Here is a 72,089-nt window from a genome sequence, read left to right as displayed (position 1 = left end):
CAGCCGCCTCTCAGCCTTCGCCCCGTTCCCACTCACCCAGGAAGGTGGGCATCTCCTTCGCCCCAGGCACCTCAGGCCCTGCCCCAGTTACCCCTGCTGCCCTCAGTGAGGAGGTCATTGACCTCCTGAGGACCCTCATTGTTGGGCAGTCTACCCTTTTGAATGCCATCCAGGGTGTAGAAAGGGAGGTGCACCGGAGTAATGCATACCTGGAGGGCATTCATTCAGGTCAGGCTGCCCATCAGCGATCGTTCAACGCTCTGGCCTCAGCACTGACAGCAGCCATTGTCCCTGTCTCCTGCCTCCCTCCTCCAACTTCCTCAACCCAGTCCCACTCCCCTGTACCTCTGCCTATCCCAGACACACCTACAGACCAGCCTGCACACACCTCAACACCCATGGGAAGCTCATTCAGACATAAGCACCACACATCACACAAGCATTCACCCAAGCAACATCCACATGCAGACATGCCAACAGCCACTGCCTCCTCTGTGTCCCCCTCCTCCTCGTCTCCCTCCTCCCTCCCTGTGACGTCTCCACTCACACTTGCATGCACCACATCTTCAGCCACTACGTCCATCACCAGCACACCCACCAGAACACTCCGCACACGTGCAGTCACCACCCCCACTACCATTTACACGTCCCCTGTGTCCTCTCCCAGTGTGTCTGTCACCCCCTCTTCCAAACCACACAAACACAGGCAGCCACCCACCCAACAGCCATCCACCTCACGACAGCCTCCAGCACAAGCACCTGCACCCAAAGACACCAGACTTCACTCTCCTACAACCACATCCTCTTCCTCCACTCCCATACCCACTCCAACTACCCGTCCCTGTCTTTCTAAATTGATTTTCCTTTCCAACCTTGACCTCTTTCCAACAACTGACCCACCCCCTCCATCTCATAAGACTCCAATCAGCACCTCAGCCACCACAAAACCTGGACCTACAAAAACAATAGTCCAAGGATTTTGGAGTCCACCACCTTCAAGGCCAGCTACTTCGGCTAGGAGTAAAGAGACGGGCAGCCCACCCCCTGAAAAAAAAGCCAAGAAAGCCAGTGCCCGGCGGGACAGGCCAAAGACAGAAAGCACTACCCTGGCACCGTCAGGGAGTGGGGTGCCACCTGGCACACCGCCAAAGGGAGGAAAGGGCCACAGACGAGCAGGGAAGGGTGGCAAGGACAGCACGCCCGACAAGTCGGGCAGCAGGCGAGCTGCCCAGGAGAGCCCCATCAGCCCCATTCCAGGTGTGCAGGAGGACACCCACGGGCCCGGGACGGCAGCACTGAAGGGCCCCGCAAGCGAGAAGACAGATGTGCACGAAGGGCCCGGCAGCCACATGTCAGGTGGCGAGTGAAATCCATGTAATGGCCGGATCTGGTGACCTGGACATTCATGTCAAGCACCGCTGAACAGGGCCCCTCAAGTCAAGAACCGCTGAACAGGGCACCGCCGTCTCAAGAACCGCTGAACAGGGCACCGCCGTCTCAAGAACCGCTGAACAGGGCCCCTCAAGTCAAGAACCGCTGAACAGGGCACCGCCGTCTCAAGAACCGCTGAACAGGGCCCTTCAAGTCAAGCACCGCTGAACAGGGCCCTTCAAGTCAAGAACCGCTGAACAGGGCCCTTCAAGTCAAGCACCGCTGAACAGGGCCCTTCAAGTCAAGAACCGCTGAACAGGGCCCTTCAAGTCAAGCACCGCTGAACAGGGCCCTTCAAGTCAAGCACCGCTGAACAGGGCCCTTCAAGTCAAGCACCGCTGAACAGGGCCCTTCAAGTCAAGAACCGCTGAACAGGGCCCCTCAAGTCAAGAACCGCTGAACAGGGCCCGTCAAGTCAAGCACCGCTGAACAGGGCCCTTCAAGTCAAGCACCGCTGAACAGGGCCCTTCAAGTCAAGAACCGCTGAACAGGGCCCCTCAAGTCAAGAACCGCTGAACAGGGCACCGCCGTCTCAAGAACCGCTGAACAGGGCCCCTCAAGTCAAGAACCGCTGAACAGGGCACCGCCGTCTCAAGAACCGCTGAACAGGGCCCTTCAACTAAAGACAGATGTGCACGAAGGGCCCGGCAGCCACATGTCAGGTGGCGAGTGAAATCCATGTAATGGCCGGATCTGGTGACCTGGACATTCATGTCAAGCACCGCTGAACAGGGCCCCTCAAGTCAAGAACCGCTGAACAGGGCACCGCCGTCTCAAGAACCGCTGAACAGGGCACAGCCGTCTCAAGAACCGCTGAACAGGGCCCCTCAAGTCAAGAACCGCTGAACAGGGCACCGCCGTCTCAAGAACCGCTGAACAGGGCCCTTCAAGTCAAGCACCGCTGAACAGGGCCCTTCAAGTCAAGAACCGCTGAACAGGGCCCTTCAAGTCAAGCACCGCTGAACAGGGCCCTTCAAGTCAAGAACCGCTGAACAGGGCACCGCCGTCTCAAGAACCGCTGAACAGGGCCCCTCAAGTCAAGAACCGCTGAACAGGGCACCGCCGTCTCAAGAACCGCTGAACAGGGCCCTTCAACTCAAGCACCGCTCCGCTGGGCCCTTCATCACAAGCACTGCTCCGCTGGGCCCTTCATGTCAAGCACCGCTCCGCTGGGCCCTTCAACTCAAGCACCGCTCCCCTGGGCACCGCCGTCTCTGCCCCGCTCCGCTGGGCCCTTCATGTCAAGCACCGCTCCGCTGGGCACCGCCGTCTCTGCACCGCTCCGCTGGGCCCTTCATCTCAAGCACCGCTCCGCTGGGCCCTTCATGTCAAGCACTGCTCCGCTGGGCCCTTCAACTCAAGCACCGCTCCGCTGGGCACCGCCGTCTCTGCACCGCTCCGCTGGGCCCTTCATCTCAAGCACCGCTCCGCTGGGCCCTTCACATCAAGCACCGCTCCGCTGGGCCCTTCATCTCAAGCACCGCTCCGCTGGGCCCTTCATCTCAAGCACCGCTCCGCTGGGCCCTTCATCTCAAGCACCGCTCCGCTGGGCACCGCCGTCTCTGCACCGCTTCGCTGGGCCCTTTATCTCAAGCACCGCTCCGCTGGGCCCTTCATTTCAAGCACTGCTCCGCTGGGCCCTTCATGTCAAGCACCGCTCTGCTGGGCCCTTCAACTCAAGCACCGCTCCGCTGGGCCCTTTATGTCAAGCACCGCTCCGCTGGGACCTTCAACTCAAGCACCGCTCCGCTGGGCACCGCAGTCTCTGCACCGCTCCGCTGGGCCCTTCATGTCAAGCACCGCTCCGCTGGGCCCTTCATCTCAAGCACCGCTCCACTGGGCATCGCCTTCTCTGCACCGCTCCGCTGGGCACCGCCGTCTCAAGCACCGCTCCGCTGGGCCCTTCATGTCAAGCACCACTCCGCTGGGCCCTTCATCTCAAGCACCGCTCCGCTGGGCCCTTCAACTCAAGCACCGCTCCGCTGGGCACCGCCGTCTCTCCACCGCTCCGCTGGGCCCTTCATGTCAAGCACCGCTCCGCTGGGCCCTTCATCTCAAGCACCGCTGCGCTGGGCACCGCCGTCTCTGCACCGCTCCGCTGGGCACCGCCGTCTCAAGCACCGCTCCGCTGGGCCCTTCATGTCAAGCACCGCTCCGCTGGGCCCTTCATCTCAAGCACCGCTCCGCTGGGCACCGCCGTCTCTGCACCGCTCCGCTGGGCACCGCCGTCTCAAGCACCGCTGGCCCATTGGTAGAAGGGGCAGGCCTGCATCTGTGTCGGGCAGGGCTGCACGAAGCACTCTGGGCACCATGCCTCCTCCAGAACCAGTGGAGTCTGTAATCCACTTGTGAGACTGTGGCTTTGCACTCCCCAGGATGGCACAGTGGGCAATCCACCCACTGTAGAGACTCGTGAGACTGTGGCTTTGCACTCCCAAGGATGGCACAGTGGGCAATCCACCCACTGTAGAGACTCGTGAGACTGTGGCTTTGCACTCCCCAGGATGGCACAGTGGGCAATCCACCCACTGTAGAGACTCGTGAGACTGTGGCTTTGCACTCCCCAGGATGGCACAGTGGGCAATCCACCCACTGTAGAGACTTGTGAGACTGTGGCTTTGCACTCCCCAGGATGGCACAGTGGCCATGGAGGCCCCTCGTGGATCTGGCGTCGTGGACTCATCTGGCTGAGGTGCCCCCCTTCCCTTCCCCCTGAGGTGCCTGTAGTTTTGCTATCTGATGCCCCTGCAGTGTTCTCTCCATTGGAGTCGGGTATCCTGTGTGGGCTTTGCCCATGTTTTTAGGCCCATTGGCCCACGAACAATGGCTGATACCCAATTTGGACAGGACAATTTACATACGTATATATAGTTATAGATGTTTGATATATTTTTTTACTTAGCCGTACAATATACTTCAAATTTAATGATCATTTTATTTTGTCTTTGCATTCTTCCGGGGGGTTTGGGGGTGTCACTCTGAGTTGTTGCTCTGCATTGATGTGTATGTAGTTGTGGGTGAGGGTGAGGGTGGGTGTGTTGCGTATGTGTGTCCCCGTAATTTTTTGCCTCCCCCCTCCCCTGTGTAGTAGGTGAAGTACTCACCGTTGTCTTCTGCGCCGGCGTTCGGGCTCCTGGTAGAGGAGCAGGAAGACAATAGCTGGTAGGATGTGTAGTTCGGGTTCCATGCTGTCCAGATTCCTCGTGGAGTGTGTAGAGGTGAGCGTTTTCCGTTCGTAATGGCTGTTTCCGCCGTATTTTTATCGGCGGGGCTACCGCCCCGGAAAAGGTGGCGGATTGGTGGGTTGTGATAGGGTGGGCGGTACATTGTCTCCTGCCTGTCTGTTGGCGGTGACCGCCGCGCTGTTTGTTTGTCCCGCCGTGGCGGTCGGAGTGTTAAAGTGGCGGTCTCTGTTGGCGGTTTCCGCCAGGGTCAGAATTCCATTTTTTTTACCGCCTACCTGTTGGCGGGTTGGCCGCCGCTTTAACACCGACCGCCAGGGTTGGAATGACCCCCTATATCCTGGATGTAATTATTAGTGACTTTGAACTGTGCATTTATTAGAGACATTTGATCATTAGAGACATTTGATAAACTTTGTAGGGAATAAAGAAGATAACCTAGGTCCAAATGTGCAACATTCATTGTGGGAATTGTCATTTAGAGGAACATGGAGTAGAGTTAAGGAAGATTAACAAAGATATTGCAGTTAACATTTGAACTTTGCTGACGATTGCTATTTGTTTTGCTCAAATCAAAAAGAGTGAAAGAGACAATTGCTTTTATTGCTGCCACATTTTGATTAATGTTTTGAAACTAAAGAACTCATGGATTCACATAGAAATAAGAATAGCAGAGTTAGTTACATTTTTGTAGGAGTGTTAGATCTGAGTGTTACTGTGATGATTGCATTACGTATCGGATTAAGCTTACCTACACTTTCTAGATCAGGAAGCATTAGATCCACAGGTATTCCAGGAACCTCAACTCCTAGTTCCACAGTTCCTACTGACAGTAGAATGTATACACTAGATGAGAAATAATTACATGTAGATAGCTCTAGAGGATGTATTTCTTCAAATGCAGATTACAAAGTGCTTTATGAGTACATAGACACAGTAGATGCAAACAATTGCTAAATTTGTACTCAATTGCCCAGGTCAGTTAGGGGATTACATATCACAGCCTACCCTTCACATATGGTATCACTTGTAATTTGTTAATGAGCCTCTTATATCAGCAAGAATATTTCCAATATTATTATTCAAATGATGACCTAGAATTTTCAGAAGATTCCTATCATGAGACATTCGGACAAACATTCCAAAGGAAAGAACATAGAAACAGTAGGAGGATTTTTTTAGCCCACTTTGAAGTTTCGTACAGATTATGTCCATAGAAACAATTTGACATGCATTCATACCCCAGTTAAAAAAGAGTTTTGGGACAAGTTGGAGATTGAAGAAGAGGAATGAAAATGAAAGTAGAAAGAGGTGCAGTAGTATGAAACTGAGAGAAAGAAGAAGAAGCCCATTCAGAAGAGGAAATCAAGCTGCCTTGACCCAAGATTGGCAACACATGGGGACATTGTGTGTATATAGACCTAAATCAACATCTGGCATAAAATTTGTAGGGACAAGTGATTGTAGACATGTTTTTGAATTCAAGACTAGTTGGAAATTTCTGTTAGCTGGGCAAGATCCTGCTGTTCCAGGGGTTTATTTCATCTGTGGAAAGCATGCATATTTTAGGTTACTGAAAGATGGTAAGCAACAGGTGCATGGTATGCTAGCAGTTTCTCAGCAGTTGGAAGATGGTTTGGAAAATTTGGTCCTGTTAATTGCCCTATATCTTGGTGATATTTTAATCTTTCAAGTTGTACCAGTATGTACAGAAGAGAAAGGGCAGGTAAGGTGAGAAGAATAGGGGAAATAGAGCTTAGGAATAGATGAAACATCTATTACATTGACATTTAGCAATTAGAGGAGTCCAGAAGATCTTTCCTGGATCGACCTCTGAGATTTTGATCTGTCTCATTGATATGAGAGACTATAATCTGATGTGATGGCTTTATTTGCCATCAGAGGGGGGCTGGTGCAGAGGATAAATGACTGCTACCTTTGGTGTCACAATGTTGGGGTAAACATGACCATACTGAAATTATAATGTGTGAATTAATGATGAACTAATTGTGAAGTTGTGCACTCAAAGTCCATATTGAGGTGCATTCACTGTAGTGTTAGAAAAGACATGTGTGAGGTATAACCATGTTAATTGAAATGTAAGAAGTGATTGTGATTTTAAAACAATCCCTATGTGGCTAGAGAGTGCTTTCCTTTTAAACAATAAGGATTTTCATAGCATGTGCACTAAATGTTAAAAATCCAATCTTGAAGAAAAGTAGTTCTCCATCATATTCACTTACATGTATGAACAGTTTTATTTTGGTTTGCATTTACTGTAACATCAAGTTTAAATGACAATGTAACTGACATTTATAATGTGAGTCGACATGCTCAATGTAAATGAATAAAGTGTGCAATTCTAATTCTGTGTTAGGTTAGCCCTATTAGGCCTACTAGAAAATCTCCATAATACGAGAAACTGTTCCCCATTCCTGCTAACATGTAATTTTGTTTCAAGTGGCTTTTGCATGAAATGTTAGATTGGAAATAGATGTGCTATTGTTTAACTCTTAGAGAGCCTGTGAAGGTACATGAGGAAACCAAGAATGTGAAGACTGCCCTTTTTCCTAATGTTACAAAAATCGTAGAGGAGAACAAGGACAGGTACCTTTCCAGGACGATCTTGGGAACATCCATCTATATTGCAAAAGTTGCTGTGCAATATGAGGAGATTGGACCATGTGATCGTCCGATCCTTGGGTGTTACCAATGGACTAATCATTATGGTAACTAGGACTTCTGCTGATCGATTTAAGTTGTAGAGCTGATTCTCTTGGACTTTGAGAGATACAGACCTCTTTTCCTTTGTCTCGCAATTTCCCAATGCTTGCTTAGAGCACTTAGATTTTCCTTTACTCACAGGAAGACTGTTAACAGAGCTTCTAATGTGCTGACACCTTCCCTTTTAACCTACTCTCTGCCTACCTTAGTCAGTTTTATTTTGCTCCAGATGTCATTTTTCCAAGTTCTTTTTATTCTTTATTTCCTTTGTACCCTTTGTCCCCATGTTTTGTAGTTTAGCTCAAGTCAACAAGTGGCATGTTGATTAGGAAGATTTCCCTTTGTCTTAGCTTGGCTATTTGGATGATTCTAATTTGCCTTAATGTTTAAAAGATTCGGCCAGAATTTATTTTTGGATTATCAAGTTTTGTTATTATTCTTTATCGCAGTCATAGAGTGTTTAGTTTGTCTCATGCTTATCCGCATTAACTTTTTCAATAGATTTGGTCACCTTATGGCGATACTGTATCTTTACAGCTTGTTTTTGAGAATTGTTTACATTAACCTGAGTACAGATTTGTAATAAAACCCTTTAACTTTATTTCTGCTTTGAGTCTTCATTATGTGGTCAAATTGGTCATACTGTAGATTAAATGTTTGGTTGATAAAATGTTAAATTGACCTTTATCCCCTGCTAGGTTGAAAAGATGTATGGGCCTCGAATTAGAGCATAAAGAAATGCTCCAACAAATCTAACAATCAGGTACCAGACTCTTCTCGTGAGAAGAATTTGAGACGGTCTTGCAGAAACAATTCAACAAGCTACAGTAAACGGCTGACATCACTTCATTGTGACACCTTAAGAATGAGGCTACACTTACTTGAACAGTTTGGCTAAATATGTACAACACAGAATAACAAAATATGGGCACATTTAAAGAGATTCTAAGTGTGCAAGGGCTTTAGTGGACTATAAGTAGTATAAAAACAAATTCACAAGTGTTAATAAAAATGGGTAGGTAGAAGAAAACATAGATACTCAACTAGTTGCCAATATTACAGATGCAGTGACTAAATGATTAGATGGTATAGTCAAAGATAACAAAACATTGATATTTCAACATACATTGTTACTAATACTTGGGTCTTCCTCGGGACAAAGTGCAGTTGCATGTGAAGCATCATCACTTCACTTAATTCAGCACAATTGGGTAAGGCAAATCAAATATATTATAGACAATTGTACAGAAATAGGTAACGATTTCAGGCACCATGCTCCCATCTATGAGTATAAATATGCTGCTGAGTCAAATGAGATTTTAAATCAAGTAAAGCAGTCATTAATCACCAGCAATTGAAATGCACAGAGCAAAGTTTGCTAGTGGTGAACATCCAACGTCAAAGTAGTTTGCTCCACAGATCCTACTGCCTCTTTTAGGTGTCTGCTGAGTCCTTACCCCACAGCCAATGTGTCGCCCAGGAGGGATGCTGTTTCTGGTGGAGAGGCACACTTTTGTCTTGCCTCTGATTCTAGCTAGATAACCTATTGAACCTCCATTGGCACCATTCGTATGTCTTACCTTTTTCCATGAGTCAGGAGGCCCTGCCCTCATTGGGTCCTAGCTCCCAATGAATACAAAATGGAGGAAACTCCTGATTGCCTCTAAGCACCCATAAGCCTATAAACGCTGCAACATTTTTAAAATAAACATTCTTTATATCCATCTTATACCGTACAATCCTTCTTTTGTCCATTACAGAAAACTCCCAACTCAACCTCAAGGGAGGACCTGTGGGTATGCACATTTCCTTTGTGCAATTCAAATGTTTCAACTTTGGTCATTAAAATTAAAAATTCAGACTAGCATTGTAGCCAGGCGTTCGTACAATATTTCTCATGGCTATTGGACTACCAGAGGATTGTATTTTCTATTTTCTGCGGAAACTATCTGCCTTCTGGTTGCGCTTGCTCAGTGGGCTAATTGATCTGGTTGAAGGAGCTGAGCTTACTCCAACGGGGACTATCACGAATCGGGGCATGCCTACTGAGGGTGATAAAACTAGTGGCCCCGAACTGGATTAAAAAAAGAGCGCATGTTACATATTGGCAAGAAACCCCTTGCGTTAAATTCTGGCTTTACAAAAGCCATGTTAAGGAGATTTTAAGTTCTATAAGTCAATTGTGTGTGGAAGTGGCATACAGGAGATGAAAGAATGACATGGATTGAAGTACAAGGGGGCTGGCAGTTCTTATGCTTTTCGCAAGTGGTCAGTTTGCACCACCAGGTTGATATTCGTGTGTAATTAGGTTGATCCTGAGGAATTGATAGCCCTGAGAGGTTTACATCCTCAGTACTAGAGTTATCTGTATGGTTTACATCATCAACACAGGAGCACAAACAGACCTGAATGACTAGCACATCAGTAGCAACGAGCCCTCAATGCTTTGCACCTTCCAAATCAGGGGGATGACTTACATCCTCCGAACTAGAATGCAGAGAATGCTTTACACACTACGGCCCAGATTTACAAACACTTTGCATCAGATTTGTGTTAATATTTGTTTGCACTCCCAAGCAACCGCCAGTGAGGTTTGACGCAAATCCCTAACTACAAATATTGTACACAGGGATTCAAGCCAAAATCTTGCACCTCCTTGAAGCCGGTGTAACGAGAAGAAATGTTTTTATTCTTTCTTGTTTTTCCTTTGTTGCATTTGTGCTGCATTGTACAGCACGCACACAAAGAGGGACATGCCTTAAAGCATAGGTATCCCACCCTGTACAAATACTCTAGTTACCACAACACAAACTCCCATGCACCGTAGTTGGTGCTTAGAAGCATGAGATGTGCTAGCCAGGGAGAGAGCAGAAGAGCACCACATCTTACTAGATATGGCTCTGTTCTTCTTTCTTCTGTTCATGCAATGCATCACAGAAAACTCTGCACTGCGTTATGTCGTTTCTTAGTAAATCTGGGCCTAGGTTCCAAAAAGCTTTCGAGGGTTTTTACCTTCAGGGCAAGATTCACAAAGGTAACTTACTCTTTTGAGTACGTTTACTATGTACTTATTCACAAAATCGGAGTGCAAGTTACTTCTCAAAACACAGTTGCACGTCCAAACCACAAAAATACACGTTTATTATTTATGTATAAAATATTTTAATGCAGTATTTTGAATTTTTATTTTATTTCCAATCACGTAGGTTTTTATTGTAACCTTTTTAACAATTCAATGGAGCAGAATGGGACAAGCATCTTGCTGTTTGCAGTATAGTGATATACAGTAATTACAGCTTATTCTCATTTATGATCGTACCTGGCAATGAGTTGATGTCTTTGGGCATCTTGGAAGTGTGGTAAACTGGTTCTTTTTGATCTGGGAATTATTTGGCTCTTACTTGTGCAGGGTATGCCTTGCACTTAGACTTGGATGCAGTCTTTGCGCTTTATCGAAGGTTAGGGAGATACCATTCCCAGGGACTTTGTAACTATGCAGTTGTGGGTATGGCGTTTTCCGCACAGTTATGGATTTAAGGAGATTGAGATACGATCCACTCTATGCTGCATTTTTGTAGTACTCAACTAAAAACTGGATCAAAAATAACAAAAGAAGTGCCACGCACGAGGCCACACAGTGGTAAAAGTTTAAATGGACTCATTTCAGTTGAAGATTGCTGCCTTCAGATATTAAACTGCTAATAGGATGAGGCATGTACCAATAGACTATTAATGTCTGTATGTGTGTTACAATTACAAAACAGCAAAATGATACTGTAAAATGTGATTGTCCTGCGCATAATTTAGCCATTCATTCAAAATAACTTTATGTCGGTCACTAGGGCCAAAAAACCACATGTGAAAACATACAAAGATAATAAATAACTAAAACTGCCCTTTTAATATAAAAATGTAATTTCTAATACATCAAATCTTAATAGACCTGAATATAACAATATAAATAAAATAAACAGCATGGCATCACAGTAGATTAGGAATCATTGTGCAAAGTCTCTACATAGCGCAACAGAAATTTGGCCACAGGAACAACATATGCGGGTGTGTGGTCAGACCTCAGAATACGTCAGGCAACACACGCTTGTGCACGCCCACACGCCTACGGGTAGGAGCTAGCCATAGTTTGCGTGGGTGGGCAAAGGTGGGGCAGACAAAGAAGACATGAGCAACACTCATCTGAGCAAGTGCAAACTGGGCAAGCATCCGTGCACCCAGTAGCCCACCTTGTTGGAAAGGATGCCAGTGGGATGCCACCCACATGAATATGGAAGTAGAGCCTCCGATTTACAGGAACAGTAACCAGATCCCAAAACGATTCGTACAAACCTACAGGCGTAAGATAAAAAGCTCATTCAACAGCCTGGAGGAGGCAGCCTTCCTGGAGGTGTTCACCGCTATGGTCTCCCATAGAGTGACTGCAGTGCATTCTTAGTCGGGAAAGACAAAGAAGCAGAGTGTTCCCAGGGGTCTATCAACCAAAGAGAAATTAGTGATTTTTTGATGTATGAGAGCCATGGTATAATAATTTAGGCAACCCTGCTCTATAATTTGTTCTTATGTTGCTGAATAATTCCAACCGCCCTGGTTATTCATTATTAGCATTTGTGAGTTGTGTGACAAAAGTAAGTGTACAAGGTAGCCTTACTTCCAAGCATCTTCATGTTTAAATTGCAACCGTGTTCTAATGCAGGTAGGTTGCATCTATCCTATTCTGTGGTTGTCTTTGGAACGTGTGGAGGTCTGTAGCATAGAATGCAGAACGTGGGGCCAGGATCCTGTGGGCGGCAGCATGGATCTAAGTGGATGAAGAGCAAGAGAAGGGCCTGCAGACCCTGAGGTTTCACTAGTTGCTTAATCCGTGCATTGTGGTTTATGTCCAGTAGTAACACAACAAGACAGTGGATGGAGTGCTGAAACTTTTCAGACACTCACCCCAAGTCACAGATCTGGGTTGAATCTATCGTTTTCATGCTCACCATGCCACCCCAGTTTGGACCCAGCCATATGCAAATCAGTCTTGCCCCTGCTCCCCATGGGAACAGTCCAGCCCGAGCTGCCAGGCCAGGTCTTCCCTGGACCTGAAACAAGCATCCTAGGGCTGTTTTCAGGGTATTACCCCCTCATCAGCCGGGCTAGCTTGAATCCAGTGGGGCAGTGAGCAAGGGATGCACGTCTGGGCAGACCCTGGCCACTTATGCAAACATAGCAACACAAACTGGGGTCCATGGCAAGCAAAATAACAATGGATTAAACCCAGATCTGTGACTGGGGATGAGTGTTTAAAAAGTTTCAACACTCCCTCCTTTATTTTATTTTGTGGTGTTGTTATGTCCAGTAGTGCCTTATGTTTATTCCCATGTGGCTAAGAACCCAATTCCCACAAATTATATCAATGATTAATTCCATGGTGATTCATTTTTATTTTCACGTGTTTTGTTTTGAACAGCCAACACGTGTTTCATGCCTTCTTTTAGAGCACAAAAATAGTGTTGCCTACTGTCTTTGATTTTTATACTACAAAGCATAATGATGTTGTCTCATAGAATCATGTGGTGTAAGCAGTCCATAATTTTGTGAATAGCTTTGGATGTGTTGCTTCACAATTCTTATCTTACATCAATCCAAATGAAGTCAGCTGCTGGACGCAACTTTGCTTGTCTTTACACAGATTTGAAGAGCTCGCAGAGCATTGAGGCAGAAGATTACTTGAGAGGACTTGGACTCTTTGAGACAGGGTATGAAGCCCCCCCCCCCCCCCCCCACCCCCCAGGTGGTATCACTCTTCTATGTATTATGAATGCCTATGGCGTTAAAAGGCAGGACACCTGCTGGAATGTAAAATGTTGGCCTCTTTTTGGTTGGAGTTGTAGACTCAGAGGCCCAGATTCACAAAAAAAGAAGAACAAAAGTAGACATACTAGTATAGTAGCATACTAGTCACATCGTTTTTGGCATTGTTTGTGATTCACAAAGCAACCATTCATTTCCTTTGCACATGGTAGTTCGCCTTTACCAATGGTCTGCTATTTGGGCCATTTCACTGCTCACTTCACCCCTTACACTTAGTTGACCCAGGAGTAAGTTTAGAAGCTCTGATAAAGGAGTCAGAATCTGAGCTTTCCATGGCAAAGACGGAACATATGTCATTGAATTCGCGTTTGCGATGGATTCCTGACTCATGCCTAATAGAATGTGGCATAAACTGAGACACTTGGATGCAGATTTTTGCTAAAAATGGGTAAAGTTCTTTTTTCTATAAATGGTAGGAAAATGGATGATTCTGGAGACAGTCTGGTACAAGAAAACATAGGAGAAGTAGCAAGTCACTGCAATATTATCACAGCTCGTTGGACCTAAGAAAACCAAATGGAATATAAATAAGAAAAAATCAAAATACAAAAAATAAAACTAAGAACTTAGGTTTTATGAGTATTTATTTTTCTTTTTTCACCAAGATCGGTTGCTTTATAACGATTGTTTTTCACTGACTAAAATAATAAATATAGTCGTCATCAACAAAGACAAATATATAGTACATCGTGCCTTGGAACATTTTCCATGTTAAGTCCAGCAACTAAACAGTAAGTAAGACGTCTAAAACAATTACAGCAAACAGACAACATAAAAATAATTTTCAAGATTGTGATTTTGTTCACGGCAAAGAAACGATAAAAATAAAAAAACAGACATTCTTTCGAAATGTTTACACCCTTTTTGTTCACACAAGGGATTTCTGCTCCATTCGGTTCCAACAACAAGGAAAAAATACTCCAGAAAATCCTAGACACTTCCCGCTGATTACCTATTTGGTATTAATATTTCTAATTTTCATCAGTTCGTGCCTTTCTATGGCAAGCAAAGCGAACACTGTTTCGGGACAAAGCCCTGCTGGTGAAATACTTTTTGAACAAAATATAAGAAATAACAAGCACAAATACTGAGATATGTGCTTGTTTCATAAAGCATTGATTGTAAACACCATGTACAGGCATGTTCAATCGAGGTATGTTATCTTCATGGCTTTTGATTTGCACAAGGGTCGGACATTGCATCATTTAGATAAGAATTTCTGACTTTATGAGGCATAATAGGAATAAATTAGTAAGAGTAATGAACAAAGACTTTTTTCCTGAGAATCTAGCAAAATACATATATTAAATAAATCAGCAACACTATACAAAAGGGTTTGTGTAAAAAAAAAAAAAATCCGTTTAGCTGTGTACATTGGTTGCCCCTTTCAGAGTACCTCCTCCTACACCTCAGCAAATTTACAAAATGTAAATGTAAAATTTTAAGCTTTTACTATGATGGTTTTCAAATCTTTCGGTTGAAATGTCATCCTAGCAGAGCCCAAGGCAATGTCAGTAACCATTTTTGAGTTGCAATCGCCTTGATTAGTGCCGTATAATGCTGTGCACCAGGGCATGCTGCACTATTGTTTGAGACTTAAAATGGTGCAGCTTGCAGTGTCATTATATTGATGCATTCAATATATGGGGAACGTCAGGATCCATTCAGCCCACTGCTACTTCATTTACACAGGCCTTACCCCCCTCAGCTGCCCACCTTCCACCTGCTGTTTGTTTTTGTTAATGAGATTTTGCTCAACTCTGTGGGATATTCTTAGAATCTACAGGCGATGGGGCTAGAGCTGGTCCTGCCTTGGAGGGGTCTGTTGGGTAAACAGCATGGGCCTAATTGGGGTGTGCCGCAGAGTGGCCTGCTAATCTTTGGACATGACTTCCAGATGCAGGCTCTAAAAGCCGGTTGAATGGATAGCCCTCGTGTAAGTAAATTTGTGACTAGAGCTCACAGAAATGTATTTATATTGTTATGGAGTTTACAGAAATGTATCACCGACCTCATGTAACAAGAGTTTGCATAGCAACCTGATGGTAGTGTTATAATGACAGGTTCTGAATTTAGAAATCAACATTCTGGTATGTGTACGTAGGCAACAACAAACGTATTAGTTCTCTTCCAGCATCCATAACTTAAAAGAAATAGGAGAGTGAGGGTCAGATGCGAAGCACTTGATAACTTTCTTATTAGTTGAAATTCTTAAATACTTACACGACATTGTTGTCATGAAGAAGGATTACATACCACAAACATGTTGGTACCCCACCATATGAGTGAGTTATTGCCTAGGAATGAGAAAATGTGAGCTTCTATTCTGAATTACAGGGCTTTTAGTTTTTTCTTATGTGCATTTCTAGCTCATTTAATCAGGGGTGCGTTTTTATTTCCATGTTACACCTTTTTTTTATTTTTGGCGTTCATCCACATATTGGTTTGCTGCACTAGTATTTCTCTACTTCATTCACTGTAACTAACAATTAAAATACAGAGATGCAGTTATTCACATTAAAGCACGCTTTTAATTGTTAAAAAAAAGATCCAAGTGGTTATTCAAACATATACGTTTTATGAGGCACAAATTTAGAGTGAATATATCCTGCGCCCAGGTCTGATTTGCTATATTTTATGTCTGAGCTTCTCTTATTTTTTTTATCGTGCTATTGATGCTCCATTATTTGTGTCCATCACGTTTTTAACAATGAAACCATAGAATTGGATTTCACTGAGTGAGACTAACACCCGGGTTATCGTGAAACCAGAGGCATATTTGCTTGCGTTGCTACTCTAATGTTGTGTACTTTGTGAGAGTGCATTGAAGAAAGTGCACCAGGTTCACAGGTGTAAACGTAATAGACAAACATATAAGAATGTTAAAGTGTGGAATTTGAGTGGCAGTGAATATTAAAGTTCCAAATGTGAAAAGGGAGAAAAGGTAAGAGAGGTGGAAATTCCAAGTGAAGTAAAAAGTAGAAACAAAAGTGGGTGAACAGACTCAATATGGGAACTTGGTGTAAAACACTTCTGGTGAGTTAATTCACACAAAACAATTGCGACCTAAATGATGCATATATTTGAATAGAATTAAACTAACAAGCTTTGGATTGATTTTTTCTTACAGTGAATGTTTCTTTTCAAATCTGAGTCCATCTGAAAATGGTGGATGTGGTGTGACAGAAACATGCACGTGTTATGAAAGGACTATGGAGAAGCCAGGGTGGAAAGAGGGCCATTTGGTTTGATTTTTGGAATTCATTTGGAGATTGTAACTCGAGGGGCATATTTACGAGCTGGTTTGCATTGCATGTGTACCACCTAATGTGGTACATGCATGACACAAACCGGAAATGCGATTTATGAAGTCACGCAAGGACATTTTGAATGGCCCTGAGTTGCTCCATAAATCTGGAGTAAGGAAACGCAATGCAAACCGATGCGTCGCCTTTCTCTGCCCTGAGAAGGCGTTCCATCAGTGTTGCGTGGCTGTTCCCCCCCAACTCTCATGGATTTTAATGCATTCCCAGATTTACCAGAACTGGTAAACCTGGGAATGAACCAAAATGCTACACCTTCCCAGGGGAGGGGTTAACGAGGAGAAATATATTTATTTCTCCCCGTTACTTCCTCTTTCTATATGTGCTGCATTAAGCAGCACACATAGATAGAGGATATGCCTCTAAGAATGTTTTTGGTGCAGGAAGGTGGCCTTTCGTGCACCGCAGGTGCAGCCATGGTGCAAGGGGGCCTGTGTTTGCGCTAGGCTGTGAACATGGTGCCAGTGCAATAGAAAGTCAGAAATGCGGCCTGTGCTGCAGTGTCGCGCACCCGTAAACATGTCCCCTAGTGTTCTGGTATTGGATAAGGCCAGAGATTTCAGATGCATTTTGCCAAAGTATTGCACAACTGACCATGCTCAGCTTATATGTCTGCCACTTGTTCTCACTTGACCTCACATTTAGCTGCACCAATCTTTTCACGTGGTCGCTAACACAGCTACTTATTCAAATTTCAGAAGATATTTAAATCTCACATGAGCCAGTGAGGATAAGATGGGTTGGAAATGTAATAAACGAGACAAGTGTACAAACATGGAACCCAAGTGTCTACAAGACTCAAACTTTAGGGTTTTGGAACAAAGGCCAGTAATTTACTAGAACAATTCTCATCAGCAGATGTGAAGACAACACGCTCATTGAGACTGATGAGAGCGAGACTGTGCTCTGAGTTGTGAGGATGACATTCAATGAGTGAGACCTGTAGTGACCCGCTAGCCCCTGGTGCCTTCCACTTCGGACATCAAGTGATGGTCCATTAGTGCCAGGTCACTGCAATAGGCAACCAAACTGTATTTCCCAGCAAGCAGCAGGGAGGGCCCAACTGTGATAATTTATGATGACCCATGATTTTTCTTGCTTCTAGTCTCAGAAGGTGACAGACCTCAGATTGATTAAATTATGCCCATGTCCTGTTGCGCCGTCTAGTTTGGTTTCATGCTGTGCTGCAGTAGGCAGCAAATTGTGCTGAGTCTGCTGTGTCAGGGAGCATAAAACTCCAATGATGTTCCCTTTCCTGTCCCCATGGCATTCCATTGAGAATTATTTAGGTAATGCCACTCAGTACTATGTCTTCTGAAGTCAAACTTGATACGAAGTGAAGTCTGCCCTGGCACTGAACCTCAAAACTGGGAATCCAGGAAAAATTGAAATTTAGTCGTGAGGGCCTTTAAAAGACACACAGCTCAGCAGGACAGATGAAACAAACTGCCTGGGACGAATGCAGTGGCGTTCCCCTTTCACATCTCTACGTCTTCACTTCTCGGCTTTTTACAAAGTTGTAGTAAAGAGTTTCTGGTTTTTTTTTAGATCCCTCTGCTACAAGTGCCAGTCTGTAGAAGGCCTATTTGTAAAGGCGCCTGTCATAAAGAGGACGCAATTAGGCCAAGTAAAATGTTTCAATAAATTACTTTTTGTTTTGTTTTTTGCTGAAAGAGTACGCCCCTCTCTTGTGGTGACTTTTGTCAATTAAAAGCCAGAGCTTCAGTGTTTCTGCACTGGTAGATGCTAAATCAAACCATTGTTTAAAACGCGACTTCACTTTGAAATTGCTAAGAGGGGGTCATGCTTTAAATTGTTTTTTTTTATTACAAATGTGAATGAGTCCAGCCTTGGCTGCATGTTGGATTTGGGTAATCAATGTAGGCTGGAAAGACATCATGTTTGTTTCAAGTCACAGTGATAATCAGAAAACAATTATGTGTATTGGACACATGAACCACTTCCTGAAAAAAACAGGCACATCCCAGCATGCATTGCTAATAATAAATCACAAAGACTTTGACATGAAAGCCACATCTTCAGATGGATTCAATGATGAATGATGATGACAGACTTCTCCCGTGCCTTAATGCCAAACTTGCTGCTGGGGCGTTAATTACAGGCCATCCTAATGGAGGAAAGTGTAGCTAACCAATGACAGGAGGATGTGATGAACACATTTTAAAACATGTAAATATGTATATTTGTGTTACCAACGAACATTTGCAGAGGGAGACTTTTTTTTAACAAACAATGAAGCTGAAGGTGAAGTCTTTGATCAACAAAAATTGTCTCACTACCTTGTTTTTATTTTCACATTATCAAGAAGAAAAAAAAATACAGACTGAGTAGGGTACGGGAGACTTAAGTTAGTTACAATTCCCTCCACTGGCCTTGCTTTTTTTATACTCTAAGACGGTGCAGGAGGGACTGCACATATTTCACGGGGAATTTTAAAAATGACGTTCATTTTCATTGACATTTGGTGTGATTTCACACATTTCAGCAGTACTTTGGATCATAGTACATTTTGTGAAATGCCATGCCAGACAGGAAGACTCCATCAAGTTCAGGAAGACTAGTCCAGGCAGCACATACTATCAGCATTCTTGTGTGCTTTGTTCAGTTTGATCAGCTTTTAGCAGGGAGGCAGATGGGGCAAGGGGCTCAAAATAAGGAACACCAACGTTAAACAGTAATTACTAAATAAAATCGAAATGGGGACGATATCACACGAGTAAGACATCTAGAAAGAAAGTAACATCGACAGAAACGGGAATCCAGACCAGACGTCACATAAGAAAGCAGAACATTAGACAGACAATAACACCATAAAACCTAGATCGCCAAATGGAAATTGGAATTGCACAAAGCATTTCTCCAGACAGGAAGTGACATCACACGAAGCCGATTTTGCATAGTCAATACTGGCCCTGGAATGTTTCTGCCAACTAATCAGTTCGTGTCAAGTACAAGGTGGGCCCAATTAGGCGATTTTCCCAGTTGATTTACACATTAATTTAATTACGACACTAAACACAGATCAGACGTTTTGCTTTATAAAAGTTCGATTTTTCCCCTGAGGGTTGATCACAAAACTGGTCTGATTGTTTATTGCTACAGTATTTGCTGCACTCATTTGCATCACATTCGCCACTATTTCACAGTCCCGAAGGAAGAAGGCATACATTGACACTGATTCCATACAACTTTACAAATATATTACAAGGGACTGAATGTAAAGATGGAGAGAGGACTGATACTGAATCTTAAACCAGCTCACAAGAAAGTACAGTTCACGTGCTCTGGCATAAAACATATTTTATGTAAGATTTTATTTTTGGATGCTGTTTCACCAACCAATAGTCACACATTTGTGCCCATTGTTTTCAACATCTGTAAATATTGGGTCAGGACGGTGGCCAACCTTTTCGGGAGAAAAAAAACATGGCCACCCATCCTCCAACAGTTAATCGGTTGATTTCTTAAATAAACTTGTTAGATATGGGTGGGTGGCTATTAGGCTATTCCAAAGCATCTCCCAAATTTGATATTTATATATGAATAACTTACTAAATGTAGAAGTTGAAACGGGAATGTTGCAAGGCTGTAAAGTGTAAGACCGTTTTGCTACTAAACGGGAAAAAATAGGGTCTGCGCATATACATGAAAAGGACTTTTCTTTTCAAAGGTAAATGTCTTGTCTGCTGTTCTGTGGGCCTTGAAAACATACTGAAACAGACGTCAAAGCCATAGGTCTTCCGCCACAAAAGTATCAGCACGTTTCCAAAATAACTTACAAAGGTCATAGTAGCACGTTGTGCATAAAGGTTTTAAAAAGCAGTACTCTGTAGTAAAGTCAAAGATAGAATTCTGTTCAGTGGAGTGACTTTTAAAGGGACAGTATTAACACTTTGCTGAAGGTTCTCTTAAAAGATAGGTACCCAGACCTCTCTGAAATGTCTTTAAAGGACCAGACCCACTCTTCTCTGAAACACAATAAAGGAATAGCACTGGCACTTTCCCGAAGGGACGCTGGAGCAGTAGACCTTGGACATCTTTCTTTCAAGGAGGGCATCAGCACTTGATGAGACCACTGAAACAGCTAAAGACACAGTACCGGATCTTGGCTCCACATCTTGGTAAAGGGCAATCCACTGTGCCTCTTCCTTGCTCTTTGAATCATCGTCAAAGTCTGTCATACTGATAGCTATGATCAATATTTAAGATTTTTTCAGACCTCAATGCCTGTGAAACAAAGTTGAGGTGATGGTGATTTTCTTAGAGTCTGAAGGTCATCGCACTCTGTACAACAGTGACGCACAGACCGCCTCAGGTGAGACTGCCATGATGGAGAAGGCTAAAATAAGGTCTCACATATTTTTGGAATATTGTGAATGCCTACTTGTGTTTTTTTAATGACAAATTCACATATCTACATGTTTAAACCACCTCTCCACAGAAGAGGGTGGAATCATCTTTCATGTGGTCACATTTCCCCTTGTCAACCAGCAAATCCAGTTCCTTTAGCAGGTCTTCCTGGTGGGCATACCGAGTCCTTCAGCCACAAGTATGCTGGCCTTCTTAAGCGGGAAAAGACAATGATGAGATGTGGTCGCTGATGCCCATTACAAAACCTGGAACTTCCAGGAACTTTGGTCTTTGTAATCCAGACAGTCAGTGGCGTTGAAGTTGAGCTTCCACGACGTTTGGTCCTTGTAATCTAAGCAGTCGACAGAGCTGAAGCCGAGACCTGCCGTTCCATAGCCCTGAGCTGATAAAGAGGCTGGAGACTGGCTCAGGTGACTGCCCATGTTTGGGTTTGAAATAGGACTCAGTGTGGACCCTGGAGCAGATAACTGGGGGTGCATCGGAGACAAGTAAGATCCGCAATCAAGGCCACTGAAGTAAGAGGAGGACCCTCCATAGCTTTGGGTATAGGCGGGTGCCTGGGAGTAGCTCATTGGATAAGCAGCTGACCTCTGCATGCAGGGTGCGTTGGAGGCAGACATGGGGTCCGGGATGGGTGAGATGGAGGCTGGGCTCCAAATGGACACTGTAGCGCTGGCAGAAGAGCTTGGGGTGACTGAGTTGACGGCCCCTGATGGACTGTATTGCCCATTGGTACTAGTTTCAGAGCTGGTTTCACGAGCAGGAGAGCTTTTCTTCTTGGCGGGACGGGGCTTAGCTTGGCCACTGCTCTGCTGCTGCTGCTGACGGCACTTGGCTCTACGGTTCTTGAACCAGACCTGTCCAACAACAAACATGAGAGGTTAAGTCAAACTTTTTCTACTTCTATTGCTGCATCTGGATTCTGTCTAAAATATTACCAGTAATAAAAAATTAGAAGGATGACATAAAGCAGCCATAAAACAATATTTCAACCAATCATTGTAAACTATAGAAACAAGTGTTGTACGAGGGCAGAAAATAGGTTTGGCCACCAAAATAACTGTGGCTTTCATTAGTGAAAAGTGGCCAACATTTGCAAATTGGGGGAGTTTTGAACTTGTAAAGACAAACTATGTAGGTGTTTTTCAAGGTGTGGGAGACTGCATGCATTTATGTTTGCTACAGGTAATGTTTGTGGTAATATCAGATCCACAAAGCCAATGAAACAGCCGCTATACTCACCTGTCAGATCAGCCCCTCTGGCACTGCTAGATTATCTTGCAGGCCAGCCCTACACTGATAGAAAGTGTTGCTGGAAAAAAACACACTGCATGGTGTAATCTGCTATATGCAGCACCCCCACCTCCCCCCCTTACTGGGGATGGAACAGCAGGGGTGCTTTCCGGGGTCTCCAGGTCAAGAAGAGTCTCATATTTAGACACATTTTTGGAACATTTCATAAGACTAGAATTAGGGTTAGACTTCAAAACCTGGAAGCGGGCCAGGGCTCTCTGGACCTCTACTAGGGCTTGGCAGTATGAGTAGCGTGAGTCATAAGTTAGAGACAAGTACCTTATGCCATCTTGGAAGGATTATTATCCCCTTCACCATACTTATGGATAACACATGAAGTAAGTCCTGAAATTACCTAGTACATGACTTTAACAGTCATTTTTCCACTTTTTAGCAGATTGTCATTTTGCAGCCCTTCATAGCTATGTGGTTTTCGTTCACTTTCCCATTCTCTATCTCTATCCTAGGTCTTACTGAAATCAAATGTTGGTTTAGTACCAATATTGTCTGTATTGGGGGGCTATTTGTATATATTCCTCCATCTTCCTGTAAGCAAACACCGGAAATCAGCTATCTTTAAATGCACAACCTTTGAATATACCCATGACCTTATGATGTACAAATTCCATCCTTGACAAATGGGTTACGCTCACAGAACACACTGTGTGCCTCAATGCTGCTATTTCGTCTCCTTAGGAATTCTTCTTCAGGGATAACAGCTATTCAATTAATGAAGGTGAACACTGGAATATATTAGCGACACTCTGCTTTCAGGTTTAGATTTTCTGTGATCTGGAACATTAGAGCTTTCTGACTTTCTTGTGCTTCCTATCGTGGCCCATGTTAAATGTGCACGTGGTCCACAAAACAATGTGATCAACATTGAATATTTAAAGTCCATGTCTTTCAAGTTTATGAAGGGATATGACACAAAGCACAATGGCACATTTCCTCAGACTGAAAATGCCCACTTATCTGACTTACTGAATTTTGTAACACAAAACCGACATAGCGCATGTGCAGTACTAAGTTGAAGGGGTGCACACGTCTCTGTAAAAGAGTGAAATTATTTTTGTCTGCTAGAGGTGTGAGTGTGTTTTGTGATTGTAGACAGTGTGAAATATATGGCAGGATGCAAGAATGGCAGAGACCAGGGTCCATTCATTGACTAACGGTTGGTCATTATGCTTCCCTTGCCTTGACCTGTTACCAGACATCCAGACTGGATTTGCAAGGCCTCGACCCTGGAAGGTGTGTTAACTGGAAGCTAGAGAATTCTAATTAACCTGAAGTCCAAATCTGCATTTCTGTTACACGATTTCTAGTGGAAAGAATACCTGGTAGCGTTCCTGGGTGTGTGTGGGGTGTTTTTCAATAAAGTCAGATGTGGGGTGTGGTTTGTAAATTGCCAACTGTGGATTTAGGATGCTTGATTTTTAACTCTCCCTTTCCCAGATCACCAGTTGTGTGCTGATAGTCAAATTTTGTTATGTCCGTTTGCCACCTCCTTATCTGCCAGACACTGGAGTGCCCGGAAACAATAAGACGCTGATATTAAAGGCATTCTAGAGAACTGAACAATTAGTGATATCTATCAAAAATGGTCTGTTCATTTAACTGAAAAAGACGCACACACCCAATTTCACTTGATGTGTTGTAGTAGGTGTGTGTTCTAATAATTTTGTTTTATACTTTTATCATTTGTTTTTCTCAATTGTACTTTCTTGTTCTGGGGTGTTTTCACTTTTCCTCTACTTCTGTTTCACAGGTCTCTATCACTATTGCACCAGAGCTTACTTTTTGGTCAGGGCATTCTGAAACTTCCCACAACTCTGGGCCTTGGTAAGATTTGGCATGTTCCAACCCTCCGGTCCTTAAGTTCACCCCACACAAGCATTTTTATAAAACAACGTACAAGGCTTGGCTGACGCTATACACAATTCCTAAATTCCTGTGCTCGGTGCTACTAGTGCTTGGGTTTGCATTCTCCCAGACAGGTCAGTAGGAAAGTGAATTTATGAAAAAAACAATCGAATAACTCTTGATTGCGTAGAGGGAGTACGTGACCGTGTAACACGGGAGAGTCACGCAATACCGGGAGGTGGAAGGACGTGACTTAGTCGTGTAAACACGCAACATGCGTGGAAACAAGCCAGATTACTAACGAGCGCAGTGTCTGCCTCCGCCACACACCCTCTCTATAAAGAAAAGGGCCCAGACGGGAATGTCTGTGAGCAGCAGTCACGCCTCTTTCTTCTCCGCCCCTCTCATAATAACAGCCTCGCTTGCAAGGTATTCGCTTTACGTCGGAAGGGACGAGACCCTGCTTGAATCTTTTACGGATGGAGCAAATTATAATAATGATAATATTGCCATGGTGATCGCGTAGTATTTCTCTGCATTGCGAGGGGGAGGATTTTAGTTGAGCCAGTTTGGTAACCTTTCTAATGCTGCCGCCGCGCTGAAAGGTGAAAGACAGATTTCAAACAGGTATTGAGAAAAAAATATAAGCTAGGTAATAGGTAACACGCGTAAATATGTGTTTGGGGGTATGAGCGCATATGAGCAGTCCTGTATGTGTATAATTAATAGATAGATAGATAGATAGATGGATAGATACCAAAACACAAAATGTAGAGATGAGAGATATTGAGAGATACATTGATATTAAAAGCGATTTTGATAGATATCTGAAGTCATCAACACAATAACAAAATTGATATAGAAACATACTCATAAAGACAGGTAAATGCAAAATTCAGTAATACGGCAAGGGGCTCGAATCATTTGCATGACAATAAACATACATTCACCTTTCTGATGGAGCTAGTCACGGACAATATTTTGGGAACTACTCTCCTGGGCTCGCCCTTGAGCATGTGGGCAAAGGAATTCTATTACACTGTGTCAGGTGCTATGGAATTCGAGAAACACAATGTAAAATATCATAATTTTGTTCAAATTCAAGTTTAAAAACCTGAATTTAAACTATAATGGTGTTCTTTTTCTCATGAAAAATAGACCACTTGAGATGAAAATGTGAACATTTTGTTTGCAAAGTTCACCCTTGTGATCCAATTGTAGATTTGGTAGGTAAAACCCAGGCTTAATGAATTACTTTCACTGCCTCAACCCATGGCAATCTGCGCTTAGTAAACTGAGGCTAGTTGCTAGTACGGCAGTAGAGTGGTGGTGTCGGAATTTGCAGCGATTTCCCCTGACAGGTTATACAAGGCTTTCTTTAAACTTTGCAAGTTTAGTAAAATACATCTTAGAACAGTGTTTTTTCAATGGAACCCATCCTGTACCCCAGACAAAATCCTATGTTTATTGGGAGAATTGTATTGCTAAAAAGAGTTTGCAGAAAAAAGTCTACAAAAACATTTTGGTGGGAAATTGCAATTTTGAAATTTTGATATTTGTTAGAGTGAATCTGAAGTTCAGTTTTTGTATTCCTGGAGACTGCTTTAGAGATTGGAAGTAGATGTGGACATTCCACCTTTTTTAACTCTGTATTTGAAATGAGCACCTTAGAGAGATTCCAGTGATTTATTATTATACGTTAACAATGAATTACCCTGCCACACCATCGAGGTGACTCTTCCACTCCCAGCACAGTGTAGAATTAGAATGAGGTAAAAAGAACATGTTTCCATCACAGACTGGGCCCTTCCAGACAGGGCCACAGCTTCAGTGCCTGGAGTCAAGATTCCTTATAGAGGATTCTCGCCAGGGAGGTTGAGAAGTGGATGTGAGCTGGTACAACAACCTCACTACACATTTGTTACCTGCTCTTTGGATAAGTGATGGGTTTCAATTTAAACCTTTCCCAGAATACATAGAAAAGAAATGCGATCAGGTCTGGTACTCAGAAAAGGCCTCTCACCTGCACTCGAGATTCAGGCAGGTTGATCTTCAGAGCTACCTCCTCCCTCATGAAGATGTCAGGGTAACGGGTCTTGGCGAAAAGTGCCTCCAAGATGTCCAGCTGTGCCCGGGTGAAGGTAGTGCGCTCTCGACGCTGCTTCCTCGGAGTCGCTGAGAAGATAGACACTAGATTATAGGATGAGGCAATATTGGAGGAGTTCATTGTTTATCAAATGGGTGACGACATGCATGCAAAACTCAAGTGCTCTAACAAAGTCTTATGTCCAGTGTATAGAGCACCTACCTAGATTAATGAGATTGGGTATAAACATGTGAAAGATCAATGCCTCAGAGGAGTTTGTACAGTGATATTTGAAGACCATCAGATGCTTTGAGACAAAGATCCATATAGCGTAGTGTTCTAATTTTCCAATGAGTTAATCATATAATCTAGTCCAACTCCATATAATTAATATTATGAATAAAAATACAGGAAAGCAAGATGTATTGTATACTATACAGATTAAATTGTTAAGAGTTGTGGTTAGATGCAAGATGTAAAATAATTTATTTTCCGTACTGTCACCTGATTGCCAGTGTCAACAAAAGGCCTCCTGTTATGTGTAGCAGCACTGCTACAAAACATAACTCCCATTCAAAAAATGTATCTGTCCTGAAGAAGGCCCAACATAGTGATTGGAAGTGGTCCAAGTAGAAGCAACAGTCTAAACGTTTTGACATGTATGAAGGTAAATCATATAAACTTTGCCACTTATAACACTGTTTAATCAATTTGTGCCCTTTTCACATTGTGTTCATTGTGCTATTCTTTATTGTTATGTCTGATATTTCTTTAAGTCGTGCCTGGAGGAATTTCCTGAACAATTTAATTTGTATGTAAACAACATCTGGTTTTCCTATATTTGTATATGCTTTTAAACATCAATGAATTCACGAATTGAGAAAGTACCAGATTATATCATTAACTGTTTAAAACCTATTATAAAAGGATGTGTGCCCCCAAGCAAACTCTGAACACTTAATATGGAGTAAAGTAGCCCTTCTGGACATTAACCTATAGATCGCAGAGTCTTACATGGCTTTGCAACTACTGAATGTGCCTCCAGGCACATCCAGACATATTTGGGGACAGAAGGCTACCTTTTGTTCTAGGGTCAACCTCTACCAGCAGGACAAAATATTGAAAGGTAAGTATCTATACAGTTTTTATACCTAACTCCACATAAACCTTCCCTGGTGATATATCATTGAGATACTCAGCTGTGCAGTGAGGCATAGAAAATTCTCTGTGCCCTCTGCACACTTAATTTTCAATATTGTGTCCCTCAATTTTGTGGTACTGACATGCCGTCCCATCAATATTTGGGATTTGATATTCCCTACTACAATCACCCTCAGTGTCAGTAAAGTGAAATTCCAGTTCGAGTTTAGAGAAAGTCCATTTTAAACATAGTTAAAGTGACATCAACCCAGAATAAAAATACAAGGTTTCTATGCTGAAAGTTAATGAAGGCTGATGTCACGTCTTCTTTGTGTAAGTATAGTAAAAGTCCTTTGTAGGCCTGTACCGTACCCCCAGCTCAGTACAGTTAAACTCAACCTTAGGTATTGTGAAAGTTATTTGCAGACATAGTGAAACTGCTGATTGAGTGAAATGGAAGTGCAGAGCAGGCTCTTATTGATAGTGCAGCCTCAGAGTCAGACATCCGTTGTAAATAAAGTAAAAGACCTGTATGAGCATAGTGTACCTCAAGGGTAAATATAGTGAAAGTACATTCGTGTCTAAGTGAGGATGTGTGCTTTGAAGGTAAATAGAAGGTGTCTGCCTTACACTGTATTTTCAGTGTCAGTCAATTGAAAGTCAAAATTTACGTTTACTGTGGATAAAGTGAAAAATCCATGCTTTCCAGCATCTCACAGTACAGCACTGTGGTGTAGTTCTTTATATCACTGTCAGTGTCACTTCTTAGTGTGGTGTTGTTTTCGAGAACCCTGCATTGTCTCCTAGACAAAAGTGGTACTGGGGAAGGTGAGTGATAGTTTGCTTGACTTGGGAACAACTGCTGCCAAACTGGGATAATAAGGGTTGTACAATAAGTGAAGCCAAGGAAGGGTTGTGTGCAAGCTATTCCAGGGGAGGCAGTCCATAACATGTTGCAGCAATGACAATACAAGTTCAGAATGGAATGCTGGGCGGCGGTTCTAGCATGTGATGCTTTTCTACATGCACTGATAGTGACAAGACAGAGGTGTGACATAGACAACGCTAGAGCGAGGGATCACTGCCCGATGCCATGCTCTACTGAACTTGGATCATCAAATAGTTAATATTCGGTGGATAAAGTGTGTTGAGGCGGAGTAGGTTAGTTCGTGCACTCTACTGGTATTTCAGCTGGTGAGATAGTTGATGGCTTGAATATCTGCTGCTGAGAGCAGTGTGTGACTTGCAGGTCGCTGGTTGGAGCCCCAGCATGGTACACTCAGCCACTCATTCTTGAGAGATCGATAAAACTGGACATCCGTTTCGACACCTTTTCTATATGTGCTACAGAAATGACGTAACATACCATAACACAAAAGGATGCTCTGCAAAGCTCGTTGGCTATAAGTGCAACACCAATAACACATGCAACACATGCAGAAAATACTCAAAAGCTGAAGGCGGAATGCGCATTGCTCATGGCATGTTAGCACAGACCCTGTCATGAGCACGGAGCTCCCTCTTGTCGGTGTCAGGCTGAGATATGCTCTGGAATCCGGTTTGTGCCGTGTGGGTGAATCCGATAATTGCTCCCAGTCCCTCCAGGGACAGAAGACTGGTGTGCTATCGAAAAGAGGAGGCAGATGCTATGGAAGAGAGGATGGGACGTCCCCTCCTACCCCCTCCAGTGTAAATAGGCCTTCATATCCAACAAGTCGTCCATGTAGCACCCAGGCGTTCAAGTGGCAGACTGTCTGCCAGGTGTCACTCACGCCTCGGGTACCAGCCAGGCCTCGGGTTACAGACAGGCCTCAGGCTGCAGTCAGGCCTCAAGTAGGAGCTAGGCCTCTGGTATTAGCCAGGGCTCGATTTGTAGCATGGTCTGAGATAATAGCAAGGCCTCAGGTGATAGCAAGGACTCAGGAAGCAGCCAGGCCACGGATTTTAGGCAGGCCTAAGGTAGCCGCCGGCCTCGGGTTGCAGCTGGGTTCTTATTGCAGGCAGGCCCCAAGATACAGCCAGGCCTTCGGTGGTCTCCTGGACTCAGGATGCATCCAGACCTCAATTAGCACCCAGGCCTCAAGTTGCAGCCAGGCCTCAGTTAGCATCCAGGCCTCAAGTAGCATTCAGGTCTGTTAGCACCCAGGCCTCAAATTGCAGCCAGAACTCAATTAGCACCCAGGCCTCAAGCTGCAACCAGGCCTCAGTAAACACCCAGGCCTCGAGTTGGAGCCAGGCCTCAGTTAGCACTCAGGCTTCAAGTTGCAGCCAAGACTCAGTTAGCACCCAGACCTGAAGTTGCAGCTAGGTTTTAGTTATCATCCAGGCCTCACGTTGCAGCCAGGCCTCAGCACCCAAGACTCAAGTTGCAGCCAGGCCTCAGTTAGCACGCAGGCCTCAAGTTGCAACCAGGCCTCAGTTAGCACCCAGGCCTCAAGTTGCAGCCAGGCCTGAGTTAGCATCCAGGCCTCAAGTTGCAGCGAGGACTCAGTTAAAACCCAGGCCTACAGGATAAACTCGGACCTTACCTGGCAACAAGGCCTCATGTGGCAGATAGCCTGTCGGTGACAGGCATCAGGTAGCAATCAGACCTCGAGTGGCAGCCAGCCATCAGGTAGAACACATTCCTGACAGGACAGTTATAGCAGCCACACATCGGGTACAAATGAGATTTCAGGGAACAAACAGGCTTTCAGGTGAAAGCCAGGCTTCAGCTGGCAGCTAGGCCTTATGTTGCAGACGCACCCAGGAGAGAGACAGGCTGTAGTTTGTCGCCACGTTTTGAGAAGACAATTGTTGGAGAAGCTCCTCTGTCAGAAATCAGACAGTGGTGCAAGACAGGCTTTCAGGGCGCAGAAGACCCCAAACGATAGGTAAAAGTAGCCAGGACTTTGTGTGGCAGCTGGGCCACAGCTGGCAGGTAGACACGAAGTGGCAGCTAGGTGACTGGTGACAGGCCTCATGGAGGAGGAGACACCCGTTATTAAGCGGGTCTGGGCGCGGACGCCAGGACTTCCAAACCACAAGGAGGGGATTCCTATATTTACCTTTCAATGGAGCTTGTTTCCAAATACTTCGAGACATGGCGGCAGACAGTGAATTATTTAAGAGTTAAAACGCAAATCATGTCTCCAGGACACAATAGGGGTTTCATAAAACACAGACACCATTAGCAAAGAGTGCCTGCGCCCTCTGCGTCATCAGCTTTTCAGCATTTAGTTTCCCTGCTTCCCGCCACTTTGTCATGAAATATTTTCACTTCACCTCTGTGTTTCTCCTACTGCCGCTGGTGAGCTCCAAGTCAACCCAGAGCCTGAGTCCGACTCAACCCTCTTCTCCCACCTTATAAAAACACTTGGGGCTTTGCTGAAATTGCTGGCTCCCCAGTAAGCAGAATCTAATTCCGACATCACCACTTGACCGAATTGTGTGATCGTGGTGCAGTCACGTTAGGTCACTCATTTGCTAAAACGGGAGTCTGTAGAAGTGGACAGAAGAAAGGCATTCATTGTTGTTCGAGGAGTGGTTATTTTTACAGAGCCCGGTCGGGGCGTACAGGTGGGGGACCGCATCGATACCCACAAACAAAACAGTTCTCACTGGTTCCCCCTCTATGATCCACTGTTTGGAGCAACATACTTTATATTCACAGTAAACAAAGCAGACTGAAACCTTCCTGCAATAGAGAATATAACAATTCTCAGGCCGTATTTATTCACAACCATATAAACACGACATAAAAAACATCATCATATGTACAGTATTTCTTTTCATCTTTAAATTTCCATAATTATTTACAATATGCATCTGAAATAGTTTATGTTCTTTAAAAAGGAGTCATGGTTGTCCACCCACCAGGCACCTGTGGCATTGACTGTAAACTGGGGGCCGTGTTCCCCCAAAAACCAATTACGCTTCACAAGGCGAGACTCACCTGCCCCCTCAAGATAGAGGGGGCACGGGCCAGCATGAAAACTGTCCCCCAATCAAACCATGCCAGAGCCAACCCTAAGCAAGGGATCCCCCCTGGCACCCAATGGGAATGATACTGGGCAACCGGGCCATACCTTGGTCCCCTGGCGCAGTCTCATCCCCCAAATTAAAAATTCCAGGGCCATGTAATGGAGTACCGTGGGGGAAGCTATGGACATTCGCGGTAGCGGTCGTCCCGAGCCCCTTTCCTAAACCCACAGCACCGCCACCCTGGTTTGAGCCAAAAAGCTCATGATACCGTCTTGAGTTCGCCTGCACTAGTATTCTTGATGCCAAGGTTATCCACCTGTTTTGTGCCAAAACATGACTCCTTCCCTCCTAAGGTCTTCCTAATCCTGCTATTCTTTGGGGATGGGTGGGCGGGAAAGAATTCCTCCAGTCCTCTGGAGGAGTGCGTCGATTGTCAGGGGCAGCCCAGGGTCAAGAAAACAACCTGACCCTAGAGGGACTTGAGTCCCCCTTTTAACTAACTCGGGCTGCCCCTGCTACATACCTGGGAGCCCCCACCACACCCCCTTCAGCCAATCGGCTCACCCCTCTGGGTGAGCGCGATTTTCAAATATTTTCGCGGCAGCCACGGTTGGGCTGCCGGCCGAAACCGGTCCGATCCGGCACTCACCTGTATTGGGGGCGCGCTATGCTGTGGTGCGCGCCCCCTGCCCAGAAGAACGGGCCCCGAAGAAGCTCACGAGGTCCCGGGGTGAAGGCAGCAGTCTGTGGCGGACTGAGGTGAACCTGGACAGGCTCGGCGCTGGTTTTATCCATAGCATCGGTGAGCCCTTTCTGTGGTGTCACGTAGCTGAGAATGCCACTGGTGTTATGCAGTAACATTTCCTGCATGTGCAAAAGACCAACAAAGCGCCTACAGTAGGCTGCGGTCTCTGCAAGGCCGAGTTGCATGTGTAATATCGCAGACGTTTCTAAATAACTCCCTCGGATCGCACGTTAATAGTTGGAACACGCTGCTGAGTAAATAAAAACAGTATGGAAACAAAAATTCACTCCACCTCAAAAACACAAAAGAAACACAGCCTGGCTTTCTCGTGAATCTAACGCCCACCGGGAGCGTGACAGATGATCGACTATTGCTCTTTCTTAATGGAAATATATATGTGTGATTTGCATCTTCTAATAGTGCCCGCTTCTTTCTAAGCGCTCCTGATGTTGATGTCAACAGCTGAGGCATAGAAAGATAAGGTGATTGGTCCAGGACCACACAGCAGTAATCTCGTAATAGAAGCCAAGAATTGAAAACATATCTCGTTATTAAAGACTAGATCACGGTCCATTACTAGCGTAGATGTTAATGATAGCCCTTTGCGGTAACTGAATATTTAATAGGTTTAAATCCACATTATTTTCACAGTTGATTGTTAAAATAGAATTCTATAATATGTAGAACTTTCCTTGGCCCTCCTGCGCTATACCAAACCTTCCAACCGCTAAATTTGCAACCTTGTTCTCTGATACTAGCTCTGCGACTTGACCACACTGTGGGATCTTGCATAAATCGCACCGAGTCCCTATTCTGTCAAAGACCATACACGCTTAAAAAGTGGCTTTAAAGCGCTACATAGGTGACACGTGATCGCGACTACATCGATTCAACTAGAAAATTTTGCAACAACCCTCACCCCATAAAGTAGATGTTAGGCGGCTGTAAACGAGGTAGGGGGAGCACACTAATTGTCACCCTTCATAATGCAACATTGAACGAGAGTTTACAAAACAGCTGCTTAAAATCGAACCCATCGTGGAACCAGAAGACAAAGATAGAAGGCAAAACCTATCCTCGCCTAACCTAAAAGAACTATACCGACATCCCGCGTTGTAGAAGACTCCGAAAGATCGCGATCTTACTGGTGATGGATCCTCGGAGTGAAGGCCGCCCTGGGCCGTCGCCCCTCTCGGCGCCTTCACCCGAAGAAAGGGGTTGGAGGGGGTTAAAACTTGGCTCAAGCACGTGCTTGCCAGAGAAACATCTTACATTTGGAACACATGCCCCGAGTCTCCTGTCTTACTCCTCGACATCCTGCCTGGCAGCTCGCGTGTTTACCCTGGCAAGGGCTGGCGTTTACCTAACCTCATATAGATGCATTCTCCGGGAACCGGGAGGGGTGTGAGCAGACAAAGGGATCAGCCATGGAGCACTCCCTTCCGATAGATCGATCGATCTATCTATCTATCTATCTATCTATCTATCTATCTATCTATCTATCTATCTATCTATCTGAGTAAACTATCTGATGTATATCCAGATCTGTAGGAGACAGATCTATAGATAGTAGAGAGATTAATAAATAGAAGAGATAGCTAGATAGATAGTTCAGTTTTTGCATTCAGTGGTACAGAGTGCATATTTAACTTTCTCTATTCCGTTCAGCGATTTCGGCATTTCAGATATAAGAAAAAAGAAAGAAATATCAACTGGGCACGTGCATTAACAATTAATTTTGCAGCATTTTTAGGTAATATACGAGAATAGGCCGCGGTGTTTTCCGCTCACACGCTCGTTATGTCATAACTAGAAATCTTGTCAGTTCGTTTGGAAGCAAATGACCATGAAATGGTTTCTGACGAGGTCGCTGTTGCATTTCGGCCCTAAAAGAAGTGTCTTACCTAATGAAATATGAAAAAACGAGAGGTGCGTTTCTTTGAAAGACGCCTAACCACTGACGTGTGATTTTGTGGACTCCTGAAAAATGTTATTTCCGTCAACAAAACATTTCCTTTCCTGTCTGACTTTTCCACTGGAGAATATTTCTAACACGGGATCGGGAAAAAATATATTAAGTGGCGTTCGAACAGTTTATGTTTTATTTCCTCCTACTCGAAACACGAAAGTCTAAAAAAACCAGAATTCACTGTTTCTAAAAATGAAGCACATATCTGCTGCCTACGTGACATTTGATGTTGCCTGTTGTTGGCTATAAAATAAATGTGTCAACGATGTCCTTTCAGTATCGCAGTCGTGGCGCTTTTGAGATCCTTTTTGGGTTTGTACGGATTTGTTGTAGAGGAACGGGGCAGTGATCACTGACAGCATGTGGCCATGAGGTACAAAAATCGCCTAAAAATCCCTTGCCTTCCAGTTCATTTTGAACCAGATCACCACCCGGTGTGCAGTATATCACCTGAACCCCTACGGTGCTGTCTGTCGTTAATTGTCTACTTCCACGAAGACACATATATTTGTGTATTGCGGTATTTTAAGGGGCATATGACCAGGCGTGTCACAGTGCCGGCAGTGGCCTGGCCCCGGAATACACACAAACGTCCTGCGCGGTTTGCAGTCGGATTCCGATGTCGAAAAGGGAGATGTCCGTACCATTCACGGATACCGACAATGTGGACACCGTGTAATGTTCTGCAAAGCAGAAGGAAGTGATGCATTAGGATAACACACGTGTTGCGCACCAAACTGTGGGATTCTCCGCACATCGCCCTGGTTTCCAGCTCGCGCGCACCCGAAACAGCTGCACCTATCATGAGGATTTATCTTCAGATCCGCGTTTCCATCATTTTCACTACGTTTTTAGTTGGGAGCACTGTTTTTTGAATATGTACATATTTGTTTTGGTGAGGGATTGCTCTAAGGGTGGTTTATTTAACGCAGGCTGGCTCAGAACACACATGGCACATCACAGCAACAAATGAAATGGAATACACCCTCAAAAGGGCGATCGATACCTCAAGCCCCTACTTTAAGCAATGTATCCATTCCTTTACTCGTGCTATTCTGCTACCCGTTCGGCTACCAGTTCTTCCACCCATTCACATGAAGACTTCTATTAACCCTCAATAACTCCAAGGATCTATATACGCAAACATGCATGCCTTCATTGACGTATAAATTGGCCCATCTGTACATTCAGCCACCTATTCATGGTATTCATTGAAAAAGATATGTTCTCTGAATGCACTCTTCTTCCTATGTGTATAACTGAAATGGGAGAGAAATAGTTACACCTGACATGTATAGCGCTACAAAGTGGCAATCATTGCGGTACAAAGTGTTATAAAGCATAGTTTAAATCAATGTTTTCAAAAAACAAACATGCATTTTTTGATGCATCAAAGCCCCAGGAGCACATACCCCATGTATACATTTATGAATATGTCCATTCATTTTTCTATTCATCCTATCTTTAAAAGAATCGGTCCACCCATCCCTCCAGTGCTACTGTCTGAAAGTTTCCACATGCAGTGGTGTTCTCTTGCCGTGCAGCCTCGCAGCGCTAGGCAGGTACTCACAGGGATATCCCACGGCCGAGTGCAGGAGGTCCATGCCGGGCCCGGCCAGGGCCAGCCCGTTGACGGCATAGTGCGGTTGCTTGATGTAGGACATCATGGTCCTGCTGGGGGCGCTCCTCGGGGCTCCCGGGCGGCGAGGGTCTCAGCTCCGGCTGCGGCACTCCTCTCCGGCTTCCGCGGCCTCTCCAGTGATCCAAGAACGGGAATGTGCTGTCCTGCAATGGAAGAGGCAGAGGGTGGGATGAGGGCGGCCCCTGAGCTCCTGCGTGGTGAGAGGGAGGCGCCTCCTGCCCGCTGCTGCCCTGCCTGTCTGCCTCCCTGCTGCTGTGACCAATCCTCAGCGCCTACCAGCCCAGACTGCCGGCCAAGGTGAGCGGCCCGGCTCTTTAAGGAGCCCCCGCCCCCTCCCGCCACTAATTAAATCAAGAAGTTTGACAACAGCACCCCCCGCCGGGGCTCGAGCCGGCCCCCTTTACAGCAGACACAGCCACAGTCCTACCGCCCTATCCGACTTTCAAGCACCCCCTCTGCGGTATTCAGCCATCCACCCTCCTCCCCAACTCACAAGCACCCCCTCTGCGGTAGTGAGCCATCCACCGTCCGGCCCTGCCCCACTCACCCCTGCACAGGAGACAGAAGCCACACTCCGGGTTTAACTACCACCATCAAACCTACCCTACTCCTACCCTATACAGCAGACACGCAGCCACCATCACAAGGTACTGCCACCCACCCCAGCCAGCACCCAGCTCCGTTTACCACAGGCACGTAACTGCCATCTTCGATATCTGCCCCATCCTTCACATCACCCATCCCCAGCGCCCTCACCGTACAACTATCCGCCCACCTTCACCCCCCCCCCCACACACACCCGTTATGCAGCCCTACCATCGGCCGCAGCCCAGACTCCCTAGCCCTCCATAGACACCACACAGCACCCAGGCAACAACCACCTGACCCCAACCAGCCATCAATACACAGCCACTGTGAAGTCCTCGTCCACCACCTCTTCTCCACTATCCGCACTTCTCGCCCACAACGCCCCCACCAGAGAGTTTTAAAGAGACTTGACGCCAGGACCAAGGGCGTATGCACGTCAGGCTTTCTTACCTGTAAAAGCAAAGCTACAGGTACTAGAATTTAAAAAAAAAAACTACCTATGGACATTGACTCCGGCCCATCTCTGTCACTCCCGCTGCCTCTGCCCCTCCCCCAGCAACCCTCACCAGCGCCCCCCGGGCCCTATTGTCCTTCCGCTGCATTGACAGCCACAGCCAGGGACCCCGGGCCAGAGGGGGCTAATGGCACCTGGACAATACCCCTGAGTAGCATTTTCTGCCTTACAAAGGGGTTTATTTAACAAAGACGGAATGGGCGATCTGTCCCAGGCTCATCTCCTTTTCAGGGGTATCTTGGGATGTCTATTACTGCCCCAGAGTGCATGCTAATGCGGCGCTAATGAGGTAAACACACCGGGGCGCGGCCCCTGGAGGCATCACGGCCCAGGCTTCGGGGAGAAGGGCGTCGAGGCGCTGCACTAGTGTGCCGTTCAGTGTCTTACACGGTGGCACCAATGAATCACTGACTTCCCAGCTTGGATAGTTAGTTCAAATAAGATGTGTACCAAACATTCAACCACTGGGTCATTATGGGAATAAGTAGGCGTGTCAAATTTCTTAAAATGCCCCTCACATATATGTTATCCATAGGTGCCCTTAAAGATCTGTGGTCTATATGCCTATATCCTCCTTGCTCCATATGTTCTAAAGTGTGGGCCGATTATCTACATACCTGTACATCAAATCGTCTCTACCTAATCTCTCAGCCGTGCATACCTCGCGATCAATAAACATTCATTGCTCCGTTAGTCTGCTGTGTCCACCCACCCGCCCCTCATGCATCCATCCCTATTGATCAACTCATCAATCCATCCAACCAATCACTAACCCTATCAACCACCCACCCACCCTACCTACCCGTCCGTCCTTCCATCCATCCATCCATTCAACTCATCCATTCATTCACCCATACATCCATTCACTTCTCCATCCATGCATTCTTGTCAGTTGATCCACTTATCCATCCTCCGAACCATCCTTTTAACCCATCACCCAACCATTCCTCCATGTTGATTGATTAGTCCGTCTGTCGCACCTTACACTTTTAGCATTCCCACCCCAACCTTTCTACCGATGCAACCGTCTGTCCATTCCACCCCTCCCCGCCCCACCACAGTTCTGTCGAGAGCTTTATAGTTCTTATGAAGTTGTTCAATATATTATCTGAAAATCAACTGAATTGGCATCTAAGATGGCGCGCCTCATGGGAACTGTCAACTTCCTGGGCCCATCCAGCCGCGGGCCAGCCCTTGAGCGGCACGTGCGCCGGAGGTTCACCCACAGCTCGTGAAATGTGTCAGGTGAGGCAGCCAGCTCTGGGTGTAGGAGCTTCCTGTGCTCCGTGGGGATGTCTGAAGCGAGGAGAAGCCAGGCCGAGGTGTCTTATTTTATTAATTCACAGTTCGGAGCGCTCTGCAGGTAAAGGGCGTAGAGGGCGCGTAAGCGGCCGGGCCTCCAGCAGTGTCGGCAGCGGTGCCCGGGAGGCGCGGAGCGGCCACCACAGCGGGCAGGTGAACGGCTCAGGCCTCAGCGTACACGAGGCGAGATTGTACGCGTGCAGCGCGCAGGGCGCACGGTTTCTCTGGCACGGCTGCAGCTGTGTGTGTGTGTGTGATTTGTTTGTTATGGGGCTGTGAGGGGATTACGCACTTAAACCCTGACAACTATTTTTGTGTGCAATTTTATAAAGCGCGACGTCGACCTGAGGTGACTTGGACGCTTTACACGAGCCCTAGTTACATTATACAAAGTCATATTCGGTTGTTAGGCGCGGAGAGCTCAAGTGATTTGTCCAGGATCGCAGGAAGTTTGGCTGCCACCATACTCGGACCTGGTTCCCTAGTTCTAAAGTGGCCATTTCTGGCCATTAGGCCACATCCTCTCCCTCGTTCTATCTGGTCTCTGGCCATGGAAGCCCCGGTGCTTGCAAAGACACGTGTAGCTTAAACGGCGCACAATGTTCTAATGTGCTGCCGATTCTGAACATATTTCTCTACACCTTTATTCCTGACACACCTGCTTTTGGTGAAAAATAAATATTAACCCATTTATAGAATTCATATCTTCAGTGTATCACACAGAGACAAGAGCAGTACCTCCATGAATAAAGGCTGCTTGCAACCAGAAGTGCGTGCTGGGCCCCCATGGCAGTCTGTGATGGTATGTTGAGGCGTTTTTATTATTAAATATAATAATACAATAGTACTAACACAACTTTGAATTCTAATAGTGGCAATAATGCCACTAATAAAAAATGCTACTGTTCATAATAATGTATATACACGTATGTCAAACCAGACAATAAAGTATATATTTAAATATACGTGGATTTAGACAAGAAAACACTCGAATGGCTAATTTTTAAGAAATGATTTAGAATGTATGTTGTAAAACCCGTTTGTCAGATAAAGAGGAGCAATTTAAGCAATACGAAGTTTTTCAATTGCGAGTGTCCATAGGTATTCGTGTAAACGTTCCGTCACAGTAAATGCTCATATAAGGACCAGTGTATTTCTTTCTGTGCAGATTGTACATTTTACTGCTGTGGCAGTAATATCACTGCCCATGTCTTGAGGGAATTCGTGCATACAAATCAGTTTCCATAAGTTTAAGGAATGGCACCATAGTCGTTCGTAACATTTTTCCAATCAATGCGAAGACAGGAAGTACGAGCAGCATATTATAGTGTATTAAATAATTCTGCAATCGTTTTTAGCGTCGATTTTCTTGTTGGAAAAAGTGCAGCAAAAAATACAGACTACTTAGGTAGTATGCTGGAGCAGTGCCTTCTCGAGATTGTGCGGGCACCGACAAGCAAGGACATCCAGTTTCCGGTTTATCAGTAAACCACGTGAACACAGGTGGCTCCCTACCCCCCCCCCCCACACACACACACACCACGCACATCTGCTTCACACAGTGCCTCAATCAGCCTGCCTTTGGCAACCAACCCTAGCTGCTCGTGGCCTTCAGTTGTTCACAACAGGGGGTGGAAGCAGGGCCTGGCCTTTGGCCAAACCTGTGCTAAACCTGCTACCTGATGTAGGTGGATCTGCTCTATCACAGACAAGGGAACATGGGTAAGAATTGAATCAGAGTCATAAAATAGAGTGCGAAATCAAGGTATATCAACAAATAGGTCCCATTCACAACCATTCTTCATCAAATTATGGAATATATAAGAGAAGAAATGTGTCAATGAAAGAACCCAATAGAAGAAAGTAAGGCAAAACAAGTTGTGAGGTCAGAAAGGGGTATTTTGTCCACCAGAGAGCTGGAATGAGGCTAACAAAATGGTAAATTGATGAATAACCACAATAGCGAAACAATGAACTGTATTCAATCGACCCACGTAGGGATCAGGTGATTGTTGAAGTGCTTAGTAATCAGTGAATGAGCGGATTCAACGTATATACTCTAAAAGTTATTTATTTTAATAACAATACAAGCTCTTGAACATCAAACCTGGGCATTGAACAACTTTTGTGGCTGTAAAATGACGATGTAATAAATCATGACGGAGAGAACCCAGAATTTCAAAATCAATAGACATATACTAAAATAGAATTTAATTGAAAAATGTAAAATATCTACAGCTCCCATATGTATATATAGGTCTGATGACACCATAAACCGCAAGGCTGAAGTCTTGGTTGTTTGAAAACGTCCCCAGATCCCTTCAGTGGCACTTCAGACCCATAACTTACATGGTACCCATTATGTAATTTTCTTATAAGATATTTATTTTGGGTCAGTTATCTTTAAAAAAATGTCTTCAAATAGAAGCTAACAATGGGCACTGAGTGGGGTAAGACTGTGTATGATTTGTTTACCTTTCTTGAACACATTCCTAATAAAACAGTGGGCAAGAGTGAGGGTCAGTGGATTTCGGTGAATCTTTGACTGCAGCATTTTCCACGTAATTATGGATTTACCGCATTTTCCATATAATTTCCCACATAAATTGCACATTTCACAGCAAATGCTGTTTCTAGCTAAAATGGAAGAAAGCAATACTGCCGGAGAATTTGCCCCATAATGTGCATGCTTGGCCGCATAATTTAGATACTTTGTGTCAATTCTGTCTTTCCTGCTGCATAATCTTAGTAATTATGGCAATGGTAGTGCGTTTCGGGTCGCTTGGAGACTGTCTTTATTTTGATGGCTATTTATTTCACAGGGAGCCGTGAAATATTGCCATAGTTCACGGTTCCCTGGTGTTTTTCTTATATCAAGGTTCATAGAAAGGAAGGCGGGCGATTGAGGGTGTCAAAACACCTGGGGCATGAAAGGGTCTGATGCCAGCATGTCCAGTCCGAACTTCTGAAGGTGCCCTGGGAGCTGCCAGACCGTCTTCACAGCTCGTTTGCGGTCTCTCTGAGGGCAAAGGTACAGCCTGCGTCCGCCATTCGGGCTGGTGTGACATGGAAATGGCCGTCAGCAAACGGGACTTCCTCTTAGCGCCCAGAATCAGCATGTCTGAGTCTGGCACATTTGTACAGCAGAGAAGGGCAACACCTCGCCATAAGGGTACACGAGGGGCCACTGACTCCCAGGGCTCTTGTCTCAGACCCCGGAGCAGGAGCAGAAGGTAAGGGGCGCGAGAAGGCGTGGCGTGAGGGAAGTCTGACGTCGAGGAGAAGGAATGATGACCGTAGCGCGCTCACAGTTATAGTGCACACACAGCATATGCAGGTCAAACCCACTCACCTAGTACTCGCGCGTGCGCACACAGATACACACACAGTACACAGTACAAAACACACTCACACAGTACCTACACAGACCCACTGCACGCGCACAATATAGAGTGCAAACACACGCACAGCCTAACAATGTATTCTCGAACGTCATAATGATATAATATGACGCTAGACCTGACGCGTGGACCATGTTCGTTCCGTGTTTTCACACTTTGTATCATGGATTGTCATTTTAATCTGTCTGTATAGTTAGTTGCCTTTTGGTGAATTTAGAATCTTAATTTCATAGCAGTATAAAGTTAGCCGTGGGAGTTATCCCTGAACGAACGGGTACAACTGAGAGCATTCTTAAAAAAACAAAACACAACTGAAATATTTAGATTCCCCTGACTTTAATGAATGGCTACGGTCCTGCTGAAATTCACTTTTAATAGTGCCGTAGTTTGTGTGTTACAGAAACTACCCGAAGCGAGACAGGCTGTCAAACTACCCGAAGCGAGACAGGCTGGCACGGTGTAAAACACATACATTAATTGTCTCTTCAATAATTAGAAAATAAATGTACATTTCACAGTCCAGTCAATATAAGCTATTTCCCTTTTTTCTTGCCCAGACACGTATTCGGACTATGCAAAACTCTGTACAAAGAGAGAATAAACATAACGCAACGGGCTAAAATATATATATATATATATATATATATATATATATATAATCGAATACCTTCAACCTCGTTGTGGATTAAAACTAAACGGTACCTAAAAAATCTAGCACGGTGTTTCCACTGGACCCATCATTGTGCAAGAGACGAAATACGTTGTTTAATTTTGTAACGTAGATGCACACAGTTTTCTTTTCCCTGATGATAGAGTACTGTATATTTTATTTATGTTTAAATCTGCAAAACCAACATACCATATATTTGTGTTTATTTATTTATAGTTCTCTGTGGGGCTTCACCAGTTTAAAAACCGACACACAAACCCTTCAGAGGTGAACATAGAGTCATCTGCCTGCCGGAATACCTTTAGTCTTCATTTTCAAAGTCACCGTTGCAGGACCGCTTTCAAGGGTGTTTTTTTTTTTAATACTTTGAGTATTATGTTGTGCAAACTCGACCTGAAGATTTTCCAGCGCTTTGCATCAGCTCCAGTAACATCACACAAAGTCACATTCATTTTTTATGCACGAGGATTTTAAGTGATTTGCCCAGAATCCCAGGCAGTTGAGCCGATGCCGGGACGCGAATCTTGTTTCTCAATTCCAAAGTTGGCAGTTCTGGCCGTAACATCACCTTCTGTCCTCCAAACGCTAACTGTGTTAGTGCCCCCTCACACACACTTACCCCTTGAGAGAAATGCCCTGCGTGATCCGATCACACCATTAGCCCTGCAGTTCCTTGAGGTGTGTGTATTGCACACCCCGTTGCCTCTGATAACGCTGGATCGCACAGTAGAGGGGCGGGCACCGCAGCAGCCACCCTGAGCGCGATTAGTTTCCATTAAACTTTCTCAATATTTGCATTTTCCTTTCACCAATCACGACTTTTTCCCTACGAGTTTTCGGTCGTTTAAAACATATTGCACATAGCGCTGCCTTTCTGACAGTCATGCAAAAGAATTGCGGGCAAGAAAGGTTCAGATTATTTGACTCTGATGATTTTCTTGCAGAATTCAAATCTGTTAGCTAAATATGACGATTTCACAATAAAGATATGCAAGAGTATCTGGAATTTCAGAATCTGCCTTTCAATATCTCACTATCTACATGTGTTTGAAGATCACGGAATCTATTTTAGATGTTCAAGGACTGTGGATTTCAGAATTTGCGCCTCGAAATTTTAGAATCTGTTTGTCTGGAAATCACGAAATCTGCTTCTAGACTTTCCAGAATTCGGATCTGTTAATTTCAGTACCTGCATGTAGATGTTTCAGATGTTGTGTCTGGGGTCGAGATTTGAGGCTACGTGTAGGGATTTTACAATTTGCAATTGTGTGCCTGGTGTTGAGATTTCAATATCTACTTCTAGATTTTCCACAATCTGTCTATATGTAAGCATGCTAGGATTTCAGAATGTGTATTTGTAAGAATACGATTCCAGAGTCTACCCTTAAAATCTGTCTTCGAGTACCTGGGTCGGGTGATTTCAAAATCTGCATCCAGCTTTTGAAGAATTTCCGTGTTTCTATCTGGAAATTGCAGACTCTATTTCTAGACTCCCAAGGCTCTCTATCTGAGTCTGATTTGGGGATATGTTGAACCCGCATGTTGGTATTTCAGAATGTGTCTGTGTGCCTGGTTCTGGAGATTTCAGAATTCACATCTCCTTGGATAGGGACATTTCAGCATCTGCGTCTAGATATGTCAAATATTCACTTCTATGTTTTTTGGAGGGATTGGAATCTGGATCTTCCAGGGTTTTCATCTTTGTGCCTAGTCATGTCTGAAGCTGTTTCTAAAGATCCCATTTCCGCATAAGACTGATTCTAGAGAGGTTACGTGTGTATTTTGTGCCTGAAGCCTAAATCTTAAATTTAATCTGTGGTTAGAGACCTCCCCGTCTGTATCTGTGGCTGCAAACTTCAGAGTATGTGCCAGGAGCGAAAACAATCCGGGTATTTAAATTTACAGTCTGTATATAGAGATTTCGGGAGTTGTGCTTTTGCCAAGAGATTCCAAAATGCGTATCGCGAGATTTTATGGACTGTCTCTGGAGAATTTGTATTATGTATAGAGCTTTTGAAATCTGTGTATTTCAGAATGGGGAACTGTATATTTCAGATTTCCTCTTCCAATATTCTACAGTATTTGTCTGGACATTTTACATTCTGCTTATGGGACATCTTATTATATTGTTAGAAATGTGAGTTTCGAAATGTTACAAATTGTGTTAACCTATTTTACATTCTCGGTATTTCTGAAGATCTTTGAAGATTTCAAAATGTATCTATCGATTTTACAATGGGTTTCTTGAGATATTATAATGTGTGTTCTGTCGCATCATAATTGGGCTCATTGTCCATAAATTTCTCATTATTTATATTTTTGCACTGTTTCCTCCCCAGTAGATTTAGGAACCTATACAAATGTCTCAGAAAAGGTCAGAATCTGTATGTGTGGACTTTAAAGTCATCGGCTGATTGCAGAACCACGACCTGAGCCGGGGAGGTATCTTCCATTGGTGCAGCAGGTGCAGTGACACGGGGACGCAGTCCTACAGGGCTCTTTGATCCCTGAAGCTGTCAAAGGGACAATTTTCCTTCCTTGCCCCAGGATCCCTGGCATCATTGTTACACTACTGGAATGGGATGGTGTGGTATTACATCCAGAGCTGCCACTTTGGAACTGGGGCACCAGGTTCGAGTCTGCTCGGGGGCTCGATATCTGACGCATCACGTAATCACGACAGGACTGAAAAAAAACAAAAAAATGTGAACTTGTGTAGGGTGACTGGTGCTCACTAAAGTGCTCCAAAGTGCTACGCCTTTGGGTCGAGTTGCGCACTATATAAAACTGTAGAAAAAATCAGGAGGATATGAACGGTTCCTGTCTGCCCCAGGGGCGTAGCTTGGTCAGTAAAACCAGGGTGGGGGGTGAGCGGGTGAGCTTCACATTTTCCAAAAATCAGGGTGGCATGGTAAAAATCATTATACCACAAGCTGGAAGTGGTGGGTCAGGGGGGCAGTGAAAGCTAGAGGAATGTGGATTGGTTGGAGTACTGAGAGAAAACACAATATGCTGTAAAATAACCAACACTTTCGAGGTATTTCAAAACAGAAAGATAATAATGCATGCTTTTTGTCTGTATGTAACCATTCCTGATGACATCCTACATACACCTCACCATACCCGACGGAAGGCACCCGTGCCCAACTATTTACAAGCGGATACATTTGTTAGGAGCTGTGACACCACCCCGCCTCCCCGGGCTACTCCTGGGTTTCCCCCCTCATGCTTGGAGACTGCGTTAAGCAGTTCGCAGCTCAGCTCGCGCGCCTTGCATGTTACCTCGACCCCAAGAATCTTCGTCGCCTTTTTGCCACCTGCGGTGTACACTTGCTGTAGTGCCGGGCCAATCAACACGCCCACTGCCGCGTGCCACCACAAATCGTGGGACGCAAACAGGTGAAGCTGTTATGCGTGCATTTTTTAAAACGGTGACGTACGAAAAACAGGGTAGCGCGTGGCGCTCCTCAACCAGCGCAGTCATTAAACAGGCAGCATATGGAAGGCTCCTGCCTACTGGCGCTGCGCTGAACAGGTGGCATTGCACCAGTAACCCCCCTCTTCCCCCCACCCTTAAACGGGCGATGTTATCACTGGCTTGTAATCAAGTGGAATGGATTGGATTGTGTGTTCAGACTCCGGGGCTAATGGCCACAATAGACCTCCTCAGAGCCAATTACAGCCATTGTTTCCCCCTCAGTGGACGCATTCTCTTCCGGGCCGCAGAATGCCGCGTGCTCTCATATGCCAGACAGCCACATGGGCATCGAAAGGCGCATTTAAACCCGCCTATTCTCTTAACTTCACAGCCTGTCAAAAGCGTGTCTGCGAGAGGCCGGGCGGTGTTCAGCTATGGCAAATAAGAACCTCTGTTACAATTAAAATGTAGCACACGCTATAGTTCGAGCATATTACATTTTTTTTGTGCATTTAAAAAACACAAGGAAGGAAAATATTAAATTCATATGGTCGGATTTCAGTACAAGAAAAAGTCAGGAATGCTTGAGCATGGGTTTAGGACAAAACCTGTGTAGTTACAATGGAAATGTAGGTATTACACAGAAACTGTTTAGGAAAAAGATAATGTCTTCACAAAGCATTCGAGTCGTTTTAAGAGCTTGCGGGTTTTGGGTATATGCATACAAAATTTGAGACACGAGAGCTAGCAAATGACTTGCTCAGGGTCACACAAAGATGTGGCGCAGAGAATCCTCGAATAAAGATGTCGCTTACCCATCCAACCGAAAGCACAATGTCTTGTATTCCAATTCCAAAGTCTGTTTAATTACAGTGACTTAAGGACCTGCTGTTTACATCTGGATGTATCTGTAGGTCAATAATTCTAATCAGGAGGCCAGGTGAGAGTTTCATCACTCTAAGGTCGAAAGGCTTGGTACTACTGTTAAGCGACTAATAGTAACATTTATTATGAACGGCGCCAACACGACGCAGCTCAGGAATTAAGAGGCATGTGAACATTTCTTTTATCATTTAGCTTTGTTTTATTGAATTCAATTTATAAAGTTTTTGTCTTGTTCAAATGCCCCTTCAAACGGCTGTTCTTCATGTAACAGGACTCAATGGACTTCAGGTTTATAGTTCTCCTGGGACGAGCCTGAAGCGCAGTAGTATGTCATGTGCCCTAATGCAGGGGAGGAAATGGGCCGCTTGGCCGTTGTTTGAACGGTGAAATCCAGCAACAATCCGCTTCAGAGGAACCCGGTGCCATTGCGCCTGCTGCATCACTGGAAGCTATGCCCCAGTCAGTTGAACCGATGCTGGTGCTTTTAACGGTTTCTCTGATTGTGCGGAGATATAAAACGTTGGTTATTACAGGATATCTCAGTTTCAGGAGCAGGGACCCTGGGCTGCAGGAGTTTAAACCCCAGCAGTAGGCCTGGTTCAGTCGCGGTCCAGGCAGAGGGCGGCGAGTGTGAAGGGATCCAATTAACTCTGACACCTCAGACAGCGAATCTGCAGGGCCTCGAGGCGGTGCTGCATTCCGAGACCAGGAGCGTCCTCGAGGGCCCATCGTGCTGCACCTTTAAAGGGAAACACGCCTTGACTATGCCATGCCCTTTAAATCCCCCTGTTTGAGACCGTATAATATCCCAGGGATTCGTAGGCGGCTTCCTGCGCGTCTTCGTATTCCTTGGGACACTCCACCCTCACCTCTGTGTAACGGGGTCACCTTTTAGAGACACCTGTGAGTTAACGTTACCCTGGATCGTCTACATTTCATGGCCAAGAACATGGCTGCCTTATTACTTATCTTATAGTCTATTTCCGTATTAGTCCTTCTGTGTTAATATGGAGGTTTTATGTCCACATATGTCCAAAGTCTTCCATTTTGAGACTATATGTCCTCTCTTTGTCCATCTCTTGCCTTTCGTATCCGTGTCTGGCCTCTATTGTCAGCTCCCGTATTCCGTCCATATCTGCCCTCTGTGCACATAACCGTCTTATATTTTCACATGTTAACTTCCATCTCATGTCTGCCCTTCTATGTCCATCTGTAACATTGTTAACAATCCATACGCGAGGTGAGAAAATGACCCTTCAACACTTTCCACACAATACGTAAAACTGATGCGTCATGAGATTAATTTCTGGCGTATTGGTATATATGCCCGTGCAACCACGCAAGCCTCTCCTTGACTGCATGTACCATTTTGTCCATGTGACGTTTTCACTCAGTGCTTCAGTTAGGTCCTGGGTGAGGTGACCTCAGTGTCCTTCACCTTCAGGGCTGCACTTTCCATGGTTCCTGATGGTGGAAGTGGCATATAAGGAAATCTGGAACCTGGGCTGATCACCAATTGTATTTATATTTATTTTTGTACATTTATATAGCGTTTGCATGGTCCATGGGCATAAAAGTGCTTTCCAAGAATACATTTACCTACAACCAATGTGAGCGAATATGTGAGATACTGTGCAGGGAAAATGAAAAACAAATATTCAAGACTATATGGGGAGTCATTGATTTACTCCAAATATCTTTCAGAGGGAAGAGTCTTAAGTTTCTTTTTAAATGGTGCATGACATGGGGTCCTATGGAGAGTAGGCGGGAGGGCGTACAAAAGTTTTGTAGCACTTCCTGAGAAAAATTGGTTCATGTATCATTCTCAATTGAAGGTGGGAGGCTACAGGAAAAGGGATTGTGAGCTTCTTGATCCCACAGTTATGTAGATGGGTGAAGAGGAAGGCTGGGCCTTTTGTGTGCTGCAGGCAGTTTTAAATTGTGCTCTCTTTTCGAAAGGAAGCCATTGGAGGGATAGCAGGCTAGTTGTGATGTGGTTAAATGTCTTGTGTTCACTAAGGAAGCAGGCCGCTTCATGTAGAACTGCTCTGAGTGGGCCTAAGTGTGCTTGAGGATGCCTGAAAGGAATGAGTACCCGTAGTCTAGTCTGAACAACTGACCTTAGCTCCTGGTCTGAAATGAGCTGCCTGATCCTCCAAAGTACCATTATTTGGAACCTGATCGTCTTGGCCATGGCCAAGATTTGACTCAGGACGGTTAAGCTCATTGTCGAGCATGAAGTTAAGTGACTTAGGGCCTGATTCTAACTTTGGAGGACGGTGTTAAACCGTCCCAAAAGTGGCGGATATACCACCTACCGTATTACGAGTCCATTATATCCTATGGAACTCGTAATACGGTAGGTGGTATATCCGCCACTTTTGGGACGGTTTAACACCGTCCTCCAAAGTTAGAATCAGGCCCTTAGTGTACTGAACAACAGATGGTTGGCATTCCTGTGCCGAGAGGCACTTTCTCCATTTTTGTATAGATATAGTGGATTTCTTCTGCGGTATAAAAATACATTTTGGTTTTTCAGGGTTAAATTTAAGGTGGTTAGTTGACCTCCATGGTTGAATTTTTGGCGAGATGTTGGAGAGAAAGGTAATGTTTTTTGGAGAAAAAAAAGACGTTCAATTGGACCTGGGCATCCTCACCATCGAGTTGAAAGAGGATCCCAGAGTTTCTATGGGTTTCACAGTGTGGCTCAAGAGAAAGGCTAAGTAGGGTTGATGAGTGGATCAAGCCTTTATGAACCACTTCTTGCAGGGTGACATGAATAAAGACAGAGCTCCTAATGCTCACTACTTGTAAACAGTTTGTCAGATAAGAGCTTAAGCAGTCAAGGACTACCCCTTAAATGCCCATTCAATTCCTCGAGCCGTTGATCAAAGCATTGATGTTCTATGTTTATTTCTAGGATTTTGCCACAAACATTTCTTGCAACAAGCACAAAGGTATGCAGTCTCCCATACCTTACAAAACACATATACAGCAGGTCTTTACAGGTTCAAACCTGTCCCCATTTGCAAATGTGGGCCACTTTTTATGGTCTGGCTTGACAGCTGCGCTGTTGCCCAACAATTATGTGAAAATCACCAGGAAAGGGGCTTTTCCTTCACCCATATGTTGGGAGCCAAGAGTACATGTTTTAAGTTGGGCAGAAGTTGTGTGCTTCCAAAAAAAACAGAGTGCTTGCCCGCTACACAGCTGTGATCATTTTTGTTTATTTATCCTACTGCCTGAGATAGATCTTTCAGGGGCACACACATGACATTGTAGAGCTGTTAAAGTGCCTTATATAACAAGATAATTTATGGTGTTTTTCTCTGGCAGCAGCACAGATCTGAAGAAGGCAGTCATTACTCTGCATGGTTTTTAGGTCTGACTTGCCAGAGCAACTGTCACCTAACCTTTTAACCTATACCTGTGGTTCCCAACCTTTTGACTTCTGCGGACCCCCACTTTAGCCCTACTGGAGCATAGGGACCTCACTGAACCATTATTGGAATCTGGGGACCTCCCACCAAGTCATTACTGGAAACCTATACATTGTCAATGATCTGAAACGCAAAACAATACACAAAAAAGAAACAAGCATTCATCAAACACATTCACAAATGATAACACATCTTGTTTAATTTGCAAACAAATATAAATAATAATGTTGATAGGAAGGTTGGAGGTTTTCTAAATTCAATTAAAGCCACCCATCTTTCACAATATATTCTATTTGATGTACCTGCACTATTCCCACTAATCAATCTGAAGATACTAATTTAATTTCTAGCTTCAATTTCAAATTACTGAACATTTACAGTATGTTTTAAAATGTTCAATTGTACATTTAGCCACTTTATTTATATACACATTATTAATCTGTTAAAATAATTTTCTAAGCAGTCACATACTCCCTGAGGAGGCTTCGAGGATCCTCAGTGGTCCCCGTACCAGAGGTTGGGAACCACTGACCTATACCAACATTATTCTATAGTTCTTTGCTTCCACACAACTACATGCCCATTTTCCTGCAATCTATTTGTAATCCTTCACATTACAATATAACATTCATTTAAAGTCAGACCTATTGACACTGCCAATGCTTGTTTAGCTATTTGATTCACAAATTTTGGTGCCCGTGCCCATTTCCTGTCCGAGCACAACCCTAGGATTACCTGCAGGTCTGCGTAACATTTTATTTATGTGTGTTCCTGTTAGAGCGAGTTTCTGCTGGGCCTTAGGTGAGCTGTCCTCATCAGTGATCCACCAATAGTCTTTTGCATTGCGTGCCTTTCCCACTAGGCCACTGTGCACATTGCTGAGCACCACTTGTGCTCCATCGAAGACTTGTTTTTGGGGTCGGCCACATGGTGGGATGCACTCTAAAGGCGTGCATTCATATCTTGTCTTAGCCTAAGGCCTTTCAGTGGATCACAGTGTCTGCCACAGAGGACTTTAGGGTTTTAAGAATTAACCTTACATGCCTGGATTTTATGTTTACACGATAATCTCGGATAGCAGTATGTCCTGTAACATTGCCAAGCCCTCCTCGGAGTACATTCTTGGCACAGGTGCTGCACTAGTACACCACGAAACCCAGCTTGTTCTGACCATCAACACATATCTTTACACAGCCAGCAAAAGATTTTGATTTTTGCCAAAGGACAAAGGCAGGAGGAATAGAAAAAAACAGTCTGGGAGGAGGCGCTGAAATCAGCTAAGAGAGTGAAAGAACATTGTAAGCCCCAGAGAAAGCATGAGCTTAACCCGGTTTTTGAAGAGATTTAAACTCGAGAGGTCGGGAAGTGAGTTAAATTCCTGTTTCACTTCCCCGCTGCTTCAGTAACCCCCCACTGCCCAGGATAAAGGCTTGTTGAGGCCCTGCGCCATACTGGTCGCCAGTATTCGCTAATGTAAACATGTTTTTCCTCACCCACTCAGAAAACCAGTGTCTACTTATCAAAGATATTTCTATTGAAGTCACGTGAAGTGTTATGCGCCAGAAGGGGCGATGCTTCTTACAATTTGAGTAACTTAAGCCCTCAAAATATAGTTTGAATACCAGTTGCCTGTTGACATTTGCTCTATTTTTAGGGGGGGGTTGTGCGTTTTTTTTTATGAAGCAAAGAGAGTCTCCTGGTCAGTGGCGCAGCAAAACTTCTGTGGGTTTTAACACAATCAAAGAAATGCCCCCCTGGTTTGGGTTATAAAAGACACTAGAAACTGGGGTGCAGTGTACCCCTAAAAACCGTGGGCCTGGTACCACCACTCCTGTGGCACTAATGATTGCAACGTCCCAGCCCTTTGTAGAAATTGCAGATGACAGTTGAAACTAGTTTCTACTGCATCTGATTAGAAGCGTGTATTTTTTTTATAATTAGTTAACTGCTACGGATAACAACCCAGTTGTAACTTGGTGCCTATTTCATTTTAGTTGATAAGCACAAAGAGACCCTCACGGGTGAGTAGCCACGCTTTACAAATACTGATTGATTAATTGATAATCAGCTTGTCTTTGTTCACTGGATGTCCAATGCTTGGAAACCCTTATTGTACGACTAGATTGAGCAGGAACCATTTATACCTTGTCAAGTGATATTTCTCCACAAGGGTGCTCATAACATTTTGGTATAATTCATGGTCTGTCAACTCCAAGACCTGCAAGATCTCCTCTCTCCATTGATTCTGGCTGACATCATTTGGTGGGATACTGCTTTGCTTTGGTTTTATGGAGTGCAATCTTTGTCTTCGTTTGCAGTCAACATGTCTCACTACAGTCCCTCACCTGTGGTTTTAGTCCATGCAATGGCACAGCAACTGCTCGGGAGGGCTTTTGGGACAATGGGTCTCTGGTTTACTGATGGGAGCATGTCAAATTTATTTTTGTTGATAGAGTCTTTGGCCTTTGACATATTGGCTCATGATTTCTAAATTGATGGTTAATCCATCATGGTGGAGATCTTGGCAATTATCCAAAGAGTAGAACCTTCTAGTTGTGTAAATGGTTGCACTTTCTACCGGCAAAAATGAGGACTTGTCTATGTATATATCAATACACAGATATGCTTGCTGAGACAGCGAGACACTGACTGCCACACACAGAGGAAGACATTGACATGGGGGCATGCAGTTCATCAACCATGGACCCGAGGAAAAGAAGGCATAGAAATGGCTACTGAACCAGGGAGCTAATGAAGGCATGCTTTGATAGGGAGACATTGATAAAGTGATACCGATGTGCACCTAGATAGATGGATGTACCTCACACACTCTAACAGGGAGACACTGACACACACACACGTTAATTCAAACACGAGGCCCAATGAGTGCTATCATATAGTTTCTGTGGAAGGGTACAAGTCCCATACCTTGTATGGAACACCAGCCTAAGGGAAAACCCATAGCCAACCACCTGCCATTCAAGACCCTGCAACAGTACCCTGAGGCCTTGAAAGTAGCAGATGCTGTGCCACACAAAGCTACATAATGCTTATCGTGCAAGGAGTTTTTTTATGGATAGTTCAGAGCTTATCATGAATGCTTTTTAAATAATATCATGCATACACCTTTTTGTAACATGGGTGGGTTCTTGCAACTAAATTATTATTATTATTTTGAAACGGGCTAATACTGCATTTTGGAAAGCAAGAATATTCTACTGGTTAGTAAATCAATGGTTTTAAAAGCAGTTCAGGATGTAATATCATTAAATACTCAAATGGTTAGTCTGACCTAGTACCTAGGATCATGTTTCATTTGCAGTAGAAAATCAATTTCGTGCCAGCGGGAAATAAAAGAACTGACACCCCCAAATGGAGAGGTAATGAGACTAGGAGTGGGTGCGGGTGGCACTGTGGCAGCATTGGTACAGCGTAATTTTTTGTCAGGCCTCGCGTTCTGGGGAAGGAGAAGAATTTTCCTCCCGGAAGCGGAAATGGGCAGGCATGGGGGAACATGGGACACTGCCATGGGATGGAAGGCTTGTGAGCCCAGCAGCAGGGTCACTCGCCCTCTTTGTTCCTGCATGCTGACCCCAGCAGTAGCCATCACGGCATTGATCTTCTTGCCCACTTTTTACTGAAAACTCCATCCTTCCATCCCTAATTTTATTTTTTCAGAGGTGATAATGTTTTTGTTATGCATGACTGCCATAGTAATCCTCTATCGTTCACACCAAATTCTAAATCTTGTCACTCACTGTTATGATGTAGCAACAGTCGAAAACAAAACTTGCTACCCACTGCTGTTACCTCATAAAGGCCTTCCAGACTAGGCTGGTAGGGCTGTCACAGAGCTTATCAGTGAAGAGTTACTTGGCTGTTTCGACTGAAAGCAGAAAGTACAGCTGACGGGGTTGAGGTGTGTGGAAGGGGACAGAATGAAGGCAGGGAATGTGATGGGAGCTGTTTGAGAATGGCAGGTCAAATATTTTTTCCATTTTTGGGTCACAGAAGAGAGGTCATGTTATGAATCATCATATCAACTTTATTTCAAGTCAAAGAACCATAAAAGCACATTATGAATCACACCTTCATTACTTCTCTACCCCTGCTTAGCAGTCGAAAGCAAGGACAGGTGATTTGGGAGGGGGAGGCATACATAATATAAAATATAGATGGGTTAAAAGAGAATTACAGGGATTTTTTGCACCTTGGCATTCTGAGTTACATTATGGACAACTCTAGCTTCTCCCGCATTGTCTATTTGATGTCACTCAGAACCCCTCGGTGAAAAACATCCCTGTAATTCATTGCTACCCATCTATAATTCTGTATTTAATTGAGCAGGTTGTATTTTGGGGGAGGGTAGATTCATGATTTGAATACAAGTGGGATACCATTCCCATACCACAGACAGACCACATTCTGTATAGTTTGTCCTTACCCAGGGTCTGGGTCTCCGAGAGTTCCTGGCACCAGGGTCAGGGAGCATTTACTTGGCTGATCAGGACCTACAGAAGGTGCTTCTCCAGTGGTCCACAGGGTGTGAGGGAGATGAAGTCTGTGCCAGTGGTCCAAAATATGGCCAGTTGCCCAGGATCATCCCCAAACGGTGTTGAGGTCCTGGAGGTCGGGGTCATTTCTGACATGATGTAGGGGTCTGCTTAGTAGTAGGACCCATTTGTCCCTCAGTGTGAGGGGATACAATGCATTTGGCATTGATTTTGAGGCCTGAATACAGTGTGCTATGACACATAAAAATACCTGAGCAGTGCAGCTAATGAGCCTACTGAAATTGTCAAAAGTTTATTTTTATTTGCAAGCTATTGCTTTCACACAGGTTGCTGTTTTTTCCTTACATCTCACTGGAGGGCCTACCCAACCTTCCCTGGTCACCACCGTACTACTGCCCTTTCTTGGTGTAAAATTTAAGCTACATCCAGAATTCACCTGACTTTTGAACATCTGATGCCAAGGTGTCTACTTGCATTGTGACCAACCATGAGTCTACCCCATCAAAGGGGTGGGTGGTTAAATGACCATCCCGTCCCTTCAAACCCAACCCTCCCAGCCTCCCTCACCCCCATCCCCTCAAAAGGTAGTCCTTCCTTCAAGCTGGGGAAAACTGCTCCACTGCAAAGGCTAGCTGGGAATCAACAGATAACTTGTTTTCTTAGGTGGACCAGTTCACCCCATCCTTGTGACAATACTGATCTCCTCCTGAAGACCAGAAGGGGAAGAAAAGCAAGTCAACATCCAATTCCAGGGAGCTATAGGGCCAAGGTCAGTTGTACGAGGCCAGGAAGGAAGACAGGCAATAACCCAACACTGCAGCTAGAATGCTGGAACCTGGTGCCCCCACAGCCCAACCCCTCAGCCACCGCAAACCCATCACAGTGGGACCCAGGTTTTGCAGACGTTCACTTTGCCACCAGCATTGCCCCCCAGCTTCTGTCAATATTTAAAAAATCCCATGGAGGTTGCCATTGGCTACCCCCATTTCCGAGGCGGACCATCTACTTACCGGAGACCAACATGTTGTTAACAGCCTTTGGCAAAAGTCCCTTTGTTTGATGACACCTGTTTTTTTCTGAGATGTGTTGCAATATTATATCCTGAAAGTCCCCTTAAGGGAGCTACGCTCGACTTATCCTGGCTTTGTATTTTACGTGCATTTTTATTACAGCCATATTTATACTTAATTCATGACTGTCTTTTACTCAAAACTTTTTTGGGGCAGCTGATAGAGCACGAGTGGTTTCCCTTCCTACCGTCTTGAGTTTGTGATATCTCTTTAGGAAGTGTCTGCAGTAGCTTCCACCGGAGGACATACCTCAAACCCACATATCCCCCCCCCCCCGAGGAAACGATAATTGACTTGTGTTGTGTCTAGATCTGCTCAAAGATGGGAGTTGCTACATGGCAGGAGCTTTCAGGAGCTTACTGCCCCCTCTGACCCACCCACCGGCTGTCAGGAATGCAGTTGAAGTCTGTGTATAACAAACCCTTTCAGTCTCAGTGTACAAAAATGTCACCCCTGGATAAAGATTCAAGCACTTTGATTTTGGGTTGAGAATCCTAAAAGGTGATGGATCACGCCCACTTTATTCCACGAAGAGCACTTTTCACAGCATTCAACTTGTTTTGTCAATATTTTTACCCACCATATAAGGGTCATTGAAATTCTACGATTCTGTGACATTGCTATTTTCCTCAGAATTCTGGATTTTCCGCATTTGCCACATAATCAATCATATGCTCCATAACCCGCTTATTTTATCAAAAATATTGTATCTAGCTCAAACAGATCAAAAGCTACAAAAAATGTAGCAACATGGTCATGTACAGTGGAAGGCGCTTCGCAAAAGATGACTGGTCATTTTTCAATTACTTATACCTGTGTTTTGATGTTAAACTGGCATTAAGCAAGTGAGATATTTGCCCAGACAGTGTTACCTTGAGAAAATGCCAAACGAATCAAGTAATACCATCAAAAGATGTGCTGCATTATGCCACATAAATTGCCTTTTGTTACCGCATAATTTAGTCGTCCCTGTCGAGTAATTTGGTCCTCCCCTGCTGCATAATTTCAGTGGCAGCGTATATGTATCATACATTTACAGCCACATCGCCATCCCTTCCCCTGCTTTATTACTGCTGCCGATCTCTGTGACTTCAAACAGGTGGGCGCCAAAAGGGCAAAGTATTTTTTGAGGTTCTTTAACTTCAGTAAGAGGGGTTTGGGTTTGGCGACGAAGTCCTGCTAGAGATAACTCTACCTACTGAATATGACTTGATTTCAAAATGAAAACATTTTGCTCACAGCGCCTAAAGGAAACAAATCGGGGGCTTCTCGGTGCTTAGTTGCACCCTGACAGCTTTGGTGCACTGGGTGAAATTGTTCAACAATTGGCATTTTAATGCGTGGATTGCAACGGTAAATGTATTTTTCTACTGCAGCCCACTTTAAAAATCGTGCATTTCTTTTCCTCGTTAAATTTCGCTGTTTGATTTTGATCACAAAAGTAGTAAAACGCCAGTCGAAGGAGGGCTGGCTTCCAGGCCGCACATGCCTGCAGACTCGGGGTGCCTCCTTTCCACCGAGCGGCTTTGAAGCCCCGCTCCCGCCCTGCCTGTTGGAAGCCCCGAGGGCCTGGGCAGATGCGGAGGTGATTGATGCGCCGAGCACTGAGTTATTATAAATACATCCTCCTCTGAAACTGATGAAGAGTTTTTTTCCACAGTCGCAAGAGCGCACCCAGGAGGCGTGCTCTGTACAAACACAGGTGTCCCTGCACAACATGCACATGAGAGGTTTCCGGCCGGGGGCGGGGCCGGGTTCCCCAGTCTTTCCGTGAAGATTTAAATCAACCTATTTCACCTAAAATCCAGAGCCGCTTTCCTCGGAATCCTCGAGAGTTCTCGCCGGTGAGGTAGCTCGGTGGGATAATGCGCCTGCTGCGGAAATCTGCCTGAAACCTGCAGGTTATAGGCTCGCCTCTTAACAGCAGATCCGCGGGTTCAGTCCCAGAATCTCAGCGGGATCTTTCTTAATCTGCGGGGAACGGTCTGAATTCCGTCGCAAGCCCAGTCCAATAATGCATCCCTTGAAGAGTTTTGAATCTAGTTTACACAGCACGATTTAGAAAACCGGTTGGCTTACCCTGTGGGATAAGGCGCCAGCGATAGTGATCTGTGGTATCATGCAGCCAAAGATTTCATTTCCTAAAGATCAGCTGAGCAGGTTGAAACTTCTGCAACAGGGCCCTGTCATCTGCAAATCACAGCTGCTATTCACGGAGGCGAAGCTCCTTGGGTTAAAGTATTCACAGCAGCACTGTGTCAGTCGTAGTGCGTAACTGATGGCGCACGAGGGTGGCTGTGGTGTGGTGTCTGCAGCATTTCAAGACAATCCAGGCTTATCAGATGTTTCTTTTAGTTATGACACGTGCATTGCACCTTAATGTCGGCATTTTATGACGTCTGAGGTTTTAACATGCCTTTTGTGAAAAAGTTTCCCACTGTAAAAATGCTAGGATTTTTAGCAGACAACTGAAAACATGTTTTTTTTCCAATTTGCCTTAGTTTGGTTTTGGTTGATATATCGTCTATTCTGACTACCTTAGAGCAGGGGCGTCCCTTATTAATGTAATCAATGGATTAATTCGTTGGTTAATCAATTAATTAAATCATTGATTCAGTTGTCAGCACGATAAACAGTGTCCGTAACTCATTGAATGGCGGCCTTTTTTCAGTGAAAGAGTTTGCATCGTTAGTGCGTTTATATACGGAGTAGCACTGAGTCGACCCCATTTCCCCCCCCCCCCCGCTGCACAAGAAGCGGTGAGCGGTGCATCGAGCACGCTTGTGTAGTTGCTTCTATTTGTGCGCGCGCGTGGCTCTTTCTGTGTGTGAGGTCGGGTGTCTCACTGTCTGAAGTGAGCGACGCGTTCTAGCTCCATCGCTCCTCAAAAATATATATCTGGTACCGAAGTGCTTCGTTACAAATACTAATTCTTGAAATGATTTTTAGCACCAAAAATGTGTTTTCCATTGTTTTCATGAAACATAAATATTTTAACATTTTTTATCTTGCAAAACGGATATGTAAATCAGATTGCCAATTTTTAAATTGAAGTAGCGTAGCTTCAAAATGGGGTTTCCAGCCTCTTTCTCACTGTAACCCTACTATTTACCTTGTATTTTTATTTTTAAATCTAGTTTACATTTTCACTAAAGAAAATGCTTGCGGTGCTCCAAAAGTATTTTGAGTACAATTGAAATATTTAAAAATACATTTCTGGACATTTCAAAGTCACTTTTTTTGCAAAATGTCTGAGCCTATTTTTTATATTTTAGGAGAGCGCACAATGTCCAGGTGCAGTAGTTTTAAATACATTTTTCCTGAGTATAGTCCTCCTATGTGAAGTTCCATGTAAATATGTGTTATAAACACTGTTTTTTTTAAATAATAGCACTCTTTAGATTTTATTTAATTAAATACAGTTACACTGCAATTAAGATTGCAATGAAAGTAAAAAGGACACAGACTTTAAAAAGGCACGGTAGTTAAAAACAGACATATTACGCATGCTTTAAGATATAAATTACCTGCACCGCAATTCACATATGTATCAGGAAGTGTTCAGATTTTGACCATTGAATGGAAGTTTTCAACGTGTCAGGGAAAAGCAACTCCCAGTTTCTTATTATGAGGTAATGCCACCCTATATATTAATCTATATGGTTTTGTATTGTGCAGACTAGGCCTCTGATGGCCCGGTAGACCCGTACATGAAAGAGCAGACTGTTTAGCGTAGCATTCTATAGGAGGACGATGAATCATGGGAGCATTGCCATTCCTGTCAATCAAAAGTTCTACACCACACAATTACTTGAAAATCCCATCCAAATGGTATCATATGTTGTAAAAAAAGATAACCAAAAACAAGAGGAGATGTGGCCTGGTGACATTGATTGAAAGCTGGAAATTCGGCTTCTACTCAAGACCATGGCACTTTGCCAAAGGAAAAGAGATGAGCTTCTCAGTAAATCAACGTATGTGCCTCAAAATCTATATTTAAGTAGTATGATGTAAGAGGTTAATGCAAAAAGAACTGACTGTTCTACTACATAGTCCTGTCCCAATTTCATGTTCTATATGCCTAGCATCCTGGTTTCCGCATCATGTCGCCTATGTTGTGCCATACGCAGCTTCATGTTTGAGATTCACCTAGTGTAATAAAAGTGTCTGTAAGAGTGATCAGCAGGTTGTGAGAGTGAGATCCGCATAGTCCCAAATACCTACAAATATAAGGCCGACTTCTGTTGCCCCGTGGATGGGGTTAGGGGCTTTTGGATACCTGTCTTAATTCAGTGAATCACTTGCTGGCATTCTAAAGGGATACATTTAATGTAATCTCTGTTTATACAAATGTGGGACATGAAGTCTGGCCACATTGTCATAAAAAGTTCCAGTTAATTTACCGAATTCTTAGGAACTACAATGTAACAATTAAAGTGACCTTTGAATTGCCATACAAAGGGGTATAGGAATACCAGCCTCGACCACGCCCCCTTCAACTCAACCAAATCAATGACGAGTCATTACTCTTGAATTTGTGGTGGGTTTGGCGTCATGTTTATTTACAGCAAATCATAAACACATCGAACACAAAGAGTTCTTCTGTGTAGACACAGAACTTCTCATAAAACACAGTTTTGTCTAGATGCCAGAATTGTTTTAGTAATCGCCTGAGGGAGAACATGTATCTGCTTAAAAACAAGAGACTGCAGTGCTGAGCGGAGTTTATCATAACCTCTGTGTTTCCATGAGGACATTCATTATTTTTAGTCGTTGAAAGACAGAGCGACATTTTTATTATAATTAGCAGTTCAGGAACTCCAAGTGTTTACAGTGTGCTTCTTTGAGCTGCTATTTAAATACATCACATTAGGAAAAAACATGTAAAGGATGTTGTGCTAGTGCCCTGGCCTAAGCGTTTCCAGGCTTTCTCCTGTCTCTTGAAGTCACAGACCCCGGCATGTCTGTTAAGCTAAGAGAGTTCTCTGGAACCGCCACATAAAAAGAGATTTTGGGGATTACCAAGGGAGGCTTTTGAAGAAGCAAGACTTAAAAACGTGTAGAATTAATTGAGGGCCTCTTCACAGTACTTAATAATGAGTTTCTTAATGAGCTTACAGGAGGGAGATACCAAAACCTCATCAGGCGTAAGGCCTTCAGCAACTAGAAACAAGGTGACCATATATATAATAAATTATAGACAGGGAATCTATGGAACAGTTATCCCAAACTAGACAATAGTTGAAGAGCTATGACTCAGATTCCACTGTTGCTGGCGCAAACAGTTGGACAGTTTATTGGTTTAATTATTTTCGAAACTCAAATCCGAAGGAGCTCCACAAGCTTAGATGATGGCACAGATCACCAAAATGAAGCAAAAACAGACTACAAAACTATCAGCACAAAAGACAGCAGTAGGGCTGAACTAAGGAAGAGGCCATCTCTAAATTAATGGAAAGCCACAGTGGACAATGGAATGATTACCTAAACCACTCAAGGGAAAGAGCCGACTGCCCAATAGCTTGCTAAGCAACAGAACAGTTGGCTGAGTTGCACAACAAGGAGGCCAAAACACGGGACAAGCAAAATGACAATCATTTACACCAGGCGAAGGGACAGTTAGGTCGAACCATGGAAGAGCTGAGCCTAACCACAGAGTGTCTGGCCAGCCTACAAAATTCTTTGCTAAAATTACAGAGTGGATAGCTCAAACTGCAGCCAAGTTCAACTAATTTAATCAATATGTTGCCCAAAATAAGCAGGGTACGGTATTACCCCTGAATATCAAAGATAGAAAATCGAGGTATACAAATATCAAGGGCAAAATGTCAAGTCCAAAACATTGAAAGGTAAGTATAGGTTTTCAATACCTAACTCCCCATATATGTACCTGATTTTATATAAAAAGAGCTCTCTTGTTTTTTGCATACACATATATATATATATATATGTATATATATATATATATATATATATATATATATATATATATATATATATATATATACATACACACACACACACACACACATATATATATATACATATATATATATATATATATATATATATATATATATATATATACAAAAAACAAGAGAGCTCTTTTTAAGCATAGGATTGACACAGAGTTTGCTGTACACATGGCCAAAGACTTGCTCCCTATCTAGCTTGGCATGGAAGCACTGTGCTGATCCAATGCTTAAACACTTTGCTAGATAAACAGACATTTGAGGTGAGCAAATCTAGAGTGTCGCTGGTGTTGCAGGATTCTCCTTACTGGAGCTGCTCTCCACCTATACTCAGGAACTACCCAGAGTTCTCTCTTCATTTTTGCATAGTTTATGTGTCACTCTAACCCCGAAAGGGCTTTGTTTTTTACTTATATTTCATGCTCCCTTGTGTCTGGACAAAGCTAGCCCCCATCTGAAGAGTTTTAATGAGAGCGAAACACGTGTAAGGGGTTGCTTTTACCCATTTCAGGTTGGCTTGGATGGTATTTTACCAGTCCAAAGCTCTAATACTGTGCTGAAGTGGTAAATGGCTTTTGTCAATTTACAGCTCAGCAAGGATGTCAATGAGTTCTCTCTTCCTTTTTGCATAGTTTATGCATCACTCTAACCCTGAAATAGCTTTATATATATTTATATATATATATATATATATATATTTTTTTTTTTTCTTCCATATATATATATATGTATATATATATATATTTATATTTATTTTTCAAGGTATGTAGCTGTAAAATTAGGAATAGTGAATAGAGACTTCCTCTCTTCCTCTTTGTGCACTTACCTTTCGATATTTTGGTCTTCAATACTTTCTTGACAATATTCTTGTATATCAATATTCTTAGCATCGATATTCAGTAGCACAATCAAAGTACTGAGGAGTTAACTCAAAATACAGATTGATGAAACTGAACTATTGAAAAGTTAGCAAAGAAACAGTTAGACTAATCCATAGAATTGTTATTCCAAAGTGTCGAAAAGTTACACTGAACTGCAGATCAGTTAGGCTTCCCTACTGAACAGGTAGGTTAACTTAAAGATCAGATGAACTAAACCACTGAACAGATAAACTAAAAATGCAACAGTCAGCTCTATGTAAAACAGCTAGACTCAAGGGCAAACAATGAAAGCCAAATACAAGACAATTTGAATAATTTACTTAACAGTTACCGTCAAATGTATGTAAGTATGTGGTGTTTGTGTAGAGCAAAACAGTCCAAAAGGTAACAGTGTTACTACTGTTAGGGGGTGTACACGCATGGCTGTTGTGAACTGGTTCTGGTTAAATACTTTTTCACACAACTTCTATACATGAAAGAACAGTACTGCACAGGCCATGCATGCACATCCCCTAAAAGTGGTATTGTTGAGAGAGAGGACAGTAGACAATGACATCTTTGAGCAAGTTTGAGTTGCATTTATATATTAAAGGACAATATTCCTAGTTTGTCGTAGGACCCATGGTACCCTCGCTGCACCACCGGTCTAACTGTTCCATAAGTTAGTCTAAGGATTGTCCACCTCCCCACTCAGAACCGATCACACACAACCTAGATTCATCATGTGACCGAATCTCTGCCTTCAAACCTATACAGCCCTATGTTGCCTTTGGACAGCTTTGCTCCACACAAACACCACATACTTACATACATTTGAATAGTGGGGGGTAACTGTTAAGTAAATTACTCAAATTGTCCTGTATATGGTTTTCATTGTTTGCCCTTGCGTGTAGCTGTTTTACGTAGAGCTGACTGTTGCATTTTTACTTTCTCTGTTCAGCGGTTTAGTTCATCTGATCTTTTAGTCCGCTGAGATAACATTCAATTACATATGCCTTGTGTATATTGGAACCAGTTCATTTTTAAATGGTGTGAATATAACATAAGATAATAGATACATACCCTGCAGTAAAAAAATGTGTGTTTATTAGTACTTTAGCTTCAAATAGAAAGGTTGATGGGCAATATTTATTTTTACTGTCACGGTGCCTTACAATATTTTCCACTTGCTGGAAAAGCCTAATTCTACTTTCATGAACTATTGATGCACGGTCTAAGCGTATTCCCTAGCCTAATCTGATGCTTTATATTATTGGTTCTTAGTTTGGTACCTTTATCAATAGTTGTTGCATGACCCTCGCTGAAGAGCACCTACGTTTGTGGCTGTTGTATCAATACATGTTTAGTTAACAAGTATTTCAAACTATTACTGTCCACGTAAGGCTTATCACTTGATGTTAGGTATTGTTTTCAGGGAATAACAAGAAAATACCTTCACTGATAGACAGCTAATGTCACACAACTAAGGATTTTATTTTCAAGGACAATGTTTTTTTCGGAACAAAAAGGTTGAAATTGCCAAAGTAGTCATAATGTTTGATTCTACATAAAAAACAGTACAAAAAGAATTAAAGTGTATAATTGCTCTACGGCAACTCTGCATGAGGCAGAAAGGCAGAGCTAACAAACATGACCTTTTAAAGTGAGAACTTGGACAATAATCAGAAAAAGATGCTATCTGCAAACGTGATCGCATTTAGACGCCCTGATCAATTTTGGGACTTACATTCCTCCAGACTAGCGTCTGCAGGTCACACAGCCTGCTAATGCAGATCTAGTCTGCAGGGGTGGGTGAAAAGGAAGTAAAGACTTCACCCTTACAGTGTCCTTTGTGTGTTGAAATGGCTGAAAATTGTACCACTTTGGCCCAGGTGGGTTGTTGAAAGCTCCATTATCATACACACTAAAGGGGTCAACATGGCACCATGACCACAGTGTCAATAAATAAATTAAAAAGCTGCTGAAGAAGCCTTTAGTATGGAGAAGGTGTTGGAGTAATGATCCTCGCAAGCACAGAGTCCAAAAATAATTTTGAATGGTACGTCTCACTTGTGCCAAAGAATGTTTACAGAAGTATGCTTAAAGTGCATCTCACAGGTTTTCATCACAACTTGGTTTACTCAGCCTTTCACCTTTAAAATGAGAAACATTAATATAGTCAACATCTATTATTAACCCCAATTATTCTGTACCTTAAGTAGATCAGATAGGGTTGTGCCCTGTACAGTGCTTTCCTAGGGTGCAAATGTTACTGTCAAGCAACTATGCGCCTCTTTGTTGGACGTGCCAACATGGACACTTTTAAGTGACAGCTAAGTAAGATGATCTCACACAGAGTAGCCAGATTACTGAGCCAGTGTTCTGTTCAAGCCTTTGCTGAAGCAGTCATAACAATTTCATAGATGTGCACTCATCAACTTTTCATTTAAGTGGTAAACCCCTTGAGTGTCCCCTATTCTGGGGGTTCAGCAATTGTGCCGGGGTCATGCAGTTCATCATAAAGGTAGACCCCCTTGAAGAACAGTGATTGCTTCAGCTGGGCAGTGACCCAATCAGATCATGGATGGAGGAAAGCTGGCTGAGTTTAACAACTGAAGGAAAATTAATTATTCTGAAGTAAGGCTTTTGTCTTCATATTGTCATCAGTCTCATCATTGATTAAATTACTCTTGCATCCATGATTTAAACCTTTGAGGCCTTATTCCATAATCAGCACATATTGTGGTAAATTACCACTATGCTAAGGTTATCCTTCCACTGCATAATATTATCAGTGGTATTCTTATTTCATTTTGCTGCTACCCGTTGGACCCGGACAGTCCTTTTATTCCACTGGGCATTTCCCCGGTGGGTCGTGTTGGAGGTTGGTTTTGAAATCCCCGGACCGCTCCTGGTACCTCTTTCCCGAAAGACTGATGACAGCAGGTGGGGGAGGGAGGCATTTGCTTCACTAGAGAGAAAAAGAGAGCGAGATGGGGCTAGAGAGAGAGTGTGCAGGGTTGGTTTGAGCATTTTTGCCATGGCTGCTTTTCGTTCCCCAGTGAGGCCCAGCAGACACCATGGCATCACCAGTGGTGAAGATAGCCAGATTAGATTTCTGCTGGTGGTAAGCATACACTGCAAGAGCTCTTTGTTTTCTATCTCTCTTTAGGTAAGACAGGGGTATTTTGTTTTACCACTTATCTAAACATTTTACCCTACAGTAAAAAATGCCACTGCTCAGAATTCTAAAAAATATATTCTAAGAAAAGAGGCTGGAACCCTGTACTAAAGATCGTTCTTCTGTTGTTAAACCAATGTGTAATGGCCATATCTAGTCAGTATTGCTTCGAGCAGTGGCCTTTGGCTAGGTTCTGTCAAACTTGAAGGCTAACTCGGAGGTGATCACATTTCTAACCATCAGTGCTAATAGTTAGTCCTAAAGGTAAAATGAGAACTCTTTATGAAATGAAGGCATCCAGATTTCTTCTTTCACTCACTTGACTGAGGTGTTTACAAACTGTACATATTTTAGAGTTTTTTTCTGCCAGATTACCACCTCCATATCATTTCCCTATGACTGATAGAACTATTGTTGAACAAGATTCGAAGTCACTGTCCACTAAGGGGGAAACGTGTCCAAGGTCTATGTTGGACGGTGCCCAGAGTAAGTGTTTTCAGGCACACTACTGCTACTTTCTGGCTAACCATTGAAAATAGGACACAGCATATGATTCTCTGAGTGGTTCGCACCTTATCTTCACCTAAACCCAAACACATGTACGCCAAAATTGCAAGGCCCATCCCAGACTAACAATGGTTGCCTCCTTGAAACTGTTTGGAACCAGGCCTAAAAGCTTAGAATAGCATGCAAAGCACTACTGGATAATATGTGAAAAAGGATCATTACAAATCGATCTCTGTCACATGCCCTATCCAGAACACTTGATTTAAAACGTTCAGTTAACTAGTGCCTGGGATTCGTCAGTGGTTTGGCGCTATCGAAATCCAGTTAACATAGCATAACAGCTGCCAGATGGCAGTGAATTAGCAATCACCGGCTAGACTAGATGCTCAGGGGTGAAAGGTCAGTCAACCCTGCGTAACAGTTAATCGTAACAGTTAATCCATCTGGCTCCTCGACAGGTCTGTGTGTTCACAGACAAGTACAGTGCAAATAAGAAATCGAAACAATGTAAAATCGTTTTTTTCATATAAAGATGTACCTCTCTGAACCGAATTTTGTTTTTTTAGTACTGCTTAATTCTAGTAAGGAATTTACCCTATTCATAAGCAGTCTGAATTGTGCTAGGTTATTTACCTGTGGCACAAGGAGAATGAAGTGATGTACCCAAGATAACACAATTTGATCAACTGTAAAAACCTAGAACGTAATCACTAGACCACCTCTCGATGTTGCTAAAAAAAAATTGACAGAAAGAAAGAGCTTTTCACTGACTATACAAAATGCACTGAGTCTCTCACTGACCATGTGTTGATATACATAGCAAACAATAGTTTTGACCTTCTCTAACTACATGTTGACGTCTCCCTCACTGACCATAGAAACATGCATAAACTAAAAGTGATGTTTAACAATAGCCAAAGATATATGTAAATTGACAGCAGTGACGGCACCTCTCATTGGGCATAGAAAAATGCATTGATGGGAGGCAAGAGGCTCTCCTTGATAATGGAATCAACCACACTTATATCAACAGAAGTACATAGATCGGCGCTTCTTCCAGGCTGTAGAAACACACACTAACAGCAAAAGTGGTGCTTTGCACCACCATAAAAAATATGTACATAGAGAGTAGAACCAATCATATATGGAAATAAAGAAAGGTGGCTCCCACTGCGCTTAGAAACAATGCATACACTACAAGAAATGATTTGCACTGAACATAAAAAATATAATTGACAGGAGAGATGCCCTTCACTGCAGTGGTGGACCAAAGGCCCCAACAACCCCTGCGGTACGGGGGGAAGGGGCAGAGCTCCAGGCCCCCCTCATCACAGTACAATGGCCTGAGACCTCTTGAGGGAGTCTGAGAAGGGGGCCCTCCATATACTGTGTAGTGGGGGCCCCTCAAGTTTCGTTATGCCACTGATTCACAGAGTAGAGAATCATATACCATCAGCAAGAGATGTGTCCACACCCTCCTTAGAAATAATGCAACGACAGCATGAGAAGGACCTCTCACTGACTGCTGAAGATTGTACTCCTGCAATAAGTGACATACAATAGGTGGGGGCCTGTAAAAGGGACAGCCAAAGTATATATGGGCATGATTTCCAAGAGCCGTGCCCTTGGTAGTTAAGGACATGGCTTAAAACAAGTAACCTAAAATCCTGTGCTTCAAACACCATGCCACCTGACCAATATTTGAGCTTCCCGCTTTAATTTATTTTTGTTACTGTATCCAGAGATATCACACAACAACCATCACATATACCTAAAGCAAGCCAGGCTTACTGAACTTACCAGTGCATCTTGGCTGTATCAGATAAAGTAATCACAAAAACGATTTTTGTTGTGAATAGTGAGAATTTAAAAAAGTTTTCAAGTCTGGAACTACGAGACTGTGAACTAAACATTACCAAGGTCTGTGGAAAGGTTGGTGTTCTTCAGAGTGTCTCAGTCACTCCTGTCCCCACCCTTCACACCACTTCCCTCTGCTATATTTCACTAACTATATTTTTCTTCATATATTTCAGAAATCCCACGTCTGCATACACACACACCCTTCATAATTCACGCCAGCACTGTGAGAAACCCTCACTGCTTTCTGCCTCAAATGCAGAGCGCTCATTTGTGCCAGTCACCAACACTCACACAAAACCTGAACTCACTCAGACTCCAAGAGGGGTCTCAGTGCAAAGCATTCACTATAAGAGAGTAATATGTTGCATGAAACAAAATTAGACACACATTATTTTGAAAAAAATAAATACTCTTAGGAATTGCAAGATGAAGTAAAACACGTGAAGTGGAATCAGGGGTTGTCTCACTGTCATTGATTACCTCAAGGGATTTTACAATCATTGTTGAAAAATCTCAGTTTTTTGCCTGTAAATTTAAGGACGTGAATATAGAGGGTGATATGGACTCGTTTCAAAGTCGGTTTAATTACTGTCGATTCTTACTTAAAGGTCTGTCTGTACCAGATAATATTGCTTTCTGGATGACTAGCACCTTCCCGTTGCTTTTCTCACTGAAGTGGATGGCGGGTAACTAGGGGCTGAAGGTTTAAAAGCTTCGCTACCAGTAGGAAGAAATGTCTACAGCAACTTCAAGAGCTATAAACATGATTGCCTCTTGGTGCTTCTTTAATACAACATTTATAAGTGCAAACCACCTGAATGGTGCTCCTTTAATCGAACTTTGAACAAATTACAGTTTGTATATGCTCAACCATTCTTAGAAACTGGGACATAGAAGAGGTCGGTGCTGCAAGTGCTCAAACCACTACGATTTCTTACCAACTACTTTGTGGCTTGGAATGTGTTAATTAAGGCATTTGGCAAAATCCTGGGTGGGCACAGGCTACTGTTGTCGGCGCTGAGCAACAAAATGCACGAAATCATTCTATTAAATTTTTAACCAGTTGCTAAATTTAAACAAACAGAGGCTCAGCGTCCTCAAGGTACGCTACATCAGGGTTTTGTTTTTTTAATGGATCAAGCAGGTGACATTTTTGAATGTATCTGTCCTGCTGTGGAAAATTTTAATACGTTTGATCGCCGCCATGTTAAGCCGGGTAGCGTCCTTAGAGGCTCCCGGCGGCTGTGATGTGAAATGGACGCCAGTTTCAGGTGTAGCAGTCTCTTATAGTTTCCAGACTATAGGCATTCCGGCGAGTCCTTCCTTGGGTGAAGGCCAGTCATGGGGTCTGAGGTGCCAGAAAGGCAACTGCCGGGCAGTTAGCATTCACGGGAGTGAGTTCGAAACAGAGGCTTTTGATTCGAATTGAAACAGTGCCTGTTTATCATGAGTATTTCTGGGACAGGTGAGCATGCGAAGAGCTGCACGTAGAGGAGCTGGATTCCTGCTACGTCATAGATTTCAAGTGGTCCCATGTGTGTTTGGCTCCTTCCTAATCCCTTATGCTGCAGAGGGCAAAGCATTAATAGACCAGCTATTCCATCCTGGCATGGGAAACCAATTGATGGAAACTAAAAACAACCCTGATAAACATCACCAAAATTAACATATTGGAATTCCGTCACAAAATAACACACTCTTTCTGTCTTTGTGGACTAGTCAAGTTGGACTTTACAACCCATAACTATAACATCGTGTTTTCCTAAAGAGGTCGCTTGACACTGTTGAGTTGTCTCAGATGCTGAAGGTCATTGTAAAAGTGGTCCTACAAGTTAAGATTTCCTCCAATGGTCCAAGACACAAAAGTGACATTCGTTCTCCAGTGTTGACAACATCCATCTCAGAGCAGTCATAGTGGTTACCAACAGTCCTATCTCAACAATGAAACTCCAAAAAGCCAATATGGCCTAATGTATGCAAATTAAAACTTTCGAATAAATAAAAAAGCCAAAATGCAAATATTATTTGTTTTTCTATAAAAACAACAAAAAAATAAAAAAGTGGTAAAAAAAGTTTCTTTGAGTTCGTTGCTGAAACACAAAGGCTACTTGTGCCGTGCCGCAGTGATCCCCGGGGAGTAGTTTTTCCAGCTGCACAGTTCCCTCCTACAGTGAACCCATGCATATATGTCCTTCTAGCCCGGCTGTATCCAGCGTTGCTACCGGCTCTCCCTTGGAGAGAAAATATTTGTAGCAAGAAAATCCCTATTCATCCCCTTTCCGAAATCCTATAGCACGTTAATTAAGCTAGATAAAACTGAGAGTCAGGCAGGAATTACAAATGTAAGGCCTTTACATCATTAGCAATAATTTTATCAGGAGAGCTAAACCCCCTAAATCTGGATCAGTACTTGCAAATAATCATATCTCCCAGTTCTCAACAGAAACTTACCTCAGCACTGTGGGCACACAGAGCTTTAGGTGGCTGGATGAGGCGTTGTGATGGCGGCTGCAGTCAAGCAATGAACAGCCACGAGAGAGGGGTACATACAAATTTATAAAAGAAAAGCCAAGATCAGAGAGATGCCACCTAAATGTGGGCGATTTTAAATGAGGGAGACAGTGATGTCATCTGTCAGAGTCTATGTTTCACTGGCTAATCCGCGGCGTGTGGCGGGGCCTGGGAGGGAGGTGCGCCTCCCTCCCACAGGGCTGACGAGGTGACTTTGAGCAATATGGTCCACGCTGCTGGCACCATGTCATTAATCCGCAGCTGAAATGTCTGCTGCAATTATTCCTTATCCCTCAAGCAAACTGCTGACACCTCATGTTGAGGTCGCTGGGCGCGCTAAGCCAGATGTCTCTGCTAGAGATATTCAGCTTGCTTGTGACTTCCACCTGTGCCTTGTAGACAATTATTTCAACAAGTGGAACAGATCGAATGTCCGTGGTCCACATCAAGCCAGTGCCTCTCTTGAACAGGGCGGTCTGTTCACTGCCCATGGTTAACTTTGGTCACTCACAGCAAGTACACCGGGCCTTTGTTTGAATTGCAAAGCAACAGCCATGGGAATGCAGTCAACCTCTCCTCAGAATTGTCAAATCTCTCTCGGTCAAGGAACATTCCCAGACATTCTCAACACAGAACAAATTCTACCTCAACTGAAGAAACAAGCATGGGACCCAGACCATGTTACTAACTCCCGCCCCATCTACCACCCACCCACCCTTCAAAGGAAAATTCATAGAAAAAGCAGTAGCTACCCAGCTTGCTGCTGAACATTTTTTTAGCAAAAAAAATAGTCAACAAATCTTCCAATCTGCTTTCAGACTGCGCTGACGCCTGGGGACAGCTACTCTTCAAGTAGACACCAACTACTTACTTATCAATGACAGAAACAAATCCTGTTTCCTGATCTTGCTTGACCACTTTCTAGCCTTTAACAAAGTCATACATCTAACACAGATACACATCCTGGAAATTTGCATGAACTTTTCTGTCAAGTGTTCATCGCCTATCACACCAAAGCTACCTACTCAGAGATTGGAATTGGAGGGTCCCAAAAACTCACAGTCTTCTGTGAGATTACACAGGCAGCATGCTCTCTCAATCAATGCCAGCCTCCACAAAGAACCCCTTCACACTATACTTACCAACAGCAGCACCCAGATCCATCACTAAGTTGAGGACACTTATACTCAACTCCTTCTCAACATTCCTGAACCAATGACATATTGGCCTCAAACGCATTCACGGTTGGATGTCAGACAGCTGCTTGAAGCTACACCCAATAGAAAATCACTCCTGTTGCAAACAGTTACAAACAGCTAAAGGGTCAAGCCTGCTGTCCACCATGAACCTTAATGGCTTGATCCTAATGGCTATTTTAATTCAAATGGTCTTGTGGAGGATGGCTTTGATACGGGGACCAGTTTTCAGCAGTACCTCAAACTTGGCCCCCAGTAACAAAAGTAGCAGTGCTTCGTACTCCCCACTACCCAACCCCTGCCCCGAGGGCTTGTCTGACAAAATTGCCAGGGCTGCTTTGGGTTCCCAGTCCAGCCCTCGTCTTGGTAAATATAGAAATTATACAATTAAGGGTTCATGGGGCAGGTAATAACACAAAGATGTGGGTGAATACTGCAACTGAAGACAGAACCATAATAAGTGGCATGGGGTATTGGAAGAGAAAAAACTTTGCTGGAAGGAGGGGGGCCAACAATGATAAAAATTACAGAGAACAGAAGGACAAGAGCATCTAGTGGAGTTGATAATGAGCCATGCAG

The 72,089-nt window shown here is 43.9% G+C and overlaps 1 protein-coding gene across 5 annotated transcripts; it reads right to left on the bottom strand.

The window, feature by feature from the left end:
* Positions 1 to 13,771: 13,771 nt before the first annotated feature.
* LOC138259646 (homeobox protein otx5) lies at positions 13,772 to 70,362 on the bottom strand. Of its 5 annotated transcripts, none has more exons than XM_069207504.1 (4): positions 70,255 to 70,362; positions 35,550 to 35,764; positions 26,100 to 26,266; positions 13,772 to 21,777 (listed from the first exon to the last, which is right to left on the bottom strand). In XM_069207504.1, exons 2-4 carry the CDS (start codon positions 35,644 to 35,646, stop codon positions 21,157 to 21,159), a joined length of 885 nt encoding a protein of 294 aa, XP_069063605.1. In that variant the 5' UTR covers positions 35,647 to 35,764; positions 70,255 to 70,362; the 3' UTR covers positions 13,772 to 21,156. The 5 variants fall into 5 exon arrangements, with proteins under 5 accessions (XP_069063605.1, XP_069063606.1, XP_069063604.1 ...); XM_069207505.1 differs by lacking the exon at positions 70,255 to 70,362 and adding an exon at positions 36,527 to 36,548; XM_069207503.1 differs by lacking the exon at positions 70,255 to 70,362 and having other exon boundaries at positions 35,550 to 35,947.
* Between the last annotated feature and the right edge of the window lie 1,727 nt (positions 70,363 to 72,089).

Source organism: Pleurodeles waltl, chromosome 9 (assembly GCF_031143425.1).
Source record: "Pleurodeles waltl isolate 20211129_DDA chromosome 9, aPleWal1.hap1.20221129, whole genome shotgun sequence".
In the NCBI taxonomy this organism is placed as follows: Eukaryota; Metazoa; Chordata; class Amphibia; order Caudata; family Salamandridae; genus Pleurodeles; species Pleurodeles waltl.
The sequence above is the reverse complement of the archived record's forward strand: the minus strand, read 5'-3'. Positions and strand labels throughout refer to the sequence as shown.

Excerpts from the sequence above, each read along its gene's own strand:
- LOC138259646 (XM_069207504.1), bottom strand. The coding sequence starts at position 35,646 with ATGATGTCCTACATCAAGCAACCGCACTATGCCGTCAACGGGCTGGCC. Across the intron at positions 26,267-35,549 it reads CTCGGCCGTGGGATATCCCT|TGTCTATCTTCTCAGCGACT; the intron begins GTGAGTACCTGC and ends CCTATAATCTAG. Across the intron at positions 21,778-26,099 it reads TGCCTGAATCTCGAGTGCAG|GTCTGGTTCAAGAACCGTAG; the intron begins GTGAGAGGCCTT and ends GTTGTTGGACAG.